Here is a 71,334-nt window from a genome sequence, read left to right as displayed (position 1 = left end):
TGGATCACATGGATGGAAAAGACAGAAGGTCGGAGGATGAAGACAAAGGAAGGATGGAGGTGAAATCGGAGGACATAGAAGGATAGAAAACGCTTGTTCCCATGATTAAGATGTTTGATTTTATGGTGACTTTTACAGCAGTAGAGAGACTAGTTGAGCCAGTCAGAGCTGGTGGATTAGTAGCTATCCGTCCCAGGTGCATCACTTTAATAGTGATACCATTTGTATGTGCAAAAATCGACAACAGCTGGGCTCATTTCTGCCCAAACTGCTTTTTGCTGAGGTCACATTGAGCATAGACTAAACTCATATAAGGAATTCACACTCTTAAGTCTTAAGACTTAAGTCTTGCACAAAGCGTGGTATAAATCTGCGCAGGGTCAGACTAGACCAAGTTTTGGTATTTTTGCAGACGCACGAATCTTGGCGCAATTAAAAAGCGGCTCCTTTTATTCCTCTCTCAAGACGTCCTTGATGTGGCGGAAGAAGAAAGGGGTTTGCTGGAGTTCATGCAGGAGGAGTGTGTAATGTTTGTTTATATGTAAGGAACTGCAAGCAAACCTCCATGAGCGGATGATGTCAAGTTGGCCAGGATGATTATAAAACTGTGAAGTGGGCACTTGGAGAACTGATGTCCATGTGTGCTGGTCTGTCATTCGTCATTTGTCTTTTCCCAAACTCTATTATCAGTCCGTCATTTCATTTTAACCTCGCTTCCGTCATCACTTCGTCACCACAATTTTGGGACCGACAGACAAAGGTGTCCGGCAGTCCGTCGTTTGTCAACAAACAGCGTCCGTCAGTGACGGACTGAGAGGTCCACCAGTACTTGACCTGGTCAGTGACGATTACACTGACGGACAAAATCCCGCTTTTGTCAATGCTTAGCCCATCATTTTTAATAAAAGTCTGTCGTCATTCGTCAGCACTGATGGACTGTCCACCTCTGCAAACAGCCTATAACAGGGTATACGCGGGTATACGGAGTATACCACCTTCTTTTTCAGTCAGTATTGAGTATACCCACTTTTCAAATCCCCCGATGCACACCGTTTAGCCATGGCCCACCCTCCTCTGCCTCTAATTGGCAAGTGAACTGATTTGCCCTCGTACACGGGATACTTGATCGCAACCAGGGTTTGGAGGGTTACTTTTAAAATGTAATCCATTACAGTTACAAGAAACCTGCAAAAAAAAAGCAGTTAGTAACGTAATCCAAGTAAATAAATTTTACATTATTTCAGGCTGCTTGTGTTACCAAACTGTTCTTAACAAGTCATGATAATTTTATTATTGTGAGCAAGTAGAAATGACAGATTTTTAATTCTTACATGTCACCATTTCTAAAAGAAGATTTTTTTCTGGATTACTAAAAAAATATATATATATTAAATTAAAATAATTTAAACAAAATTAAATAAATTAAAAACTAAATAAAAAATAATAATAATTTAAAAATAAAAAATGAATCAAATTTAAAATTTAAAATGAAAAATGAAAAATGAAAAATGAAAAATGTAAAATTTAAAATTTAAAATTTAAAATTTAAAATTTAAAATTTAAAATTTAAAATTTAAAATTTAAAATTTAAAATTTAAAATCAAATGAAAAAAAACTGATTTGAGAGTATACCCACTTCTCCAGGGACCACTACACCACTGCGCACAGCCACAAAGCTTGATCCCACAAAACGAGAGCTTTCACTTCTCAGACTTTATAAGCATTCAAGACCATTTATATTTGTTCTCCAGCTATTTTCACCACATTAAATATATAACAAAAACAGACAGCGAGGGGACAGATGTGCTATGATTGGGAAACACCAGTCTGATGTTGTTGATTTTCAACCTAAATAAGCCTAAGGGTGTTCTAAATTCTGCTAAACAGTAAAAATATGAATGAGTCGGTTTTGGAGGGGATTTCTTCTGTAGATATTATTCGTAAGTACCCAACTACAAAATAAGTGTTTAGACCATTAGATAGGCGTAGAAAGCAAGGTTCGCTACTGTACTGTCTGTTGCACACTCGCTGTCATTTGTTAAATCTGTTTCACACCAGTCACAGTCACACAGAGAAAGACGTCACTATAGATAAAGACATTACTAACACTTTAATCATACAGTATTTAAAATGTTTTAATCTTAAAATGGGAGAAGTCGTGATGGGCGAAAGATAAAAGCACCCTACAGTCATCATGATAGTAAGCTAGCACAATGCTAACAAACTTATCGGTACTTTTGAAATTGCGAAGATACAATGAGATGTAAAACTTTTAATAAATGAAGAGCCCAAATTTTTACAAGCGCCAATGGGTAACGATTGTTGCACCCTAGAGCTGATGTACAGTACGTCATGAAACAGACAACGGACTGAATCAACTTAATTCATCCATAACTTGAATGAGTCATTTTCATATTTTTGATCAATTACGGTAAACACAAACCTCCACTGAATTTCCTTTTGAAAATCTATTTATTTTACTGATATGAGTATTTGAATTATTGGTAGTTGTTTTTACTCAAAAGGAAATGATTGTTTCTGTGAAAAAAATTTTTTATACTAATATTTTACAAAATTTTTAATGCTAAAATGTCTTTACCGTTATTTGTGCTAAATGATGATGTTTTCTGAAGATGCGAATGGAATTTTTGCATATTTTTCCTACTGCGTGATATGCTTGATTTCCCATTTTCAGAGTTCCCTTTTTTGCTTCTTTTACAAATTGCTTTTGTTACCATATTTACACCACACAGTGCACCAGACTTGCACTTAGCATGGATACAGAGACCAGGATCCTCGTCTAAAAATGTATTTAAAATAACTGCAAATGTTTTAAATTCTAAAGCACAATTGTAAGAAAGCATTTTGAGATTGTGTTTTAATGGCTTAATCATATTTCAGCAGACCTTGCGTCTCACCACACAAACATTGGGCTCTTTTCAATATTAAATATAAATGAAACAGCAATCTGTGCACTGACGAGCAAATTTGTGTTAACGTGTGTCAATCCCCAAAGTGCAGGTCCGACAACACATCCGCAGGAAGTTGTGAAGTCTTAAACATGCACCGACATGCAAAGTAAAAACACATAAGCAGGCAAAGCAACTGTTCCCAACTGTATTTGAAATGTTGACATATCTTTTGGTATGCGAGTGCTCTTTTCTGATTTATTCTTGATGGAAAAACATCACAGTCACGTTGAGTTTACTGTAATCTCATAAATGTCAGACATGGAAAAGACATTGTATTTCCACTTCTAATTTCGCTACATACAGTACATGACAAACAAAAACATTGAAAAGCAATGCAGCGAATCAAGTTTGCTCACGTATGTACTTGTGCATTACGTTTCACAATTGTGTGTAAAAGGAGAAACAAAGCACAGAGCAAAGTCAAAAATCTGTGATAGCTTTTAGGGGAAAGAAATCTGGAAGTGCTCAGCAGATGAAGGAGTGACTTTGTGAGTCCTCAGAGTATTTATTTCTTTTTATACTCAGATGAGCGTCATGTGTATTATTGGTAGGTATGGACCAACAAATGGCATTCCCAGAAACATCACCTTGGATGTTTCGGCACTGCAGGAAGTTTTGTAAATCAAATCCAAAATTAGAAGCTTTCAACCCTTAATTTTCCTCATTATGAAGAGCGATGCTATTTCTTTGTTATTGAACACAGATTTTTCCTAATCTTGACACCTTTGCCATCTTTCACGGTTCATTGCTTTGGAGCACGTCCATGTCTCTCATGTCTACGACATTTGTCCTCGACTGTCTAGACCAGACTAATAACACATATAAATTCCTTAAGTGACTGGCATTCCCATTCGACGTAAAGTGATCTTCCGTGCGCTTGCCAGGAATGAGTGAACAAGACCACTGACACTCCTCGCTCACTATTATATGAGGGACTTAGTCATTCATATTGTTCCTGCCCTTTTCAGCACTAGATAATGCAGAGCTACATCTACATGTGTTAGATATTATGAAAGGCTTTTCAACATACAACACTTCTCTTTTCACATTTTAATCAATGAAAAATAACATTTTGTCAATTTTTTTTATCTTGAGCAGTCTCATGGTATTTCTATCTTCTATTTTTCCCCCTAATCGTGTTTCTTTGAAAAAGACAGTTACAAAATTAAACATTCTTGAAACAGCTCTTGAATCAAAAATATAGGTTTTGAATCTGAATTGGACACTTGGACCTATAAGTGTAAATCCAGCCGATGTGACAAACACCAGCTGTTGAATTGCATTCTGGGACTTGGAAGCACCAGCAATACATTAGAGACAGTACTGGTTCAGATAGATGTTGCAAAAATATATCCAATATCAATATGTGCTTCAATGAGTTAGGGTTAGAGGTTGATCTGAATTATAATAATTGGACTTTATACTAATATTTAGCATTTTATACAAAATCGGAGATTGGCTATAATGTTTTAATTTCTCCAATCAATCAGTGATGTCATGACATTACACTACGCTACATTACACAAGACATTATGCTACGCTATATTTAAAGTGGAAGTCAACCTTAAACATTTCTTGACAATCATATGTTATATGTGACCTCACTAGTCTAAACACGACATTCCGATTAATATTACATTTGTGGAATATGAGCTATGCAGCAAAATCCAGCCGTTTTCATCCAGCTCAAGGGGCGGCCATTTTGCCACTTGCTGTCGACTGAAGATGACCTCACAGTTGCTCAGGGCTCAGGCAACGACCAATCATGGCTCACCTGTTTTCTGAAGCTGAGCTGTGGTTGGTTGTTACCTGAGACGTGAGCAACTGTGATGTAATTTTCACTCAACAGCAAGTGGCAAAATGGCCGTTTTCTGGTATTGATAAAAATGGCTGAATTTTGCTGCTTAACTCATATTCTACTAATAATAACAATATTAGCAATATAATATTACTAGTATTTAGACTAGTGTGGCTGCATAGAACATACTATTGTCAAGTATTTTGGGGGGTGGGGGTGGACTTTCACTTTGATGTGTATCAGCATTTTTGGAATTTAGGGATTTTTTCAATTGACGTCAGTTATACGTGGGTTTTCAATATTCGTGGGCTGGGCTAGTCCCTATCAACTTCAAATGGTGGTGGTCAATGGTAGAGCAAATATAAAAGTTTTTTAAAAATAGATTTATTGTTCCAACTTCTGATTGAATCAATAATCGGTTATCTTCTCTCTCTTTTTTTTCAACTCAATTGGTTAACAGCCCAAAAAAACCCTGATCATTTAAAGCCTGTTACTAACTTATAGCCATTATACTATTATAATGGTTATGAAATGACAATGGTAACAATGTCAATAATAATGATCATCATCCACTTTATTGGTGTCTTTCATGACTTTCAAAATCACCTGAAACAAAAAAAATGTGTATTACACAAAAAATACAACTTAATGTGTAATCAAATAAACAGCATTCTAATTAAAGTACACTATAATTTAGTGACAAGAAATAAAAAAATTCCAAGCATTAGTTTCGTTTACGGAGTGGCGGATCACTGGAGCCCACGTGAAGCTCGCGAAAGTTACTTCATTTTTTCCATTTTGTTGCTCCCACTAGTGAGATTCAAACTATTCAGCAGACAGCAAACATCAGTCCAGCCAAAGACGCCATTGTTGGCTGTGATGGAATGAGACACTTTGTCATCCAAAAGTGCATCCCAAGAACATGAAAAAGACACTTTCATGAGCACAAAGCCACGCTCTACGTCTCAACAATAGCGTGAGCAAACGCGAGAAAAGTGTTGCAGTAAGTCCAGCCATGAAGGTGAAGTCTTGATAGATACTCGCTGGGAGACGAAGGGTTAAGCTGTCAGTTAGTTTGGGGGAGATAGAAGCTGAGCAGCCCATGAATCTCCAAGTCTCTATAGGCACAACATGGTAAAATAATTAGGCTTGCCTTTGAAGCAGACTAAATAAACACAACAGCACTCAACACTTGTCCCATCCGCTCTCTGTCTTTTCTCTCCTTCGTCTCCAAGTGGACTTTGCAGATCCACTTTCCCACCCTTTTACCTGCCACACTTAACCCCTCACGTTACCTACCACCCATATGCCCTATCCCATCGTCCCTTTTTTTTTTTTTTTTGCACTTCTGTGATCAGCGGACTTTCATGGGGAGGAATGGTGGAGAGGAGGAAGGGAGAGGGGGACCAGGTGTTCCACAAGTCCTTTTTAATGGCTTTTGAGGAAAGGATTTTATACTGAGGGGGTGTTGAAGGAACATTTAGCCAGGAATCCAATAACGTCATGATATTGTTATGGGTCTCAGATTGTCTTTTAAAGACCTGATAACAGCGGGATGAAAAGAATCTCACAGTCAGAATATCGTAATGTTTACTTGCATAGACACGACGAAGAAAAAAAAATAAAAAAAATAATCCAGTCCAGTCATTTTAATAAGCAGGTATTTTTGATTTTTGGGGCCACTTTCTGGTCTACATCTTTGTGACAGCAGTAATTCATCTGTAAGGACTTTGGAACCGCAATGTAGTTTAGTAGCTTAGAGTGGTTTGATAAAAACAAACTCATTAAAACTATTTTGTCAAATGTCATGTTTTTGGTCAACTTAAATCCAAATTAAAATCTCTTATGTTGAAATTGAGAGACTATAATAATAATAATGTGCCTCATATTTTCAATGGGAGACAGGTCTGGACTGCTGGCAGGCCAGTCGACTCCAAAACCTGCATGCACCTTTCCGCATTAATGGTGCCTTCATTGATGTGCAAGCTATCTATGCCATGGGCACCCTCATACCATTGCTGGTGCTGGCTTTTGAAACTTACACTGATAACAATCCAGATGGGCCCCATTCTCTTTTGCAAAGAGAACACGACATCCATGATTTCCAAAAACAATTTGAAATGTGGACCCGTCAGAATACAGTCTTAACTTGTTTTTGCAAATGTTGCCGCAAACATGACAGGCATCCAAGGTTGGTTTTCACCCCTACCTGCAGAGGTTTTCTGATGCCATTGTCGGCCTCATCATTGACGAAGACGACAGGTAAAGAGAACTTACGCAGGGTTTTGTGAATGATGCCAAAAAAATCGCCTACATACAACTGGAAAAACCAAGAAGCCGGTGGAAGATTTTAGCAGGAGCCGTCATTCTCCACCTGCACTGGTGAACATCCAGGGAACAGACAACCACTCTTTCCCGCCTGCAGCTGTCAGCATACAACCAGAACATTGATAGTTGGATAAAGTGATTAGATTTTTGTATGGACAAAAATATGTGGATACCTGACCTCAACTACAGGAAGTGACAGTTGATAGGACCAGTTGGCCACCCTTAGCTATCCATAACAGCTTAAACTCTACTAAAAAGACTTTCTATAAAGTTTTGAAGATTTTCTGTGATCATTTTTGGTCCATTCATCCCAAAAAACATTTATGGAGTCCAGGGTCACCAATGGTGGGCCTGAGAGAGGGCATTCGGACTCATTTCTCCTCTAGTTGATCACAAAGCCATTTTAAGTCAAATTGTGCAGAGGCTCATCAAGCACTTTAGCGTGTCCAGTAGTTTGACAACACTCATCAGCAATAATTGAGTGATGACGCTACATCAACAAATACAGTGATAATGTCACAACTGAGATGTGAAAATTTCCACCAATAAATTATAAGTCAACTATTTAAGAAATGAATGCGAAGAGGAATCAACTTTTGGAATGCCTGCTGGTTATGCTGCGCGTTGTCCGACAGCGACTACCTGAGGGAAGGAGCTGGAGATGGTGACCGGGATGTTGTGGGTCCAAGAAAATTTTGCCTGCCCCTTCTTGTCTCACTTCTTGTAGTGTGCAAGTCATCAAGAGTTGGTAGAGAGGTAGTGATGATCATCTCGGCAGTTGGAACATTGCAGTCAGATTCGGTCCTTTTTTTCCAGCAGCACCAAACCAGACTGTAATGGATGAACACAAGACTAATTCACTGACTGCTGTATTTTATTTTATTTTCTATTTGTATCACAGATGGCACATATTAATAAACATTTCAGTAAATATGCTAGTATTAGCCAAAAGGCTATTTTTCATCTGCAGTCCCGAGACAAATCTTGCCACCGTAAAAAAACAACAAAAAAAAGCAATAATGAATACTACAGAAGCGTATTGCATTCACTTGGAAGAAAAAAACAACTCCTGTTTTTCTGACAAATTTTTGGGGGGGAGCTTTGTTTTTTTGAATATATTTTTTTGAATTTTCTTTTTTTCTGAATATTTTTTTTTCAGTTTTACTGAATTTTTTTTTCTGTCAAAAAAATATTACGAAAAACTGGCTGAAATTTTTTTTTCCAAACACCAGGGTGAAAACGGGGGGGACGGGGGTGGGTTTCAGGAGTTGGGGCGGGAGAATTCAGAAAAACAGGGGAAAAAAATTCTCCAAAAAACAGAAAAAAATATATATTTAAAAAAAACTGGGGGGAAAAAATATTCCGAAAAACAGAGCTGGTGTTCTGTTTTTGTGAGTATTTTTTCTTTTTTTTACCTCTGAACTCCAAGTGACTTGTTGCAGACTCGCTAATAGCTTACACTTTCCTGCATACATCCATATGCAATAAGATGCTCATGTTTACTTACTGGCTCTCAATAAAGCAATTAATGTTTATATTGTATTGTGGTTTGTTCTCTAATCTCTGAGGGAAAACCACTTTTAAAAAAAATCTGAAAAACTGAAGCAAAAAAAAAAATATTTTTTTTAAAACAGAAAAAAATACAAAAAAAAACAGGGGAAAAATATTCAATAAAACAGAAAAAACAAACAAAGCCCCCCCAAAAAACATTTCAGAAAAACAGCACTTTTTTTTCAAGTGAATGCAACACGTTTCCGTAAAATACATAACAATAAAAAAAATTTAAAATGCTATTACGCTAAAATTACACGATAACATAACAAAAGCCATAAATGTGCTGCAAAGCACTAATAAAAAATGAATAAAATCATAAAATTGTTCAAATGCAAGATACCAGCATAAGTTAATTTATTACCATGACAACTTACAATTTAATATCACTGTACAGTATAAATGTTTTTTGAAAAAGTATATTCTAAATCAAGTACAGAATAAGAAAAAAACTATTGTTTTGCAAGCACACCTTATAACCAGGCAAAAGGTTCCACTAACAAAATAAATGACTCCAAAGCCCCACTCGTCTTCATATTCTTCTGTATGCACCCTTGGCGCAACCTCAAGCAATCATCGCATGATTCACTACAATACAAGACATTCCAGCAGGTAAAACGCCATCCAACACAAACATACAGTACCACCTGATACAGGCAGCAGTGTGGCTCCAGCGGTGCAACATGAGGATTTGAAAAACTTCAAACTCAACACTTATAAAGCAGAGGGGCCATTTAAGTTGCTGTTATTATGATTGGACAGGTTGTAACACATTTTCAAATTGTATTTATATATTTATTTATTTTTTATTGAACCACACCTCTTGGAGGACTGTGAGGAATCTTAAAGTAAGGCAGTGATCTCACCACAGTGTAGACTGATGGTGATGATGCATGAGGGACATTACGTTTGGCTCCAAAACTCCAGGTCCCCTTCTTTCTTTTCAAAGAAGATGAGCCTGAAATATATTTATGCCACATTTCCACTCTCAAGCTGTCACCATGTATTTGTGTAATACGTAGATCTGCTGTTTTTAGCTTTGAATTCACTCAGCCATTAAATATTGTATCAATTTCCCAATTAGCTTTGAACATTTATAAATGTTAAAGCGGTAGGACAAGATTATCAGTGATGTTTTACATGCAGTCATCATTTTCTGCCTCATTAGGGCTTGCTGGAGTTTATCCCATCTGACTTTGGGTAAGAGGCGGAGTCCACCCTGGAATGGTCGCCAACCAATTGCAGAAGTCTTGAACTCCCTTAATGAATGCTCATGCAAACTTATGTCAGTTTTTTTATTCACCAATCAGCAGAATTCTTTTTTTCCTTCTTTTTTTTGTTTTATTATTTTAATTGCACACTAGTCCCTTCCCCTGCAAAGAATCTCTCTCTATATAAATTGCTTCTGTAAAAACATCCATCATATTTGTGAAGGGTAACACGGACATTTATTTCTAAAATGTGTAATAGTTATCAAATGCAGTCTTTTGCGTAAGAGCTGGAACAGGCCCAAGGAGATCAAGTCCCATCCTGCAGCTAAAAGCTTGACTTCTACGCTCCTTTAGCACTAATTTGATTTTGTGTATTTTTATTATTTCATTATATTTAATTATGCAAACTTCCTAATTTTCCCAAAATATTGATACTACAGTACATATTACAAAACCTAGTCCTAAAAAAAAACATCACACAATTAATATGTGACTTGCTAGGGTCTCACCACTCTCATAAACTAAGATATAAAATGTGCAGCTGTTATTATTTTACACGTGCATCGCTTTCCCCGCCACACCCTCGAGTTCAAATGTTATTGAAAGATACAAGCTAATGTGATTACGTCAGTGTGTAAGGACCACCGCAGGTTGCACCGGGCCCACATGCGGGCTTCATCTGCTTACCGTAGGCCCATGATGGAATGCAGCCTGCTTGCGCACACGTGAAGCTCGAAGATAGCTCGACACCTCGCTGGGACATCCTGTCAAATCTCACACTGAGAGATTGGCTAAGCTCCTGTGATGAAAGGAGGTGGAGGACAACAAATGTCAGGTGGTTAACCAGCGATCTGACACCACTCTGACTGTATTCATCACAATTCACGTTTTGTTGCGCAACAACCTCGAATGAAAAAGGAAACACTGTAAAATCCTGTGAATAAGATTCATTTTTTTGTGTGTGCAAAATAAATAAAATGATAAATTAGTAATAATAATATTTATTATCATTATTATTATTAACTTTTTTATTATTATTATTATTGTTATTAAATTAAAAATATCCGGTGAGAAACAGAGTTGAAGAGATTTAAAAGCAAAATAAAGAAATTTTAAAAAGCTTACTAAAATTACAAAAAAAATAAAATAAAATAAAAGCGTACAGTGCAAGAACAAGATTTTTTTTCATATTAGGTATGAGAACCGAGCATCGTTTTAACTTGAATTTAAAAGCATTGACTCTTCATTGGTATGGTTTGAATTTTTATTCAGTCATATTTGTTACTCTGATAATAAAAGATACCTGTAAATTCCATGTTATAGGCCACTTGATGGCACTACACACAGGTGAATTAAGTGCTTGTGCTCTTGGTTGAAAATATTTCCTTCAACCATCCATCACTGTCACTGTAATTGTAGATGCAAATGACGATGTGACTCGGTGTAGGAAATGTTTTTTCCAGTTTTTTTGCCTATGATTTGAAAAGCTAGGCTGAGTGAAGATCCAAAGCCACTTTCAAGTGATAACCAGTGTCTGGCCGGCTGATTACAATATCTGAAACACTACATCAAAAACGAAAGATGAGCAGAGCTGCATTTTTGTTGGATGTAGATTAAAGTTAGCTAACAATGTTTGTTTCTGATAAGTGCACCATACTTTGACTGCTTAGTCAATAAGGGATTGGAGTATTTTAGTTTGGCGTTGTGTCAGCTGCTCCACATACTGTTACTTAGGTTTACACAGTAATTGTCAAGTGTAATTAAATGGCCCGATGCTTTCTTCAGGGAAAGCAGATTCTGTGTTGTCTTGTAGTGGCGTGTTTGAATTTACTGTCACTTTTTTAATTTCATGGCTTTAAGAGCAGCTAAAGCTGGCTGTCCCTTGTCGTCATGGTAACGAAATCCATATGTGGGATGGCTCACTCAAAATCAGCAAGACAAAAAACTTGGGTGTGTAAAGTCTGCTATAATTCTTGATCCTTGGGCTGTTTTGACAAAAGCATGCCACAGACACGATAACATGCATCATGTCCCCTCTAAACATGATGTGCTGATCTAATACCAAGGAAACTCCTAAAAGTTACATCTTTGTGCATCTAGATAGAGAAGGTTTCCATTCTCCTGTGAGCTATCAGACGAGAGGGCAATGATAGATTGGGTAACGCTACAAAAAAAGAAAACGAAAAACCACAGTCCCTGAAAGCCAGTGCAACAAGAAAACATGTAAAGGTAAAGATCCAAAGAATGATGAAGGTCAAGATGACTGAAAAGTACAGGGAGGTTTGATTCCCAAAGGGCCACTGAATTCTCTCCCTTTTTTTCTGTGCTTTTTCATGGTCCTTTCACTCCCAGGTCTGCACAGCTGTTTGCGGGCCAGGGGCTTCTTTCTCCAGAGCCCAGATGAAAGAGCTGCCATAAGCAGCCCTGCAGGTAGGTCTGCTAAAGCCATTGCTTTGGCTGTCCACTGCCCACCGCATGAAAAAAAAAAAAAAAAAAAAAAAACGCAGCGAGGCAATGGGAGAGGGAACCAAAAGGAGAGGAGGGACTATGGAATATAGAGGGTGAGAATGAAAACAAGGACACTGTTAAAACAGATGGATGAAGAGAATTTAAGAGAGAATGATGGAAGAAAGGCTATAAGATGAGAAAATGTGGAGATGGCGCAATGGTACGAAAGGGAAAAAAGTGAGGGAGGTTGTGGATACCTGCTCCCTGGGAGCTGCAGACCTCCCGCCTCCTCGCCACCCCCGATACCAGGAATGATGTCTGCTTTTATTGACTTTGTTAAAGCGTTTTCAATGCTACTTCCTATGTGTTTACAAGATAATAAATCACAGCCTGCATGTGCATGTGTGCGATGGGGGCTACGGGGCGAAATATAGAAGGAAACGAGAGGAAGTCTTTGGACACGGCCAACAACAACTTTGCAGCTTTTGGCCTCACTTCATGCAACATGCACACTTTCCCTCCACTGTGGGGCCCTTTTTCTTCGTCACCTTCATCATACAATATATTCACTTAAGACTATCTGGATATCTTGAGTCTCTGTCTTGCAATGAAAACAATAGCAGGTAGCATTTTTGTTGACATCAAGTCAACTTTTGGGAGTCTGTATTGCAAAGTGCACTGCTCCGTTTGGGATCTCATAGTGACATACAATATTATAATATGTAGGACATTGCAGCTAAGGCCTTAAAAATCACAAAAATCATAAAACTACACCTGCCCAACCATCAATTTAGTAGTTTCAATATAGTGCTTACGTGGTACAAGAAGCAGGGTACACTACAAATGATGTGGTGTTAAATTGAGTTAAAAATCTGGTGTTAATTATTTTTTAGTTACTGGGTGTTGATTTGGGTGTTATTTGAAAAAAACGGGTGGTGTTATTTCAGCAAGTCAAACTCATTGACTCCAGGCTGAGTTACCTTCCGGGCTCTTTTCTCTCTTTTCTCATTTACCAGGAGTCGTGCGGGAACTAGACCTACAAGAAAGAATTTTGCAGCAACAAACATGTACTTTCTAATGGCATACTTTTTAATGTTGTTGCCCCTCAAGTGCTAGGTACCTGTACTTGGTTTGAGTCCCACTGTCTCCATTTGGCTTGGAAAATACAAACTTGTCAAGAAGTAAGATTAAAACTGTGAGAAATTAACACAAAAAGGAATGAAAATAATACTTTGTGTTTGAAAGTGACAACAAAACTGTGAGAAATTAATACCAATAAATGAAAGGAAATAACACCTTTAAGTGTTAAAAAACAACACTTCTTCTTTTCCTTTCGGCTTTTCCCTTCAGGGGTCGCCACAGCGAATCAGTTGCTTCCATCTAACCCTGTCCTCTGCATCCTCTGCTCGCACACCAACTACCTTCATGTCCTCTATAACTACATCCATAAACTTCCTCTAGACCTCCTGCCTGGCATTTGGAAACTTGGCATCCTTCTGCCAATATAGTCACTATCTCTCCTCTGGACATGTCCAAACCATCTCAGTGTGGCCTCTCTGACTTTATCTCCAAAGCTTCTAACGTGCTGTCCCTCTGATGTACTCATTGCTGATTCTATCCATTCTGGTCACTCCCAAAAAGAACCTCAGCATCTTCATCTCTGCCACCTTCAGCTCTGCCTCCTGTCTTTTCCTCAGTGGCACTGTCTCCAGACCAAACAACATCGCTGGTCTCAGCACAGTTTAAACTATCACACATCACACCTGACACTTTTCTCCACCCGTTCCGGCATGCCTGCACACACTTCTTCACTTCTTTTCCACACTCTCCATTGCTCTGGACTGTTGACCCTAAATACTTGAACTCCTCCACCTTCTTGGTCTCTTCTCCCTGTAACCTCACTCTTTCACTTGGGTCCCTCCCATTCACACACAGATACTCCGTCTTGCTAAGGCTTACCTTCATTCCCCGCTTTTCCAGCGCAAACCTCGCTTCTCCTCCATGCTTTCACTACAGATCGCAATGTCATCTGCAAACATCATAGTCCATGGAGATTCCTTTCTAACCTTGTCTGTCATCCTGTCCATTACCATAGCGAACAAGAAGGGGCTCAGAACTGATCCCTGATGTACTCCACTTTGAACTCCTCCGTCACACCTACAGCACACCTCACCACTGTCTTACAGTCCTCATGCATGTCCTGCACCACTTGAACATACTTCTCTGACTTCCTCATACAAAACCACAGTTCCTCTCTGGGCACCCTGTCGCAAACTTTCTCCAGATCTACAAAGACACAATGCAGCTCCTTCTGACCTTCTCTGTACTTCTCTATCAACATCCTCAAAGCAAATACTGCATCTGTGGTACTCTTTTTTGGGGCATGAAACCATACTGCTGCTCACAAATGTTCACCTTAGCCCTCAGGCTAGCTTCAACTACTCTTTCCCATAGCTAGCACTAAAACTGTGATAAATTAAGAGAATTAAAGGAATGAATATAACACTTTATGGTTAAAAGTAACAGCAAAACTGTGAGAATTTAACGCCAAAAAATGATAGGAAATAACACTTTTAAGTGTTAAAGAAATAACACTGATAATGTGAAAGTAGATACCACTTTAAAGTGTAAAAAGTTCACTTTTATGTGTTCAATATTAACACTATGGGTGTTGTAATTTCACTCCACCAATGAGGTAAATTTTTACACTTTTGGAAAAGTAAATTCAACTTGGAACTGGTGAAAACTATAAAAACTCAGGCAAAGTGTTACATTTAACACTATGAGGAGTTAAATTTACACTTACGATTTTACTGTGCACATTTTGGGATGGTCGCCAACCAATTACATTCTCTAAAGTAAATCCCCCATTAGACAGCTAATGTGGTTAATATTTTATGCTAAAACCCTCAAATAAAACAGTTAAGTCTCGTTTGTGCATCTATTTTATGACATGATCACAATGAAGCTTTGACAGGAAAGCTTCTGGTTCTAGTCCACTTAAAAAAGTCGAATTTCTAATCAGGTGCCTACAATGAAAAAAGTAATGGATACTTTTATTCCATATGGTCACGAAAGAAATCAAATTTCGCAATAAAAAAGAGGTGACGCTAGCCTGACGTTGGCCTGAAGCAACCTGTTGCGGTTGTCACTGGCGTTGTCATTCAGCGAAATCCTTTTCCAGTCCCTGAAACTATTTTTCCTACTTCATGGCGGAAGTAATATTCTTAACTGACTTACAAGTCTAAAAAGACTAAAGATCATAAAATGTCAAGTCAACCCCATCTTTGATGACAAGTGATCAACGCATATAGGTTAAATGATTACCCTTCTATTAAAAAATAGCAAACAAACAGAAACAAGAAAATTAACAATCAATACAAACTTATTGAAAATGTATTAAATGAAATATGAAATAATGAAATGAAAAAAGTTTTCTTCGAAGACCTTCCTAGATGATTTTACTAAGCTGTTGACTAAGCTTTATGTGCAAGCTTCTTCCATCCATCTATGGGTCACTTGTGGAGTTGCTCCTTTAGTTCCAGTTAATGAAGGAGGCGTGTGATGGTAAATATATTTGTATTCAGTACCAAGTTCCCACATATAAAATACAGTATTAGCACTCTAGGCACACTCTAAACAAACACATTGCATTCCAGGCTATTCTTGCTACAGACATCTTGCCTGACAATTTGCCTTTAGCGCTTTGTCATATACTAATATACTAATATATTTATACATATATATATGTGTACTTGAAATATATGATATAGATGTACTAGACATTTTTTTCATTGTTCTGTGAGTGGGTGGGTTGTTACATAATAATATTATGACAATGCATGTCCCAAGTTGATCAAAGTTAAGATGGATGCTTACAATAGTTGCAGGGGTCTCGACTATCATGCAGAGGGATTGCATTTTGTCATGTATGACTGCTATTAAAAGTCAACATTTTTTACAAAGATAATAAATGTTTTTTTCTGAAAATGTTTGTCAAATGCATGACTGTGGATTGGTAGACCTTAGATTTGCCGGAATTTAAAAACACTTCCCAATGGCCATCAAATTGTAAAAACCTCCATTGACTGTACATTCCGTGTTTTATGAAGCAATGTATTACCATTTTTAACTGTCATTGTGGGGCCATTAGTAATGTAATGGTTCAAAACTGACTTGCGGTTAGCGGGAAATTGATTCTCACTCAATGCCCCATTGACAATCATTCAGGGCTGGACTGGCCATCTGGCATACAGGGCAGATGCCCAGTGGGCCGGTGTCTTTTGGGGCCAATGTGGTGCTATTCAATTATTTTTTCCCCCTCCATTTTACCCCAAGAGACCGGCCCACAATTTAGAGGGAGCAGCAGATTAATCCATTTAAATATAGAGAGCAAACTGAACCAATATACATCAGCGGTAGAGGTACATGGTAGCTAAAGGCAGGCCTAAGTTAAAATGCCAGGGCCGATTATTTATGCCAGTCCAGTCCTGCAATCACCCATGGCTAACTGGTGACTAGTCCAGTGTGTAGTCGGTCTCTTGCTAAGTCCCACACGTGCTCGTGACCCTCAACAGCAGTGAAAAAAGGATGGACGGCACTGTCATTGGGGCTGGTCGTTCTCTATTTTTCACAGAAACCTTGAATACATTTCATATTATTCAATTAGCGAGCCAATTTACTTCTGAGGCCCTCCTGCACTTCATGACAGTGCCCTGAAGAATTGTAGTAAGTTGTATTGTCATGTGCTCAGCGGTGCAAAGTATGTAGTTCGCAATGTTTGTGTTCAGCTGAAGCGGGCAAATAAGTAATGTTTTTTTCTGACAGAAACCTTGAAAAATATTAGCTGGTATATGACTGTTTTATAGGAGTGGCAAACGCTGCAGTGGCCAAAACATTCCTAAATAAAATTAAACTGCACTAATAAACTTACCACCAGAGGGAGCTAGAACTACACAAATGAAATACAACCTCGGCTTTTTAACAGACGCGCTGCTTTTAATATTGTGATATGACGATGACGATATTGTAGCAATTTTAATATTGCAATATTCACGATATTGCTGTTATCATTATATTTCTACAAATTACTGTTAAACCACAACCAGATCGCCAAAGCCACCAAGCCTTACCCCTTCGAACCTGTAGCATGACATCGTCAGCAGGCACAAGTCTTCAATGTGTTTACATTCAAACCAGAATAAACCTTCTGTTGCTTATTTTTTTCTTAATCTTATTTTTTTAAACTCCTAAAAGCAATACATAATTACGTTTATGTAGAATTAGCTGGCCATTCGACTAATTTCAAATGTCTTTTGGAAACTTCTAAAAAAAATAATAATAGTAATTTTTAAGTAGTGAAAATAGTTACTTTACTTGGTAATGAGTTACTTTCATTATGAAGTAATTCAATTACTAACTCAGTTACTCTTTATATCAAGTAATTAGTAACTATAAATAATTACTTTTAAAAGTAACATTCCCAAGAACACCGTATGAAATCACATTTAATTACAAAAAAAATATTCAGGATCAGTAGTTTCTCCTAAATTTCAATGGGCCGTCCAAAAATACAATCAACACTTTAATTGTCAGTTTCCAACAAAAGCTCAGTAATTGCAGGAATAATTTCAATATGTCATTTGTACATGAACAAATTGAAAAGTGCGTTGTAATTTGTGTGGTTTCAGTTTCATTATATAGTTTGTAATGTAGCAAAGCATCAGTGTATAATTCCAACAGGTGTTAGAAGCTTTCCACACAGTAATAGTGGGGGGTTTGGGGTGTCACTGCTATGGAGTGACGCTCATGTCAATATGCCATATTTGGTCGTTTCCACACCCTCCATCGCCCTTCATACTGTTTTTTTCTCTTCATCTATTGTATCTACTGCTTTCCATTGGCCTCATTTTAGCGTGTGTACTTTTATGTCTCACATTAGCGAGGGGAATGATACCTCTCACTTAATGGTAGTCTACTCAAGTGCAGTCTCAGACATTCAGTCAGTCATCCCCGGAGAATCAGTGCAGTGCATCGTTGCCAAAATGTTTCTCTCCTTTTTCTCAGCTCCCACTGATCTCTGTCTTTGTCCTCACTCACTGATACAGTACCTTGTATTCGTTAGTGACGTGATCCAAATGAGAAAAGCAGCGTTGGGAAGGCCGAGAGAAAAGGGGAAAAGAATAGGGATCTGTGGCAAAACTTGGATAGGTTTCAACTTTTCCGGAAGGCCTTGAAGCTGAAGGTTTTTAGAGAATCCCAGGAGACAGAAGTCAGTTAGGTATGTCAAATATATTTATACACTCGCTGGACACTTCATTAGGTACACCTGCGCTACAATTGAGAGATCAATACAAGCGCTATATCAAAATGTTTGTTTTACAAAGATAATTATAGTAGTGTAACTGTACTGCATTTTACTGTGAGCTGTTTTTTTGTGTGAAATAGAAACAGAGGTTGAGTAACATTTTGTATTTATTGTAATTCAACACTTTTTAGGTACACTCTAAAAAGAGAATTGTTGACCAACTTGAAAAAATCACTTAATTAAATTTGATTAAATTAATCCAAAGTGAATATATTAAGTTTAATTTTCATTAAAATTAATATATTCACTTTGGATTAACTTAATTGAAATAAATTAATCCAAAGTGAATATACTGAATTAAATTAATCCAAAGAGTGTACTTTTTAAAGTTTTTTTTTTTTTGAATTTATTGCTCTACATTACTCTTGTTTAGAGTATTCTATTTGGCTAATTATAATCCAATCCACTATGTTCTAGTTTGATATTGTTTTATATATTAAAGTTATGTGTGTACGGCACAATCCGATGTTGTTGACACGTCCCATTTTATTATTATGCTTTCATTTTTATGTTGCTTAATCCAAACCACATAATTTTTTTCAGAACTCACAAACATCCCCCTCACCTCCACTAAAAAGTAACATTTACTCTGTATATATTTTACATTTGTAGCTTTTTACTAAAAGCTATTTTTATTAATTAATTAATTAACGCGTCAATATTTAAACCTCAAAACAATAAAACACTGACTCACTTAACTTTAATGACAAAAGCAGAAGGTTATTGGTGTCTCATGAACAAATAATAATTACACATTTTTTATTTGTATAGTGCTTTTCAAAAGACTCAAAGACACTTTACAAGAATCAAACTACTAAAAACTACAAAAAGTCAAAAACTAAACTAAACTGCCGTTCCGCTTTTTGGATGTCTCTACTGTTAATACTTAATCCACATAACATAAGTTTTAATAAATGAAATGTCTGTTTGTTTTTTCAGCTTCAGGTTTGATCCATTACAAAACGTGCATCAGTTTCCAAATACTGGACATTACAGTTGAGGTCATGGACAACAGCAATGATGCCACATTGGTGTGACAATGATGTCGTGCTCTGATGCTAACACCCAAGAGGGCAAACTTGGGGAAAAAAAAATGATGTGCTTTGATTTATTTAACAGCATAGTCAAAAATGTTCTTTTAAGCATTTTTGGCTTGTTAAAAGCATTTCTCAGCATGTACATACAATTGAACAATTTTATATTATTATCTTGTAATGAAGTTCTAAACTTGGTAAAACACAAACAAATAGGCTATGCTTATCAGCTTTGTAGACTCTCTAGTAGAGACAAAATGGTTGACTTGCATAAACAAGAATTGTGTGAGGAAGAACAACAATCAAACAATCATCTCAACATTGTAATAAAACTATTTTTTCTGGGTACTTACTGTAAGCAGTCAATCTAAAAGAAATACAAAACTGGCATAGTTGGAGAGAGGTCATTTTTTTTATTTCACTGATTGCAAATTCGAATACGGTAAAGTCATATTTCAACAAGAGGACTTTGTTGAAGGTACTGCTGCATAATCTAACCTAACTTGATGTTATGATGACTTATCAAGCATGTGGATGGATTGCTTGAGGGGGGTCAGCTCAAAGCTGAACAAGGTGCTGAATTGTTCCAGGTGTCAAAATCCATTGTTCCAGTGTCCCGCTGGAACTAATGAGGCAGGTCCATTTTCACCCCCTAAATGGTTAGAATGACTGATTTATGACTATATGACAGCTTCAACTCACATTATAATGTATATTTTAAATGTTACTCTTACGCAGCTGCTCTGTGTGTGTGAAAAATGGAACTGCATTTATGAAGCAAAAGCAAGGGTCATACAATGTGCTATGGCTCATTTAGTCGGGAAGCCATTTTAAGGTAAACCTTTGGTAAAGTGAATATTGAGACTTTAAATAAAGATATGGAGGTTTGAGGTGGACGGTGTTTTAAAAGGTCAGTGTGTAGGATTTAGTGCCATCTAGTGGTGAACTAATAATTATTTTCTTTTTTTAATCCACTACTAATTTCAGTAATATCCAGAAAATATTTTTGCTACGGATACCCGAAGGACAATTTTGGGAACGTATTTAGCCCTGGTAGTGCTTGCTGTCAGACCCAATGGGTTGACCGCTGCTTACCTTCTACAGCTGTGGCCTGCAGGTGACCGTCGCTGAGTCCCGTCCCTGCTTTGCTCTCGCTAGCATTTGCAACTTCTCCCGCTAGCCACTCCAGCGAGTTCTTGCTAGCCAGTCTTGCACGCCGCTCCTGCTAGCTCCTGTCTACTACCAATAATAATTGGTAGTAATTGGTGGCAGGCTTGCAAAGTGTGGTTTCTCCAAGGCACCGTAGTGCACGCGCTACAAAATTGTTGCATTCTCTTAGTTCACCACTAGAAGGCACAAAATCCCACACACCGTCACTTTAAATAATTATGTGTTCAGCGTGTCTTGTAGTGATTATGCACATAATTTACTTCATTGTTTCAAAGGGGAACATTCATCTGTTTATGCATGTAATATTTATGTCTTTGCTAGAAAGTTTATTCATGGTAAGATTGTGAGACTGTTCCCAAAAACATATATAATTGGTGAAAATCATGCCTCTGTTCAAAACTTGTTTAACTGTTCAGTGAAAGTTCACACAATTAAGTCCAGCTTCCAGCAGAGTCCACACAAAAGTGGAACCGTTGTATCCCTCTGCAGGAGTCTCCGTGTCTTTGTCACCGTTGAGCAAACAGGTAAATGTAATTGCATGCTTTCTATGCACAAAGACCGAAAGAAAAGCACAGCAGGCCCTGCACAAACTTCTGAAAATCAAACCAGGATTGTAGAAAGCTCATTTGTATCCATGCAGCTATATGTCATGTGAAAACCATTTTGTGTCATGTGTTCACATGGAATACATATTACTTACATATGTAGGATGAAAAAGTACATCGAGGTCTGCCCTGTGGGACCGGCAAGCACCTCTAACCTGCAGACAGGGAATATGTTAATGTAACTGGAGATGTTCTTAAGTACATGCCAGGAAAGTTTTCCATGTGGACGTTTGTGCTAATAGAAAAACAATTGCGATGTGGATGAAGATACACTCGATTGTCATTGACATGCTGTGGTTTGTGGTCTGGGAAAGGGGCACTCATGCTACATGCCATGCGGTTGCATGTGAAGCCACAAATAAACTCAATGGTTCACTTCTCACCTCGCTGCTAGGTGCATGTAAAGATTTTAAACAAGTATTCGGTTTCAAATGTGCTCCAGCTTGAAGGCCACGCCTGCTCTCGTTGAAGATGTTGACTTTCCCGCAAGTTTAGCTATTTAAATGTTGGAGGGAGGCACATGCTGCTGCTGGACTGGAGAGGGTACACGCGCGAGTGGAGAGGGACATTGGGCTTTTATTATCTGAACAACAAACACCGAGAATTTGTTTAGTGGCGTGGATTTGCCATCTTGTAATGTTTACTGTGCGTATTCCTGGTGCGTAAAGTTCCGTGCGTTAACGTTCACGCTACAGAACTCACAACAAATTGATGAGGATTTCAATATATATTAATTGACTTTTTGGACAACTTTTTAAGAACGATTAACCACAGGTGTCATGTGAACAGCAGCGCTCATGCCGGACTTTCATTTTGGATTGTCACGTTGGATTTTTTTTTTATATTGAGTTTAATGAAATGGAGCTGCCATACCTTCACCTACAAGGGACACGTCTGAGGAATTTTTGGAGCTATTAATTCCAACCAAACAAGTCGCGCTTAAAGCTGTGAGGATTCAGAAGCAGGGGGGACTTAATTTCTGAGACCTTTAAGCAGCGCATCAGTGGAGTATTCATGAATCAATATTTGAATTACTACAAGATGAGGCTGAGGGCATCGAGGTTTGGTTATCTGTAAGTACAAAATTTTTTTTTTTTACGAATGCATGTGTGGATTAATTCATTAAAATAAAATATTTTCATTCTTTTTTTTCCAACAGGTTACTCCACTTCACAGCGCTTTGCTTTTACGCACAGGTAACTTTTTCTCTCTCACTAAAACCTCTTAATAACAACTCTAATATAGGATTAAATGCGTAAAAAATAAAAAGGTAGGTATGTGAACATTGCGCGTCTGCACACGTCTGCAGTGGGCTGCAATAATAATGAAAACATTTTATTAGGAGGGCTTCGGCAATTGGCAAAAATTCAAACATCTTGAAAAGTGGCAAGATCCCACTTTGACAGGTGATTGTTAAAACATATGTGGACGGCTGTATTGAGGGCGGGGGAGTCAAGAAGGGGGTGAAAGATCACTGCTGGTAAAGGAAAATAACGAACAGGGGAATTGTCATCCCCGAGGGTCCCCGAACGGATCCTTAAAAGAGCCGCAAACGCCACTGTCAAATAAAATCAAATTAAATCAATCGTTTAAAACCATTAAAATAGTGTGGTTCTCCACAGTTGCTGAAATGATTCGAATGAAATCAACGCGTGTGCTTACTGTTGTCCTGCAGAACACAGTGCAGTCTCCTCCTAATTTCAAGCACCATGTCACCGAGCAGAGTCGGCTGTCGGACCGGATGAGCCGCCGGTTAACTCGAACGTACCAGCTGTACAGTCGGACCAGCGGCAAACACGTCCAGGTGCTGTCCAACAAGAGGATCAACGCTAACGGGGACGACGGAGCGGCGCACGGTAAGCACACACGTACAGCACCCAACATTAAAAAACAAAAACAAAAAAAACACAACTGCACAAAAACACTACTGCCCGTCCGAATGGAGAATTCATTTAAATATATTTTAGAATACCGCAATAGTATGCTTGTTTGTGTTATTGCGTGAAAATGTCCATGATAGTAGGTAGGCTACACCTGTTATAAGTTTAACAGAGTTAGTAATTAAGTTTTGGTTTCCTTCGCTATACATGAGAGAGGGAAAAAAAGTAAACATGTTAAAAATGCGATGGTGGAAAAAACAAAACAAAAAACACTATAACAAACACGTTGCCAGGTGTATACTGCCGTGGCCAGTCAGTGTATGTGCAATTTCATCAAAAGCTTCATATATTTGAATAAAATATGCCTATAAAACGGACCTTGGTAACTATTATTAAATTGAAGCCTACAGACCTGAAATGATGATGTAAAATCTTGCAGGGCTTTTAAAAGTTAATTCACCATTTTAACAGAATCTCAGGAACACTGTGGTTGAAAATCAACAGTGTGCAAAGTGTATGTGGTGAAAAGAACTTTTATTATTGGCGGTTTTGGCTGCCTCTAGTCTAGAAGAGCATTAGGCATAGGAGGACAAGTGAGTGATTACAACAGAAGCTTGAAGTTAAGCGGCAAGTTATTTTATGTGCTTGTGGACTGGGGGCAGACTATTGTTGACAGGAATATTATACGTTGCAAAAGTCCTGACCCCAAGCGGGTTGGGTTGTTTTTCCACCACAGCCTCCATCCATCCAATGTCTGCTTTTTGGAGGCTCATTATATCGATCAGTTGTATTGCTTTTTGAGTTCAGTGTATTCGTCTCTTTGTTCCATGTAGTCTTTTATCTTCTGGATTTCTCTACTCACATTCTAGTCCTCACACACACCTATAATGTCACTTTTGTAAGTGGCCCAAGTGGCCAGCGGCGCTTTGCTTCCTCCCTCATTTGAAGTGCATCACCGCACTGTATTTACTCACCCTGCTGCATCCTAAAAGAGGGAACGTAAATGTCATCTTTGCAATTCTGGTTCATTGGACAGCATGTTTTAAAGAGTTCTCATGCAGTGAATGCCCTTCAAAGGGATACTTGAATCATTTAGCCATTTTCAGGAATAAAAAGTGTTGTATCTTTAAAAAAAAAAAATCACTCTTGCTATCGACTGAAAATGACATCACAGGTGCTCAGAGCTCAAGCAACGACCAATCACGGCTCAACTGTTTTCTGTGTTAGGTCATATGATGTTTGCAAACTGAGCCATGATTGGTTGTTACCTGAGCACTGAGCACACGTGATGTCATTTTTAGTCAACAGCAGGTGGCAAATTATGTTGATAAAGATATTAATTGTACATGAAAAATAATGAAGTTAGACAAAATCTTACTTTTGAAGGCTAAATGAGTCACGTATCTCTTAGTGAAGTGATTCATGACATCCTCCATTGTGCTTTTAGAGTTTATTCAGAGAAAAGCAGTAATATTATTGCTTGTGCCACGTCTTCTCACAATTTGGTTCGTGTTTGCCTGTGCAGCTAAACTGGAGGTGGAGACAGACTCCTTCGGGAGTCGTGTGCGGATCAGAGGGGTGAAGAGTGGATACTACATATGCATGAATAAGCGAGGGAAGCTGATTGGAAAGGTAAGCGGCACCGTTGAGTTTGGAAATGACTCAAAGGGCATGGCACAAACACATTTGGGACGAAAAGTGTGAAATAGTTGAACGGATTGACAAAAGAAGAAAATCTTAGTCCTGTTAAATCATTTGTGTCTGACTCAGACAGCAAACGGGTTTGTTCCGATAAAGGCGTAGTAAGGAAAGTTTTAGGAGAGCAGCTGTTAAAAAGCCACTGATGAGCAGCAAGCAGGTATTTGAAGCTGCTGCTATATCTCTGGAGACAAACACAATGCAGGATCTTCCAAAAACTTGCAGTCATGCGCAAAGCTGTATTTTAGCCACACCTAACCAATGCTTAAAAGGAGAAACTATTCTAGTGGCGTCAGGGATACATGAAGACATGTTTTATTCATGGAACAGTGCAGTGTGACTTTGAATGCTTAAAGAGGAAATCAACCCCAAAATGTTCTTCACAATATGTTATATGAAGCCGCATTAGTCTAAACACGGTATTATGATTAATATTGCATTTGTGGAAAATGAATTAAGCAGCAAAATCAACCTGGCTTCATCCATCTCAGGGGGCGGCCATTTTGCCACTTGCTGTCAACTGAAAATGACATTACAGTTACTCAGGTCTTAGGTAACGACCAATCAGACCTCATCTGTTGTCTGAATTTTGGTCATGGGACATTTGGTCATGGGACATTTGGTAATGCGACGTTTGCAAGCTGAGCCCCGGTTGGTAGTTATCAGAGCTCTAGAAGTGTGATGTCATTTTCAGTTGACAGCAATGTCAAAATGACCGCACCCTGAGATATATAAAAACAGGTGGATTTTGATGCTTAATTCATATTCTACGAATGCAATATTAATCAGAATACTGTGTCTAGACTAGTGCGAGCGCAAAGGTTTAACATATTATCGTGAATAAAATTTTGGGGTTGACTTCCACTTTAAGGTGCTCTTATGCTGATTTAATGTGATTTTTATGGCTAATGATCAAAATATGACCTTTTTTTTCAAGAGTTACAACCTATTTGTTTTTGCAATAAAGTTATGCACAATAATTTGAACCAGGTCACATGTCTGCAAATGTTTACTCTTTTTTTCTAAGGCTCAATCATAACTGAGTTAGTTATGATAGGCAGAAGCAGGGCTGGACTGGCCATCTGGCATTCAGGGCAGATGCCCGGTGGGCCAGTGTCCTTTGGGGCCAATGTGGTGCTATTCAATTATTATTTTCCTCTATTTCACCCTGGGGGACCGGCCCACAGTTTAGAAGGAGCAGCCCATCCATCCATTTACAATATAGAGTGCAAATTGAACCAATAAACATCAGTGGTAGAGCTATGTGGTAGCCAAGGGTGGTCGGCAATTGGGCTGGTACCGGCGGGCCTAAGTCAAAATGCCAGGCCCGATTATTTGTGCCAGTCCAGTCCTGGGCAGAAGGAAAACATTTGCATATTCCAGCCACGCCCACAATACTCTGTATTGAATGTAAAGTATATAGGACACATGTACACAGTAAATACAAATACAGTAAATGTTCCCACGCATATTCGTAAGTCGCAGATATAAAATTAATCTATTTCTTTGGCACCATCCTGTGTCATCTTGTTGCCAAGGAACTAATGTCAATGTTAGTTGAGGAGCTTGATTTGGACAAAAGCAGTGCTTTCCCACCATCATGCGGCATCTGTAGACAATTTTAAAGCTTTTTCATTGTAAAATGGAATAAATGTTTCCACTTTCGGAGTGTCAAAATACATCTGCATCATGCAACTTTTCTCCTTTTTTTCCCCAGAAGAAGGGAAGAGGCAAAGATTGTATCTTTACCGAGATAGTTCTGGAAAATAACTACACAGCGCTCCAGAACGCCAAATACGAGGGCTGGTTCATGGCTTTCACACGCAAGGGCCGTCCACGGAAGGCCTCAAAGACCAAGCAGCACCAGAGAGAGGCCCACTTCATGAAGCGGTTACCTCGCGGGCACTTGCTGAGTGATAGAAGACCATTTGATGTCCTGCCGCTCTCTGTTCTTCCTTTAAGCAAGCGGACTAAACATTCCCATCAGCAGCGCGCAGTGGGCCGCTGAGGGCCGACAATGTGGACAAAGCATCATGGACAATCTTACACTAGGAGAGGGGGAAAAAACTATTCACTTTTCACAGTCAAATGCCACTTTTTGTGGACTCATTATGTCATCCTGCGCTCTGGATTTTATGTACACATTGACTGTCTAATATGCATTATTTCCAATTTAGTGAGACAATGTTTGTTTGGATTGATAGGAAGATATTGCTTGGTTAGAAGTTCAGCGATTAAGAATGTTTAAAGGGGAAGTCAACCCCCCAAAATTTTGGGGGACAATAATATGTTGTATGCATGTATATATATATGAGTTAAGAAGCAAAATCCATCTCATAGGGCGACCATTGCTCAGGACTCAGGTAACAACCAATCACAGCTCAGCTTCAGAAAACAGGTGAGCTGTGATTGGTCGTTGTCTGAGCCCTGAGCAACATTGATGTCATCTTCAGTCGACAGCAAGTGGCAAAATGGCCGCCCCCTGATATAGATAAAAAATGGCAGAATTTTGCTTCATAACTCTTATTCTACAAATGTAATATTATTCAGAATGTCATGTTTAGACTAGTGAGGTCACATATATCATATTATTGTCAAGAAATGTTTAAGATTGACTTCCACTTTAAAGTAGAATGAAGCTAAACAAGGCAGCTATCTGTTTTCAGTTGACATCTAATTTCCTTGAGGAGGTCATTTTGGAATTTTTCAACATCTATGAATATATTTTTCCTGTAAAAATGTAAATGACATCAAATCGATATTTATTGTAGAGTGTATATTAAAACCACTAAAGAATCCAAAGCATCTTGGCTTTTTGGGGGGGATGGTTTTGGAATCAAGTGAACATTTGCCCACCACCCCCTTAAAGTAAAAAGAAGGAAAAAAACAGTTGTCTCCCCCCTTCACGTTGGAGACCCAGATAACTGAGGGGCAATATCTGTGACAGGCCACAGAGTTGAATGTGCTCAGCAAGTGAGACTTGGACCTGAATGGCTGGAGCTACGCATTAAAAGCGATGAGGTCAGCCCACCATTTTGGCCCAAACAAAGGTTACCACCATGTAGTTGCATTTCTCACGATCGCGCACCGTAACCCTCTGATCAAATGGGCCTTTGTCAAAGCTCATATAAAAGGGCATGTTATACAATAGTGGGTTCGAATAATAACACGAGGAGGGGTCAGTTATCAAAAAGAAGCCAGTCACACAGGGAGGGGGTTGGAAGGGATGCTGGGCGCAGAAAAAAACATCAGGGCCTGTGTGGCGAAATGTGGCATGGACTGAAAGAGGGGGAATGGCTGGGAAGAGGCATTCGGGAGTGAAAGGGAGGCAGAAAAAGGAAACCTCTTCCCACAAGCAGTTGAGCATGACCGTCAGAGGCCAAACGACAGGGGAGGAAGAAGACCCTGGCTGCATGCTCGCTCTCACAAGGCATGAGCTGGATGGTCAATTTGTTTGCTGCTGCTTGAGAAGACTGGAATGTCCTCAAGCTTTGTCGGGAATTGACGACGGCTGTGTGGTCTTAGTGTAACAATACATCGTCACAAACAATAAGATTAAACAAGCATACAATTCTGTTAAGCAATAGTAAATAGCAATTCATCACGTATGCAAAAAAATGCTGAACAATAGAGAATGTTGGTTATTGTTAGATTGCTGTTGCAAAATAAACACAATAGTTAGAGAGGTCAATGGGACCAATTTGAATGTGTCGTATTAAACAATATAATATACATGTTACTTGAATCATATCAACCGAGTATTTCATGGATTTTGAATTCACCGCAACCAAACCGGGTATAACATGATCAAGCTACTTTGTTTACTTGCTGGCTGTATGGTTCTTCCTACTGATTCATTTCAATTTTTTGGATTCATTTGGATCAGGGGTGCTCAAGTTCGGTCCTCGAGAGCCCCTATCCGGCCTGTTTTCCATGTTTCCCTCCTGCAGCACAGCTGAATCTAATGATCAGCTAATCAGCAAGCTTTGCAGAAGCCTGATTTTTTTTCTTTTATTTCCAGTGAGTATGTGCATGTGCGGGTGTGTGTGTGTATGCGTGTGAGTGTGTACTCATTAATTCACCTAAAACCTATTAAAAATCCCATACCGTTCACCTAAACCAAATACTTCAGAATCCAGCTAGAGTCGTGAGGTTGTCAGGAGACCCGAGGAAGGATCAAAGAAAAGTAAGGAAAGTTAAATCCAGCACCGACCAGATATCACCTTCTACCCACCAGGTTACCAACCAGCGTCTTTCACCAACCCCAGAAACATCTAAATTCCAACGAATTAGGGAGACCTCTTTGCAGAAGCCTGATAACGATCCTGATCATGAATCAGGTGTGTTAGTGGAGAGAAACATGGAAAACAGGCTGGATAGGGGCTCTGGAGGACCGAGCTTAAGCACCCCTGATTTGGATTATACCGCCACGTTCTGTTTCAGACTTTTGTTTGAAGTTACAGGAGGACGGCGTGAACTTGTTTCCATTCCCCAAAGATGCGTAGTTACGCAAAAAAAAAAAAATGAGAACGGCATCTGCTGCTGATCGAAAGCCATTCAGAAAAGAGAGAGAAAAATATTTTTTATTGTACTATATATTACATATACATATTTAATGGGTTGATTGATTGATCGATTGACATCACAGGGTCAAAAAAAGGGGTGTTGCCGACTCACCAGTGACTGTTACATCTTGCAAAATTTATGAAAATATCTCATTTTCACACGGCCTTTTCATCACGTTTTTACCAAAGTAATCAGTAGAGTGTATATTTCTTACTTTTAGGGTGACTTTTGATCTAAATGTCTATGGAAAGAACATTCCATTTAGTTTTTACAAGAAAATTTAACTTTTTATCTCAGACACAATAAAGCCCTACATTGGGTTCCTAATGGTACGTTTTTTTGGTTTTGTCACTGCTTGAGCTCCATGAATTGACGAAATCCAAAACATCGGCGAGTCTTGTAGCGAGTTACTCCACAACATAGCCAACATGCTGTGCTTAAAATATTAATCAAATGCCAAAGTTTCAATGGGGTAAGTCATGGCACATAATATTGTTTTTAAACATGTTTGACATCTTTTTGGTCTTTTTTTTATTTTTATAATACCAAAAATAGGGATTGTTGTGACTTGGGTCTTGTCAGGGGTCACCACAGCAAGTCACTCGCAATATTTGTTTGTTACAGTTTTTACACAGGCTGCCTTTGATGACTTAACCCACACATTACTTGCCCAGGTTTGGAAATGGCCGTGTTGAGACAAAAGGTAGCAGAATGTACAAAGTCCTTCCGAAGCACACATTTTACAAAAACATAATAGACATGCAGCAAATTTGCCATGCAGAATTCTTTATTATGACACACTAACATCATTTTCAGCTTTAATTTCAAAGCGCTTGTGGGTCTGGGTAAATTATTACAAAATTATTACCAGATGTGTGGAAGGATAAAGAACATCAAAAAAAGTTGTTTGGATAACTTAAAAAGGCAGTTCCTTAAAATTAAAGGCAACAACTTAACAAATTAATTGCTTGGGAGAACTTCACGGACAGCAAATGTTGACAAAATTTTTGCGCCATGTGGACAACAATTTGGAACAAAGTCTCACGTATTGTTTTGTATTGAATCCAAATTTGTGTCAGTGATGTTGACCACAGGGCGGAGGTCTCATGAGACCCCGAGGGTAAAATGGAAACCGCTCTACATGTACGAGCTCCGTCGATCACCAAACGTTCACTAATGGCCTTCAGGGTGGCCCACGACACGCAAGGAACACGAAGGTATTCAGTTCACACAAATGGGATGTGCTCGTAACAGTGACCCTGGAACGGACAGGGATGGGTCATTGTGTGTTTAGAGTGCTTTACAAGGGCATCAATGAAAAGAGGCTGCCGAGATTGTGTGACTTCCATCAAGACCACAATGGACTAAGTTTGACAGAACGCATGTAACATGAAGTAATATTAAGACAGTGTTCTGATCTAAAAACTTGCAACATGTTTTAACTCATTCACTGCCATTGACAGCAATAGACGTCAAAAATTTATTTGCACTATTTCTATTAGTTTAACATTTTTTCCCATTTTTGCTAACAAGAGTATGAAAGCCTAGTTTTTTTTTTGGTGTACATTTAGAACAGATATAAAATTTGGCATTAATCGTGTGTTAACTAGTGAAGTAATGCGAATATTTACAATTACAAATTGTAATCACCTGCTGCCCCTAATTTTTAATCTTCAACCCCCCCACGCCCAATTTTTTTTTAAATAATTTTTTTTTTAAGAAAAGATTATTAAAAATTAGGGGTGTCAGGCGATTACAATTTTTTTTATCGTAATTAATCGCATGACTTCACTAGTTAACTCACGATTAATCACAATTTTAAAATCTGTTCTTATACAATTTTTAAAAAATGGATTTCATACCCTTGTTAACAAAAAAAAATGTTTAACTAATAGAAATAGTTTAAATTATTTTTTTTACGTCTATAGCCATCAATGGCAGTGAATGAGTGAATGAGAGAAACATAATTTGTCAATGCTTGACAGCAATTTGAAATTTTAAGGTGGAAAACACAAGAAAGAAAGAATTTACCCTATGAAGTATCGATGAAAAACATGTCAGGAGAGTCTAATCAAACATAAATTCTATACATTTAAACAATGATCTCATAAATGACCAGAATATGGCGTTCTCCCCCTCCTTCAAAATTCACTGAGTTTTGCAGTCAATGTCACCTTCACTCGTCCCTTTTAGCTTCTTCAGCTCCTTCATCAGGTCTTGTTCGAGGGTTAAAATCTCTTTGGGTTTCTTGTACTGTAACGGCAGAGGACAACAAAAATGTCATTGTGGTTAGTAGATCTCGATTGTTTCTACTTGCATTGCTACTTTAAACAAAGACAATTTAATCTAAAAAAGATATATGATCGAATCTTTTTATATGAAACAGCATACACACACAAGATAAATTAAAAAGACAACTGTGCGTAAAAGGGTGGAGTCCTGGAATATTTCTAGCATTAATTTAGCATTTTTTCTATTTATTCATCTTATAAATAACTGGCTCACTTATTCAAAAAAAATTTTTTTTTTAAATTTAAACATTTTTAATGTCATCTCTCGTGGATTTTCATTTGTGACTAATTTGTGACATTTGTAACCCGTTTTTTGGTTAAAGGCACCGTGTAATAAGTGACCACTAGATGTCGCTATAGCATGGAATGCAGCAGAAGCGCATGCAGTTAGAAACATGCACACTACGGTGGCTCAGAGCGACCACACTCCGCAAGGCTACCACCAATTCTTATTTTGCGTGAGAGAAACGAGCATCTCGGCGAGCGACGGCGACTTGAACGTATCATCAACAAAAAGTGAAGGAACACTGTATTGCAAAACGTAAAAATATCAAAATAAAAAATTTGACAATGTATATTCTGAAAAAATTGCATTTTGTTAAATAATTGATTACTTATAAATATTGCATGCAAAACAAAAGAATGAGCTTATATTATTATGAACATGCAGGTCAAACTACATTGACTTAAAGAAAAAAAATTTTTTTTTTTTGCAAGAGCATTGATATTTGTTTAGTAATAATGTGTTTAGTAATAGGCTAACAATATTTTAAATCCACAAAGTTTTCCCATACTTGCTTTAGGGCATGGACCAAAAACAATTCCAGCATCAATTTTGGATCAAAATGAAATGGATCTGAATATAGACCTACTACTTTCTTAGTTTGCAACTTTAGTTCTGACTTTACTGTGTCAAGTTTGCACGTTTTCCCCATGTTTGTGTGTATGTAATATGCTCCAGCTTCCTTAAGATCTGCACAGGATATGCGTGATACGGAACTGGAACTTGTAATAAAAAAGTACGAGGGCGGTATGAGTCAGGTCTTAATCAGGAGGCCGTCTGGGAAAACTGTCAGGCATCCCACAGAAAAGGATGTTTGGCAATGTTAAGACATATTAAGCAATGTAGGGATGTATCTACATTTATTGTACACTTACACTGACTATCAAAGTGCTGTTGGCATGAGTGAAGCTTAAGGCAGAGCTGTCCAGTGGAAGTTGACTGCGATCCAGATCAGGAACACCAAACTTCTTGTAATATCTGGTAATGCATAAAAGAGGACAGTGGAACACTTTTTGTAACATTTTTGTTTGGCACTCTCGTCAGTTTTTTTTCCCTTATGTAAATACATGCCTTGGTTTAAAAAAAATGGTTTAACACTGCTATAGACTAATGTAGAGCAAACACTGCCATCTATAGGAACAACAATAGGATTGCAAAGAGTGGTAATATGTGAGTGTGTTAAGCATAGTTACTTACTTTTTGTTGGAAGTTTTTATGACAATACATCTCTCAGGTGCTTGCACTGAAACATTAAAGACATCTTTAGGGTGGGGAAGGTTCCGGATTCTCCACTGAAAGCTGTTGTTTGTATCTTTACGCATAAACACAGGCTGTGGAAACAAAAGGAATGTCCGGTCAAAAATACACAGTCCAACTGTAATGCAGCATGTTGGATTCAAGACTGCAGAGAGAAAACATACATTGGAACAGTTCTCTGTTAGCATCTCAGCATCCAAAGAGGCGGCGGGACCAACAGGTGGCTCTCCAACTTCTACCTCCCATTGACCTTGCGCTCCAAGTGTGTTTTTGTGACGCCACTTTCGCACTGCAAAGCACCAAATGTTCGACAAAATAATAATCATCTCATGGACAAAAATGATGACTAGTGGATGAGGCTTCCTGTGCAATGTTTACCAACAAGTTCATCTGTTCTCAAGTCGTACTCTTCTGCCATTTCTTTTCCATCTCCAAAGAGGTAGTGGATCTTCCTTTTCCCTTGTGATTTAGAATGGTGAAACGTGAAAATTAGGAAGCAAATAGGCATAGTCTTTTCAATCCTTTGTACAGGTAATAATATTCACAACTTAGCCATATGTTAGTCGTTATCAAGTTATTTGTAATAAGTTAACTTAGCAATATGTTCTAAGAATCTGGAGCATCGTCTTCATCAAGAAGAAAAAAGCATCCAAAGAGTGGCACCCAAATTTGACGTTTGAAGTAGGTCTACTGTTTAAAAATGGCGTGTGTAACCATGTTGTTGATGATTAGGGTGGCTCTTATTGTTTTTTTTATTGTGCATTCTCCTTACGTTAGCGTGTGATTTGCAAACAGGGTTTGGGGGGTGACCATTTTAGTACTGCTCACGTCCACAAACATTTACATTTGACAGGTGAAAATAAGATCTGGCCAAACGTTGACACCGAAAACACCATTTAAATAAAATAAAAAATAAGAATTCAAATCATTATACTCACCATCGTGAATCAAAGCAGTTTTCTTTGACGATTTTAGGTTGTCGATCCAGCTTTGCGCAGCCATGCTTGCGTTGTGCAGAGATGCTTCCGGAATCAAGCTGTAACCATGGCAACTCACCGTAAAGTAAACAAAACTAAAACTGACCTCCTTTTATCAAAAACAAGACTTATATAGACATATATTTAACAAAGAAAAAAACCTTGACACATATATGAAGGAATAATGTGGTTGTACTTGTATGGCACTTGCGCGTGTTATTTGACGTCATCAACTTGCGTCCGTCTTTAAAAAAAAAAAGTTCTGTCTGCGTATTATCTGTCATGTACTTATTGCATATGTTAACGTAAATTTCACTGACGAAAGAAACTTTATATATGTTTTAAAAATATGTATATTCAAAACTTTACAACAAAGAATAAATATATTTAAAAATATTAACAGCAATAAACCGGAAGTGTTTGCCGCTTCCTTCCTTGCTGCAGACAATATAAACCTAAACATTTAAAACATATTTTTGAAAATTGCAACAAAGCATACAGTCAGAATAGACAATTATTCGTCGGCTGTAGTATTTTAATGAAAAAGGGTGGAGGATAAAAATGCAACTCAGTTATTAAAAACTAATGCACCGGAAGTTTTTGCTTTCAACATTTTATTGTTGTTTAATAGGAATGGTTCCTACTGGAAGAGGGTAAGCGCAAAACATTGCAAATATTTTTTTAAGTGCTTCGTATACTACGTACATATCTTTTATACAGTGGATTGCCGGAATGACACACACTACTGACGCATTTTCCGATTAACCCGAATTTTTTCCCCCTGCACCGTCAACACCAGCCTAAAGTTATCATGTATGTGTATAATGTTAAGACAAACGTAAAGTATTCACAGTATTATGTTTAAATCAGTAAAACAAAGTACTGCAGACCGCTACCATAATACCGCTACCATAATATCGTTCATATAAGTACAGTGCATTCACGGTGGATTCATTAGTTCTGCAATACTGCCAATAAAGTTTTGAAAGATTGTGGACAAACACGTTAATTAAATTAATTAGAAATCAAGTTAAGTCAAATAAAAGATAAACACGTTTTGTTTTGTTTTTCTGTTTTGTAATCATTTAATTTAGATTTATTACTGCCTAAGTTTAATTGGCATTAAACATTGTGGATGTAAACCCGCAAAAAAAAAAGTGCATAGGGTTTAAAAAAATATATATTTAAGTATTCTTTTAAGTATGGTATGATGATTTTTGTGTGGAAGAACAAATTAATGGCGAGTAATAATAATGTGTAGTACATTCGTTTTTTTTTTATACAGTATACTTTTGATGTCTGCCCTATATTTATAGAAAGAGCACATATGGCCGAGAAACGACAACCTTGAAAAGCATAATGCATTTAAGTAATTTCTGATGTTCATTTTGCAGGCCCCTTTGCCCCTTTTCAAGATGGAGTCATGTCACGGGATTATGAAAGCTTTCCCCAAAGTTAAAAGGGCCCGAGTTTCTCAAGGAAAGGATTCTCCTCCTTTGAAGAAGAAATCTGATGAATTTGATGTCACAGGTTGGTATTTTTTGTTTTGGTTCTAACTCAGATCATGCTACTTAGTTCATTTTCTTTTTGTCTCCCTTTTCTTAGGAAATACCTTTAATGGTACCTCGGTGTACATCCTGCCTGCGGGAATAGGAAATGCAAGATGTCAAATCTTCCAAAGACAAATTCAACAGAACGGAGGCCAGACGAAGACATCTCTGTGTGTTGGTGTCACTCATGTTGTTGTCGATGACAACATGGAGTGTGACAGGGCTCTGCGTCTCATCAAGGTGGATGCAATTCCGTCTGGGGTCCATCTAGTGAAATGCAGCTGGTTAAGCTCGTGTATTAGTGAGAAACAACTCTTGGATGAATCAAGCTACAGTCTTTTACCAAAGAGGTAATGCCTATCATTGCATTGTCTGCTGTGGTTAAAACTATGGGAATGCATGTTTACATCCATTTGCACCTTATTGTGTTAGTCTGTATTCGCCCCTTTGACTAAGATGTCATCTTAGTCTTATTATTCTTGTTAGTTTTTTTGTTATCTTCTCTCTTCTTAGGGAGTCTGAAACTCAACAAGAGAAAGACTTGCTGAATGATAAATCTGAACCTGAAATGTCTCCCAAGCCAGAGTGTGATCAAAGCAAGCAAGGGGAGACATCAGAAATGGTCAGTGGCTGGTATATTGGAAGAAAAGTCTTATGAGTAACTGTTACCAAATTCACCATTCTCCAAGTAAATATGGTCATTGTCAGAAAGAACAGCTGCTTATCGTCACCATGTAATACATTTCAGAGTGTATCAGACAAAGAAGATGCACGAGGAGAAGATGACGTAGTCAGTCAAAGTCACCTGGAAGCACTCGTCACAGGCCAGCGCCCCAAAGAAGAGGCCATCGGGCTCAGCAAGGAGCCTGATCAAGACACTACCACTCGTACGGTGGTCTCAAGGAAGTGGGTCTGCGCACAGTCTTCTCAGTCCAAGAGCAATAACTTCAACAAACACATCACCGACAAACTTGAACTACTGGCCAAGGCTTATACACACCAGGGAGACAAGTGGAGGGCATTGGGGTACTCCAAGGCTGTCAATGCATTGAAGAGCTATCACAAGCCGGTTACATCGTATCAGGTAAGCTGCAAGAAATACTGGATAAATGTGTCATGCCAGTAAAATATTACAGTACAGTCAGTGGAGTGGATATCTTCAAAAGGGACCAAGCTCAAAAGATAATCTTTTTTTTTTTTTTGCATTTACTAAATTTTGACGTAGGATTTACCCATCTGTGCACTATTAGACACAAACATATAATGTACTATATGTGTGCAAACTTCTGCCATTTAACGCAATATAACTGGCAAAATTAGCGTAATAAGTTTGTACATTTTTTTAGTCTATATGCAATGTTCCGCATTCAAAAGATGTAAATGACACCCTAGATTTCTCGTTTTTTTTTTTCCTCCGTTCCAGGAGGCATGTCTTATCCCGGGAATTGGTAAACGGATGGCAGACAAAATAGATGAGATCATGGAAAGTGGTCATCTGCGCAAGCTAGATCACATTGGAGAGGCTGTGCCAGTGTTGGAGCTTTTTACTAACATTTGGGGTGCAGGAACGAAGACGGCACAGCTTTGGTACCAACAGGTGAAACGGCCACTCTTCATCCTCGATACAGCTTTTATTATGTGTTGGGTCGCAAGCCAAGCTTTCTGCAAACATTTGCGCAGCATTACTATAAGAAAAACATTATAAAAGTATAATCAAGGTTTGAAGAAGATTTTCCCTTTTAGACATAGAAGGAAATCTAGGCATAACCAAATAGCGAACCTGAAATAAAAACAAAGCCATTGTACCTTTTCAGCCTGGCCAAACTTTCGATTGGTCATAAAGATTAGGGAACGTAATTTTCTTTAGAAGAATCAATGTTGTCGTGGATTTTCAATGTTTTCTTATTCATCAGGGACTCCGTACTTTGGAGGACATCCGCACAAAAGCCCACTTGACCAACACTCAGAAAATAGGACTCAAGCACTACAATGACTTTCTAGACAGAATGCCCAGGGAAGAAGCTGCAGCCATTGAGAAAGTGGTAACGACGTCTTCATTTGTCTCTGGCAACATTTAGCATTATGGGATGAGTTCTAGTCTGAACTTCCAGGTTTTTTATGACATGCAGTATTTATTTCTGGCTACATGCAGGTGATGCATGCTGCCCAAGCAATTGATCCTGGCCTGCTGGCAATGGCATGTGGCTCGTACCGCAGAGAAAAGAGCACATGTGGAGATGTTGATGTGCTTATTTCACATCCGGACAGAAAATCCCACAAAGGTGTATTCAGCAAAGTGCTCCAGAGCCTCCATGACACTGGTAAGCTCTGTGAGAATTATTACGCAGATAGATTTGATTTGTTTCATGATTGTTACTATTTCCTCAGGCTTTTTGACAGATGACCTCGTGAGCCACGAGGAGAATGGAGAGCAGAAGAAATACATGGGCGTGTGCCGCCTGCCAGGACCAGACCGCCGCCATCGCAGGCTGGACGTCATTGTGGTGCCCTACGATGAGTTTGCCTGCGCTCTCATGTACTTTACCGGCTCTGCACACTTCAACCGCTCTATGAGGGCCCTGGCAAAGACAAAGAACATGAGCTTGTCAGAGCATTCGCTTAACCAAAGTGTGGTGCGTCAAGGTAGCACCAAGGTGTATGCTGGCACTCCGCTACCTACACCTGCAGAGAGTGATGTTTTTAAACTTTTGGGTATACCATACCGAGAGCCTTGTGAAAGGGACTGGTGATGGTTTGCAATTTTATCTTTTTAACATTTTAACTGTTTACGCCATCCGATTTGAATGTTGGCTTTATTCGACAGTTCAAAGGGAACGCCACCTCTGAAACATTTACTTCACTACTATAATGCACACATGTTAAATAATGTAAAAAGTTCAGTATGCAATAACTTAATGAACAATTAAATTAAATTAAAATAATTTTGCTTTTAAATGCACACTATTGTCATGAGCTGATAAATGAAATGTCAAACATTTTGCTGCCGATGGAAATGAAACAACTAATCATGAAAGCTTCCACTAATAAAATGTATTCAACAATGAGTGTATGTACATGGTGTATGTAGTGCATGTTCTCCGCGTGCTTGTGTGGATTTACACCCACGTTCCAAAAACAAGCATGTTAATTCATTGTCCACAGCCAGTACAAAATTGAATGAATAATTTGTTTTCTCAATGCATAGATGGATGACTGGCAACAATCCAGGATGACGTCTGCTTCGCAACCAAACTGGGGTGCAGCTTACTCTTAACGCGTGATTGGTGGGCCAAGTACATCCATGGACGGGCGCTAAAAAAAAAAAAATTAATTAAAAAAGATGTTCTCGTCAATAAGGCGTACAGTTCGGTACAAGACACGACCGCTCAGATCAACGGCAAAAAAAACTTTAAAAAGTGACCCATCGGTACGACAAAAACAAAGAGGCGCCACCATGTGGCACGGTATCATACTACGGATTGTTACAAAGTCATTGAAAATTGTAGATACTGTATTTAGTTACGAGACAATCTTGACACATGCATAGTTGGACTTGATCAATATTAATGGGTAAACATTGGTCGTGTTCATCATCCAAATACTTGGCACTCGAGAAGCACAATAGGCCTATTTATATGATTTAATGACTGGGAAATCCTCTGAAAGAAAAGTCATCTCATCCTCCTGAGACTAGAAAGTGTTTTCACGTAAAGATAGCGATATTACCATAAAATAGGGTTAATGGTCATTTAAGCAAATTTTGCATTAATCAGAATATTCCACTGGTGATCAATTTTATTTTGAAACAGGTGAGTGTTCATTCTTTTATTATTTGTTTCAGGCAATAACAAATACAACATTGTCAGTGTCAGATTCCACAAAGAGCAAAAACAAACAAAGTCCAATTCTGCCTGAAAGCAAGTGGGAAGAAGAAAACTTAATTGATCCCACCCCCATCTCCCATTCGGTAATTACAAGCTCTGCTAACAACCTTCAGACTCAAGCAAGTATCCAGAGGGCATTGAATATTAAGTAACCAAAAGGAGCAAAATAAATAGCTCGACGTATTGTCCAGAATGTCCTGCCTTTCCCGAGCAAATCACAGTGGAGCAGTTCCAGATTGATATTGTGGAGAACTCCCTTGAGTGAATCACAATTATCAATCTGGCTATTGCCAGGTTAAGAATGACCAGAAGTAGATATATCGTACATTAAAATAAATATATTTAAAATATCTAAGACGCATTTACAGTACAGTCATCTGCTGGGGGGCTAAAACTACAAAAGACTGGGATGATTGCTGAAATTGTCACTGCACTGGTGGTCAGGGTCTTTCTTCAGGTGTGCCATTGTAATGAATGGCGGCAGCAAGGCCTGATAGGGAGAGATCCTTTGGTCCCCGTCAAGGTGTAGCATCCCTTTCAGCAGCTCCACAAATGCCCTGCGGTCCTTCACCTCCGCCATCTCCGCCTGTACAGGATAAAAGGTGGTCAAGACGTCCAGAGAGCTGCGTGGTTCAATGAAGCCGCTCCACTCAAGAGGTGCAATATGATTGGCTGTTTCGTACTCCTCCGGTGTTGTAAGTCTGTAGTGTCAACCTCTCCTGGCTTTCTTCTTGGTGAAGAAGCGTTTGGTATATTTCCCAGCATGGAGCAGGTGGTCCTCTGGCTGACCTAGAACATCCACCATACACTTCATCATCTGGTATTCACAGTCAACAGGGAAGAGGTTGTCAACAATGTAAAGCAACACCAGGACGAAGCCGACGCCCCAAACGTTCACAGCCTCAGTGAAGGGAAGGCCAAGGGCAACTTCTGGAGCTCGGTAACCAATAGGCTGCGCCATCATCCCGGGTTGGACAGTGGGGACTACGAGAGCTACACCAAAGTCTATTAACTTCACCCTGACGGGACAGTAATAGGCAAAGAATACATTGTCATATTTCTGTCCAAAAAAGGATGTAAAAAAAGAAAAGAAATTTAAACACACATTTGAATATTCCAAGACATCACACTATTATTTTATCAAGATGGATGAAGAATGTTAAAATAATGCATGACATTTTGCCTTGTCATCAATAGCACCACGCTGAGATATAGGCTTATAGTATTTTTAATTGAGTTCTTTCTTTTCTTTTCTTTTTAAGCATACTGAATTGGTTTGGAAATTTGCTAAATCATGAAATTGACCTTTGTCTCTTGGATTATTAAAAACTGTTGTTCTTATGTTCTGTTACATCCAGATGTTATTGTGAGTTGTAATTTTGCACAAGTGGCTGAATGCTGGCTGGGTGGTTTACAAGACATGTTTATAGTTAAAGTTAAAGGTTTGACAGCACTAGTTTTACAATAGCTACCAACTACTCAATTGTGGCAATTAAGCAGTTTATCTTAAAACTGATTTAGAATCAGTATACTGTACATTACAGTTACATTTTGCACAGGAATTATTTTTGAATAAATGAAACCTTTAAATAAATGTTTGTCCATTTTATTAGATTTAAATTGATTATAATCGTAATCGTCCTGAATAACAAAACAAAAAAAATCAAAATGTTATTTTTTGGTCATATCGTCTAGCCTTACTTTTACAAGCTGTTAACGCTTTTTATAGCCAGCCAAGAGTTTTAAATTTTTTGTTTGAGGTAAATGTTCTATTCTAGGGCTGTCAAAGTTAAAGCTTTAGCTCTGTTTCAACCCAATAGTTAAAGCTTTAAAGCAGCTAAAGCAAGGTTCAGTTTGCATTGATTATGGCGGCACTATATGGACAAAAGCGGTATTGCCATTCCTTGAATGAAAACCACATTTCTCATGAAGACCAAGTTTTATTGAATTTATTTTGCTGTGACAGTCATGGGTTACACCCTCAATAAAGACTTTGAAAGAACAAATATATGTGTCCATTTTGCAAAGAAGTACAGAGATGAGCTTCAAAAGTTTTGGAACAAAATTTTATGAACTGATGCTACCAAGATTAACCTCAAAGCAAAGAAAGAAAGAAAGAAAGAAAGAATCTGCTAATGGTCCACAACACACAAACTCATCTGTGAAGCATGATGGATGTAATGTCATGGCTTGGGCTTGCAGTCTTATTATGTTATTATTATATCACTAGTAGCAGAATGAATTCTGAAGTCTACAAAACCATTTTGTCCGACAGTGAGCAGAAAAATACATTCAAACGAATCGGGAGAAGCTTCATCATGCAACGGGACAATGTCCCGAAACACACCGTCAACGCAACAAATGACTTCATCAGGGGATAAAGGGGAAGGTCATAGACTGGCCTTGTTAATCACCGGACCTTAACCCAATAAAGCATGCATTTTACTTCCCGAAAGAGGAGACTGAAGGGAGAAACCCCCAGAAACAAAAAAGAACTGCAAGAAGCTGCAGTAAAGGCCTGGAAAAACATTTCAAACGAAGAATGCAAAAGTCTGGAGAAGTCAATGGGTTGCAAGCTTGATGCAGTTATTGCAAGTAAGGGTTACACCACTAAATATTTCTTTATATTCCCTTTAAGTTCATTTAATAAAGATTTCTCCAATATTTTTTGCTCACTTGAAAAGTGGGTGGGTTCAAACAAAAGGTGCTTTGCCACATCAAGATGTAAACACCATGAGATAAAAGCTGGAATTCTCAACTTTTGTCTCATCTGAAACCAAAATGTCTTCAGTGTAAAAAACAAACAAACAAACAAAAAAAAAGGAATAGACCTTGCTGTTCCTGTATGTGCCTGTATGTTTGTATACAGCATTAAACTAAGTTATTGCATTCTTGGCTACTGAGTATGGAGTTCTGTACATTGGTGGATTCTATTCATTACATTATTTTGTGTTTCCTAAAGTCATAAAGGTGTCATTTAAAAAAAAAAAAAATAATTGTGTAACATCCGCGATTTGCCCCTTTTCCCCTAAATGAAACATTCAAATGATTATCCTTCAGGGGGGTATTCCATCAACGCAGCTAAAGAAAGCGAGGCTCATGCAAAAAAAGCGAGGCTGGAAGTGAACACCATCTCCAGGTAAAGCGCCAGGTCGTTCCACTAACCCTTTCCAGCCGCGTCTAATCAAGGCTAACGTAAGACAGGCTTGCATAGCCTGGCTTTGTACACGCTCCCAAGACAAGAAGCCCCGATGAGTCGAAAGGCGAAATTGCGATCAATTACGTCAAAAGACAGCAAAACGAGAGCAGTATTCTTTTCACAAACAGAACTAAAGTTATTGATGGAGCTGTATGAGGAATTCAAGACAGAAATCACCAAAAAAGGCAATACTCAATAAGACAAGGGAAATATCATTAGCAAAAAAAGAAAAAAAATAGCCGACAGACTAAATGCATAAGTTACAATTGTTTCATGTTAGATGTGTATTTCACATTAATAGTGTTATTAATTATCAATTTAATGTAAAGGATTTTGAATTGACCTACATATTCATTCTTCACTGTTACATCTCAACAGTAGCCAAAAGCGATCAAGTAGCCTATAACAATATGTATATAAAAAATAAGACTAAATAGGTGTCGAGCTGTAAATATGTTGCCCACCAATGTAGCCACTAGAAAAAAGACTGAGGCCACTGCCACAGGTGGGGGACCCCCACCTGCTACATTCACATCAGCAGGAGATCTGGCGCTGAGCAGCAATCCGGGGTGGGCACTGATTGAGGGAATAGAGAGGGGAACCCTGACCCATGTGGGTGGGAAGGCATTTTTTATGAGACTATATTGTTTTTAACTCTTTTTATGTAGAGCACTTATAATGATGATAATAATTATAAGACATCTTGGAGTTACATTTGATGTGTGACTTGAAGACTTCTATATGAATTAGTTTGGTTAAAGCGATTGATTTTGTAAACAGTGAAAGTGGTGAGATATGATTTTCATGGACTTTTGATTTTTATTACATGAAATAAGTGGTGCAAGTCTGTCCTCTAGGGTAGTGTGCTAAATTACATCTTCTGAAAAACTAAATGTGCTGAAATGTCATTAATCAAATACAATGTCATACAAAAGAAAATATATCATTTCAGGTGCTACACAAGCACAGAAGAAACCCACGTTACGGAACAGTGTTTTGATGTTTTTTTGACAAACTAAGCTTGACAGTTAACCTGCTCCGGAGCAGGTTAGGTCTGCAGCATAAATTTCCATTGCTACTGAGTTGGCATTCACATAAACCACGTTGATGGAATAGAACACTGACTTAAAATAAGACAGGTTTATTGAAATGAGCCAGCCTTTTCCGCAGCATAAATTACCATGGATACTGAGTGGGAATTTATATAACCCACCTTGATGGAACGGAACTCTGATAAAAATGAGCCGGGTTCAGCAAAATAAGACAGGCTTTTCCTTAATCCGGCTTGATGGAATACCCCCCAGGACTGGTGATTCTATCATTTGTACAATATGTTTTTAAAGGGTTAATTTACTAGAGGTTGCTTCGTTTCTTGCTTGATGTACATGAGACATACTGGTGAAAAGGTCTGTTTGAATTTTTCTGGAGATTGAAATTGCTGGCGCCCAAGTGAACCAAGGATGTTTAAACGATTGTTTATGCAAACTGAGAAGTCGCAAGGTGTTCTTCCTGTTGATTGGCATGAGGTCGTCGTGAAAAGGCGCATGATTTAGTGATTGGTTAGCTTCCAGCGAGTTGTCCAATGGCGTCGTAGTCCGCTAAACCAGTGCCATCCACGCAAATGTACTGTACGCCCTTCACGTTGCTCACATGGATCGGGTCGAGGTGATCACGCCACACCCCGGCAGAGCAGACAGACACAAGCCGAACCCTCATGCAGGAGGAACAAGCAGCTTGTGTAACAGCTGCAAGGCCAGCGGTCCTTTACAACTACCAGTTGATCGTTGTTGCTGTTTCGAGCCCCACTTTAACCACGCTCTACGATGCCGTGGAGGCGGCACTCACAGGGACCTCTAGTCGAGTCAGTACCCGAGAAGTAGTCGATGACATTCGGAAGGAAGTTTGTGAACCACAGCGGTTGCTAATTTTTGCCCTAGTCGCTGCAACTTTTTTGGAGGAATGAAAGTCTCCGTGGCTGTTAAAATGGGATTGTTTTTGCACAACGTTGCCTCTGTCACCCCCACAGTTTCCACAACAGACAAGGTAAGATGTCCTAAGCAAGCTTTTCTCTGGCTGGGCTGTTAGCAAGCTGCTAGTTACCTGGGTAGATTAGCAGAGTCTGTGTAAACGTTCACTTTGTCTGTTAAACATAAAGCCGACAACTGCCGTATAGATCAACGTTATATAATACATTGACGTTACTCATTGGCTACCTTTAGGACACCTTCTCAACATGACTGCTGGCTAGTAGCGCTTGCTAACTAAAGCTAGCATTGCTAAAGTTAAGGAAGCCTCGAGAAGTCGGGGCCTTGCTTTCTTGTGTTTTAGCCGAAGGATAGTTGTATAAACTTGTTTTTGAACTCGCCATGCCACTTGCAAATTAATAAGCCATTATCATAAAATGTCTGCTTGGTATTGCTTTTCAGTACGGTGCATTTCAAATTAATCCAGTTAATGAAAAAAGACAACTGTCAAGATGAAAACTGCACTCGCCATTGCTTGATACACTTTGTAAAGTAACTGTTCACACAATGTTGCGCTACACAGCAGTATATCGTAACATTGTGGCATATTTCATACAGTAGATCTAATCACCAGAGTTCCCACCTTGTGAGGCAATGACACAGTTACAGTAATGTTTGCATAATTGCATGTTTTGATGCAAGAGTGCAGTAAAGCGGACTAGGAAGCAAAGTACTAAACAAAAAAAGAAGAATCTTTATTTATTTATTTTTGAAGGGGGAAAAACATTTCTCAAATCCAAGTTTTTGTATGTTAAAATTCAAGTACAGTAATTTGTTACTGGTAGCTGGTGTCATTCTATTAGTAACGCAAAAACAAAAGACACTTACTTACAAAATGGATTTGGGACAACATTAAGAAATGTTAAGTGCAAGAGTGCAGTAATACTGATCAACAACCAAAGTGTGAATAATATGATGCAGCGTTACAGAGCTGCAATATATAATTGCACTATAGAGATGTGTCGTACTTTTGATACCAAATAGCACCCTGATATTAATGTCAGTTGAATAGTTTGTGTGCAGCATTTACGGTTCAGAATAGAAGTGTAAGAGGTTGATTATGCTTTCACATGCAACTGTATATCTCTCTTTTCTATTTATTTATTTTTATTTCTGGCCTGTTGTATCTGTACTTGTTTATACAGTCACATGGTTAAAGGGGAAGTCACCCCCCCAAAAAAATATTTGTGGCAATATGTTCAATGCATTCCTTTCAGTCTAAATACAGTATTCTGGTTAATATTGCGTTAGTGGAATATGAGTTAACCAGAAAAATCCTGCGTATTTATCAATATCAGAAAACGGCCATTTTGCTACTTGCTGTCGAGTGAAAATGGCATCATAGTTGCTCTGGTCTCAGGTAAACAACCAATCACAGCTCAGCTTCCGAAAACAGTTGAGCTGTGATTGGTCGTTGCCAGAGCCCTGAGCAACTATGATGTCATCTTCAGTCGATAGCAAGTGGCAAAATGGCCGGGCTCTGAGATGGATGAAAATGGCTGGATTTTTCTGCATAACTCATTTTCAACAAATGTAATATTAACTCTTTTACTGCCAAAGACGTTAAATGACGTTCTGCAAAAACCTACGGAGGAGCGCCAAAGACGTTAAAAGACGTCCTCCCATTTTTTTTTTATTTTTTATTTTTGAAACGGGTGCTGGGAAGGCTTGCGGAGCTCTCCTGAAAGTTTTAAGCAGGTTTTTTGAGCCTAATGACTATTTTTGGCCCCTAGAGGGCAGCGATGACTCTCTTTTGACAAGATCGGGTGGGCGTCAGTAGAGGTGGAGCTAGAGCGTTGAGCAGGAGATCAGAATGGAAAACAAAGGAAAAATGGCGGCCGGTCGCGAGGAGCTAACGCCAGAGCCGTTTTTTTCAAAGACCAAAAGCATCGCTGAAAAAGCACATTGTTGACGACGATGATCATCATCGATGATGAAGATGAGGGTGGTGACTCTGTGGTTGAGAAGCATTGACGCGGCAGTAGAAGACGTTAGATGGAGCTAGATGGAGGAGGGAACGGGCAATGGCGAGCGTTTGCAAGCAGCTCTACACTTACAAGACGAAAGGCATCGACCAACGCTAAAATAGTACATTGATGACGACGGTGATCATCCTCGATGATGATGAAGGTGAATCCGAGCTTGACGGCGAAATTGGAACCGCTGACGCGGCGGCTATGACGGTGTCGTAAAGCGGAACACAACCGAGCACGCACAGGCGGACGTTCGATCGGACGACGGAGAGTGCCCCGAGTCCAATGCATATTCATCGGAGGAAGTGTGTACAGTCTGCTACTTGCTTTTTATTCCCCGGAAAAAAAGGCCGTCAAGAAAGTGTAACGTTTGCACGCAAAACGGACCAATGTGAAAGTGAAAGTAAACTGTTGTGCGAGTCCTGGCGTCTCCTTGCACGCAGGAGAGCGTTACAAAAGGAAAAACTGTATTTGAAACATCCACATAATTGTAAGTAGTACCACAGTTGCACACATTTGTAAATAGTTTGTCAAATTGTTACACTGTTGAATGGAAATAAACGTATTTTGCAATCAAAAAACACTTTTTCATTGTTGGTGAAAGCGTTTTACAGAAGTAAAGCACTATTTAGGTGTTTGTGGCATCATTCATGGACAAAAAGAAGTGTACAATTCACTAGAGTGCATGAAATAACATCGTTTCACAAAAAGCTCTTTTTCTCCGTTTTTTGTTTCAAAAGAGAGAATTTCGGTGAAAGTAACCATTTTCTATTGTTGATTACTCAAGAACGGAATAAGGTAGAAACAAACTTTTTTTTCTGATGAAAGCTGAGAGTCCAATCTTTCATTTGGTAGTGTGTGTGTTTCCATAGTCCAAACACAACATTTTCTGTGGACCTTGAAAGATCACTCAAAATGCTTAAATCGGCTGGCACTGGCGACAACCCGTTTTTGAAAACGTCTGGCAGTCAAAGAGTTAATCAGAATGTCATGTTTACACTGTGGTGGCAGTAAGCTACTTAAGTTGCCCTGGGACAGGCTGACGGAAGCGTGGCTGCCAGTGTGCACCTACAGCCCCTCCGACCACCACCAAATATTCGCACCTTCCATACACCAGTGTGTGTAGCACTGGAGACAATGTGTGTGAAGTGCCTTGCCCAAGGACACAACGACACATGATTCGGGGAGAGCGGGGATCGAACAGCCGACCTTCTGTTTACTGAACAACCGTCTCTACACACTAAGCCACTACTATAGAAATGAAACTCAGTCATAAACCGAGGACTCCCCCTGTACTTGGGAAATGATTCATAACCTAGCAGCTGTGTGTATATTACGTTTGTTTGTCCATGTTATTGTAATGGCCCTTGTCTAGTAGGAGGTGTCACATGGCTTAGGCGTATGCTGATGACTTTACTGTAAATACATCAGCTGTATTTTATCAGTTTATTGGAACTGCCATAATCAGTCATAACAAATCATATATGATGATTAACTTTTACCAGCGCAGCTTTGTCATTTATCAGTTATTCTAGCACCAGAATATATATATTAGAGCTGGGACGATCCACTTCTGACACGATCCAATCCGGATCCCGATACTTTGATGGTGGTCCGATACGTATTGCAATACTTTTTTTTTTTTAAAGGTTTATTTTGGGGCTTTTTTTGGGTACTTAAATATTAAAGTATTAACCTTAAAACATATATTTTAAAAAAGTGATCATCCTGCCAGGATGGCCCATTTTTCAATCAAACTTATTGCTTGTTTGTTTTTACAGTAATTTCTGGACTATAAGCCACTACTTTTTTCACTTGCATTCGACCCTGCGGCTAATACAAAGGTGCGGCTAATCCATCAAAGGTGCGGCTAATCCATCAATCACAAGGGGGCGCACTATAAAGGATGTGCAAGAGCGTCAAGCAGAGCAAAACAAACCAAGTGAGCCCAAATACAATGGGAGACAATTTGTGCCCTCATTATGGAAAAGAAAGTAGCGGGAACCTGGGGCGGTAACATCAAACACCTGCGGCTTAGTCAGGTGCGCCTTAGAGTCCAGATATTACTGTAATCAGGAAAATTATATTAGCATGCAGTTAAAATTTCATCCATCTGTTTTGGATGTGAATTGCAGGACACATTAATCATCTGGGGCAGCACGGTGGCTGACTGGTTAGCACGTCCGCCTCCCAGTGCAGAGGACGTGAGATCTAGTCCGGGCTTTGGCCTACCTGGGTGGAGTTTGCATGTTCTCCCCGTGCTTGCGTGGGTTTTCACCGGGTACTCCGGTTTCCTCCCACATTCCAAAGACATGCATGGCAGGTTAATTGAACACTCCAAATTGTCCCTAGGTGTGATTGTGAGTGTGGTTGTTCGTCTCTGTGTGCCCTGCGATTGGCTGGCAACCAGTTCAGGGTGTACCCCGCCTACTGCCCGAAGCCAGCTGGGATAGGCTCCAGCACCCCCGCGACCCTTGTGAGGAAAAGCGGCCAAGAAAATGGATGGATGGATTAATCATCTGCACTTGGAACGCACCTGTTTTATGAGCATTGCTTTGCCATCGATCGGGAGCGAGTGCTGCCTCGATTCTCGGAGGAGGGAAACCTAGTTATTTGATTAGGTATTGTAAACACAAGTGAGATGTACCATTGATTGTAATTAAGTAAAATAGCGAAGTGATTTCACCCCCATTCTTCCTCTTGATACATGTCAGCATTTATCGATTAACAGAAAGCCCATATTGTTTAAATAATTGCGATTTTTAAAGTTTAATGCATTGGACTTTTTTTCTGTGTGCTTTTGAAATGTCCAACTGCATTTGAATGCACCTTGTGTCTTTCAAGAGACACCCATGTTTACACTACCGTTAGCGGCTAGCTGCAATGCCAGAGACTTGTGCTGTATCATGCAATGATGGCTTAATTAAAGCAGCACAAAGCAACTTTCAGTTTTTATTATGGCGGCACCATATGGATGAAAGTGGTATTTTTTTTCCTTGAATGAAACCACATTTGCCATAAGGACCAGCGCATTTTCTCGTGAAATCCACATGTCCAAGGCGCCTGCAGTTGGACTGAATTACATTGTTTCCAGTGGCTATTTTCTATTTTTTCTTTATACAGCATACAACTTATATTAACAGCAGGTGTTGGTTGCGATCTTACCTTCTTTATTGTAAACACTCAAACGGCTGCACTCCCCCTCCCTCCCTTCCCGCGACGCATTCACAAGAATTGACGTCCATGTGTTATTTGGCAGGCTTTTATTTTGAAGTTGGCCTTAGCAGCTTGTGGTGGCGTGGCTGCTAGCTTGACTCGTACTCACACTTGATCCGAACGCATCACGGCTCAAAGATGATGCGTTGCACCACTAATTAAAACATGCACTCGCACCGTGCGACCTCATGATTTATTTTTTAAGCCAGCAAACACTGTTAACTCTTTGACTGCCAAACGTTTTCAGAAGCGGGATGTCGCCAGTGCCAGCCGATTTAAGCATTTTGACTGATCTTTCAAGGTCCACAGAAAATGTTGTGTTCCGACTATGAAAACACACATACTACCAAATGAAAGATTGGACTCTCATCTTTCATCAGAAAAAAAAGTTTGTTTCTACCTTATTCCGTTCTTCAGTAATCAACAATAGAAAATGGTTACTTTCACCGAAATTCTCTGTTTTGAAACAAAAAACGGAGAAAAAGAGCTTTTTGTGAAACAATGTTATTTCATGCACTCTAGTGAATTGTACACTTCTTTTTGTCCATGAATGATGCCACAAACACCTAAATAGTGCTTTACTTCTGTAAAACGCTTTCATCAACAATGAAAAAGTGTTTTTAGTTTGCAAAATACGTTTATTTCCATTCAACAGTGTAACAATTTGACAAAACAATTTCGCTAACTATTTACAAATGTGTGCAACTGTGGTACTACTTACAATTATGTGGATGTTTCAAATACAGTTTTTCTTTTTGTAACGCTCTCCTGCGTGCAAGGAGACGCCGCTGGACTCGCACAACAGTTTACTTTCACTTTCGCATTGGTCCGTTCCGCGTGCAAACGTTACACTTTCTTGACGGCCTTTTTTTCCGGGGAATAAATTAGCAAGTACTGTAGCAGACTGTACACACTCCTCCGATGAATATGCATTGGACTCGGGGCACTCTTCGTCGTCCGATTGAACGTCCGCCTGAGCGTTGTGCTCCGTGTTTTCCGGTGTCAGCATCGCTCGCCCGTGAACCTTTATGACGTCGTCATAGCCGCCGCGTCAGCGCTTCCAACTTCGGAGTCACCATCATCATCATCATCGATGATGATCATCGTCGTCATCAATGTGCTCTTTATCGTTGGTCGATGTCTTTGAAAAAAACGGCTCGACCGTGAGCTGCTTGCAAGCGGCCGCCATTAGGGCTTCTTCAGCCAATGTCCCCTCAACACTCTAGCCCCGCCTCACGTCTTCTACTGATGCCCACCCAATCTTGTCAAAAGAGAGTCATCGCTGCCCTCTAGGGGCCAAAAATAGTCATTAGGCACAACAGACCTAATTGAAACTTTCACCACAGCTCCGGAAGGCTTGCCTGGGCCCGTTTAAAAAAAAATAATAATAATAATTTGGATGACGTCATTTAACGTCATTGGTGGCCCTTCGTAGGTTTTCACTTGACGTCTTTTAACGTCAGTGGCAGTGAAAGAGTTAAATTGGCCACATTTGCGGGTTAAGTGGTCTCAGCGTCGCCCCGCTGTCATATTTTTCACTAATGCTGCGTGCTGCACTTCTCTAATGATTCATGCTTAGTGAGACAGACAAAAAAATGTGTTGTGAAAGGTACAGCTATATACATTAATTAAAAATGCATCAATAATTGTTTTATGATCAAAAATTAGCCCCTGAATCGTAATGGAATCATGAGGTGCCAAAAAATTCCCACTCCTATTTGCCACCTACTATAGTGGATGTGCAATTACACTTTATTCTATTGATTCCCCCAAATAGTGGCAAAAATTGTTCAGCGTATAACAGGTTTTAGGTCACTCACTTAAGTATAGTTCACCTTTTTCATTGACATCATTTTCTTCAACACTTTGTGTTGTCCAACAGGTCGTGTTTTTGCATAAAAAGAGTGTTTTTGCACAAGTCCAAACCCCGTCAGTACAATGGAGGCCAAGATGAAGACCCAAACAAACTGAATGGTTAGGTTCTGTGTATCAAGTGGCAATAAAGGCCCAGGTGGCCAGGTTGAGAATGTAAGCTCAGCTGGGGAAACGCCAGCAGATCAATGAAAACAAAGATGTTTTTTACCCAGTGAATTCAGTATCTCTGTTCAGCAGCATTTTAAAACATGTCAAGTCAGTTAAAAAGATTAAAAACAATTTGGTGAGAGATGACGTTATCAGGTTATGGTCACTTTTATGTCAGCACTTGAGTTGGTGCTGATCAAATAGATTGTGTGGACTGCTCTCGCTGCTGTTGCTTGGAAATTTCCATAGACGTGGGTGGGGGTTGGGTGGGGGGCAAAAAGGGGTAAGAAGTAATAGCGTATGTTTGAAAGCTGTTTCGGGACATATGCTAATATAATCTAGTGAGAGAAAAGACGTAACTTTGTTTGGATCTTTAGCTAGCAAATCATTAAGATCATTTCAAAGAAAATTGCAGGACAAACCCATACAGCTTTCACGTGTGATTTTGATTACCGTGTTCCCGCTTCTTTCGATTTTGTCATCATTGATTTTCCGTTCAGTCAGTGTCCTTTAAAATCTATTGAATCTACAATATCTATACAAATCTATTACAAAGTAATGGGCTGCTTCTAGAAATAAAGCTGTTTATTACGAGTGGTGTACCAAAGTGGACTATGGAAAATATTTTTCAGTTTGTTTGGTTCCTTAAACAAAAATGCGCCCAATATGAATGTTGTAGTGGTCCCTTATCTCAGTGAACAGGCGAGATGTTTTCAGACGCGTGTTTTACTTATTTGCAACTTGGTGCCATCTGACAAGCAAATGAAAACAATATGAATATCAGTTACATGATCAAGACAAAATAATGTTAGGCACGCACTCCTTTTTATAATCACAAATATTATAACAATGACCTTTTTCATGATTCAAGAATTCAGCGTTGCTTCTTCTTATAGCTAACATTATCAGAACATCAACCTTTGGTTTGAAGTGGACATGATCTTGAGATTCAGTACTTGCATTATGCTTAGCCTCTTACGTTCTTCTGCTTCAAAGAGCTTTACTGATAAAGATTTGTGACAGTTGACATGATTACCTACGAATAATTGTCAAACACAGAAATTCCTACAATAGAGCTTCCAAGCATATATTTACGCTGCAGGTATCACAAAGAATAACAAGTGACTCCCACTGGCCATTTGATTTTGTCATCTTCTGTTTTTTTGTTGTTGTTGTTTTTAAAAATATATATATATACCATAGATATGTGCATGCCTACTATATAGCCATACATATTTATTCAAATGTGTGTTGTTCATTTATCCATTTTTTAAAAGAAATAAGATAGTGTTTGAGTTTTATATGCTGTGATTAATGCACTGCAATTAAGTGTGATGGAGCCAAAAGTTGTAGCATGCAGTGATGTTCAGTCAATACTAGGCATGGGCCAATATTAGATTCTGACACTATGATAATAATAAAATATTTGGGTAAATAATTATTATTATTTTTTTCCATTGAACACAATCTATTTGATTTTTAAACAAAATATTTAATATTTAGTACATTAAGAAGTTAAGTTTAAGTAAATAAATACAATACATAAATGCTAACATTCTTCCCCTGTTTTAATCCTTAGTAAGTCACAGTGTCCCTGGTGAGCTATTTTTAGAGTAGACCCGTGGGCTACTCATGTTGTACTTGAGGCCAACTAGTACCCATTGGTAGCATTTTTTTTTCAAGGACAATGCACATTAATCAACAAAGCCAAAACACATTCCTGTAAGTATGGAGTTTGCATTTGAATGTATCGTATAGTTCGCTCCATTCATGGCGCCTTGGGCTCAAATGCGGCAACTTACCCCAAGCCAGCCACGGCCCGGCCTGGACCAGGTTGAGTGGACGTGGGGCGAGAGTAGACCGCGGGGAGGATGGTCGAAAACTTGAATTTTTCGTACTCGAGGTACCTGTGGCGGTCAATAAATGCAAAATAACCATTTAAGCCATTAGTGCCTAACCAAAAAACGGCCACAAGAGCCGGCCGGACCGATACCAGTATCAATATCCATCGCGAGTACCGATACCATAAAATATGTCTGGTATCGGCCCGATACCTATACCTGGTATTGGTACTCGCCCATCCCTTATTTAAACCTTGACTTTTAAAAGCATCATTCAAGCAGCAAAACTGTCAAACCGGTAATCAGCCCATGCCAAGCCAATACTGGTGTCTCTTTTGGCTATGGCTTAAGTTTTTATGAATTTTTAGTAACCAGTAAATTCTAAGTGGATCAAAATAACAGTCGCTCTTGAATATAAATTTAATAAATTATGTAATTAAATTTGTTGCCTCGATAAGCTGTAAATGGAACCTAATTATGTCACCCTCACACGAGATGTTATTGAAATACTACAATTAGTTTATTTCTAATTTGTAGCAGGCCATGTCGCTACTGGCTGCTTTTGATGTTTCTAAACTTTCAAGACAAATTGTGGTTGTATACATGCCCTATTTTCCTTTTCTAATTATCTTGCAGAGCCTACTTCTCTGTGAAGGTGTCAACAACCAGAGCTACATGTGTGAGTCGGGTCACTGCTGTGGAGAATCTCAGTGTTGCAGTTACTACTATGAGCTCTGGTGTAAGTGTCCTGCTATTCCTAGCCCACACTGTCAAAGCAAATATACAGGATGTGATTACATGCTGTTTTGCGGTTCTTGTGAAGCTTGCTAGAATCAAGGTGAGTCACTTTTAAAGACAATCTTGCTAGTTGTCATCATATTGATACGATTTTGAAATTACTACATGATCTTTGTTTTTATTGTAACCAACAGCTCGGTTTGTTTTGTTTTTACATTGGTGAGGTTAGCGGCTAGAGTGAGTGTTTTCAGAAATTATTCGGACAATGAAGAATCAAATAAAATATAATCACAGCGTTTTCTCAAGAACAGTCTATCTAGCTTGCCTAGATGTGGCAGTCAATTGAGTGCAGTTGCAATAACTAAAAATCGACAATCTACACAGACAAATAGTAAACGGCATTTGCTCTTACCTGAATCAAGCTAAATTACGTTACGCTACATGCTCTATAGCAGGGGTGCTCAAGTTCGGTCCTCGAGAGCCCCTATCCAGCCTGTTTTCCATGCTTCCCTCCTGCAGCACAGCTGAATCTAATGATCAGCTAATCAGCAAGCTTTGGAGAAGCCTGATAACGATCCTGATCATGTATCAGGTGTGTTAGTGGAGACAAACAGGCTGGATAGGGGGCTCTCGAGGACCGAACTTGAGCACCCCTGCTCTATAGTAATAGCACTACTTGTCTTAGTTAAAATGTAAATTTCATGGACATTTACATAATCATTTTTATTGATGTAAATTGATTATTCATGCACAAATGTTAAAACTGTTTTTTTGTGGGTCATTGCCATTGCAGAAAAATAACAGTTTTGTCATATGTGATTTATTTCGCCCTTATTTAAATAAGGAATTTTACAATAATTTTTTTTCACACGCACGCACATACATACACACACTCTCTATCAATTTGTCACCACCCCCTCCCAGCTCCTCTTCGAAGTTCGAACCCCAAGTGAGTGGACAGTGTAGGCCAGGCATATTATCATGTGCCCCATTTTTTACTTTGAGCACCTGCCCCTCCGAAGTTCACTGCACGCCCCTGGGTTGGAGAAAATATATTCACTTTACTTTTAAACATTCATTAAAATTCCCGTTTGCATCAGGTGATAGTACTCCAAAGTACCAGAGCATATGTGAATCAGCGGGTGTTGAACCGCGAGTATGTAGGGTCCACTGTACATATTTTTTTGCGGGAGGGCAGGTGACAACCATTGCAAATTATAATTAGGTAATTTTTTTTCTTTTAACAAATGTATCTTTAAAAAAAGAAGAAGCTTATCTTAACTAAGATCCCGCGTCACATTGTGACACAATTACAATTTTGGGTGTGCGCAGAGATTTCCCCCAGCTCCTAAAACCTTCCGTATCTGCTCACATAACTTTATGAATGAAGTTTTTTGTGTGTGTTCATTTTCTTCATTATGAATTTTGGAAGTAGGATTCATTAAATGTTGTTGTTTAGAAGGATGGGAACCGTATGGGCGGGCGGGGAACGTATCAGCCGCGAAAAGTGAGGGAACACTGATTGTATTTAATGATCAGTGGTAAATAATTTAAAATACTATATAATCAGTGGTTGATTGGTCGTCTCTTGCCATCCTGAGGTTGTGGGTTTGACTATGTCAAAGTATCCTTGAGCATGATACTGGACCCCCAGATGCTCCTGATGCTGCATCATCGGTAGGCAAATGAGTAGTCAAAATGTAAAGAGTTTTGAGGGCCTTGTAAGGTGGAAAAGCGCCTTATAGTACCATTTACCATTTTGTAATACAATGCACACCTTGCTTCATTAACCTGCCGTGTACTGGTCCGTAACCATGATAATCTGAAAAAAATGAAACTTTGCCAGTTTGCCATAAATCATTTCTGGTATTTCTCTTACAATAATATTCCTAATAAATGCTATTAAGAAATATTAGATAACAAAAAATAAATAGAAATAATCTGTTTTACAGTCAAACTGGTCTCAAATCACATCTTTCATGCTGGCAGTTGAAACTCTTTTGTGGTCAGCATGCGAGCAAAATTTTGCCAGAAAGACCATTAAAAGCTGTGACTGTGTCACTGCCTTGCCACTGTGGGCCAGGATATACCTACCGTATATCAACCTCACCACACTGGGGTGATACTATTATGAAAATCTTATTATGCTTACTATATAATGCTCCACTGTTACCAAACATACTGTTGTCAAACATGATCAGTGCATGTGGTTTGTCCCTTGCTGTAGGGTTTTGGTTGGTCTGGGCTATCATCTTCATTTTGAGCTGCTGCTGCGTGTGTCACCATCGCCGCACCAAACACCGACTGCAGCAACAGCAGCGACAGCACGAGATCAACCTCATTGCTTATCGGGAAGCACACAACTATCCCTCAGTGCCCTTCTACTTCAGTAAGACTTGTTGTTATATACGCTCATGTTGATGCTAATTTCTTAGCTAATTGTATCGTGGCATTATCCTGACCTAATCTCACTCTTTCGCATCTGTAACAATCTATAACTATAAATGACAAACTTTAGGACTGGAACAAATTTGTTGACACTACATGATAACTTCATGGTCTTTTATTTAGGCTATATCAATATTATTTTGCACCTACTACCTTTTGTGATCTTGTTTCTAACTAGCAAAAAAAAATCATATATTTGGTTAAGAAGCATTTTACAATCGGAGATGAGCCACTCCAGCATCATGCACGAGAAGCACGAGCCAGTCATGCACTACAAAGACACGTGTAATTGTTTCCTGTGTTCTCATTAATATTTATCATACAAGAAGATAAGTACAGAACACCCTGTACTACTCGGTGTGTGAATTTTGATGAGCGTAACAGCATTCAGGTAGAGGACGTTCGTTGTTTAATCCTTTTTCATATTTTTCAAGTTTTACAGTAAACTACAGCTTGAAGAAAGAACGATTCTTATTTGCAGAAGTGTTCAACAATATCAGATGCTCTTAAATGTAAATAAAAACCCAGTGAACTCATTTACCTCCTACATTGCAGCAACACTGTAAAACTGACCTGCAATGACTACTGCAATATCTAAAACGGAAATACAGCTTAGGGTTGGGCGATTTGGCCCAAAATTCATATTGCGGTATAAACTGCATCCCTTCACCGTAACGGTATATATCACAGCACGGTATAGAATTAAGTGTTGTTGTTTTTTTTAATATATATATATATATATTTTTTACTTTGTCTTCTTTCCCTGATTTGAGGATTGACCGGTCGATGACCGCATGAGCTGACAATCCTCATTCTCTGTAAAATGTTTTCTTCTAAGATGATAAAACAAATTGCTAGTGTTACCTTTGCTAGCAGGAACGGTCGAACGGCACATCTTGCAAATGACATGTTTCTCCTCGCTTTCCAACTTTTCAAATCCGAACCATGTACAAATAATTGACGTACCACTGTTTTTTTTTGTTTTTTTTAACCAATTTTAGTCGTGCGCAAGGCCAGGACGCAGATATGATGAAGTCATCAGCATGCGCCATATGGTGACGTCATCAACATGCGCTGTGCGATGACATCATCAACATCAACTTACAAACAAAATGGGTTCCGAGAGGTTGTTTGTAAGTCAAATTTGTTTGTAAATCGAATCACATTCAATTTTGTTTCAAAATGACATTTTATCAAACTATATATTTTTTAAATAAAATACTAAAAATTTGGGAAAAAAAACGAATTATATACTTTCTATACAGTACATAAAAAAACAAAACAAAAAAAACACATTAAATTACATCATCCATCCATCCATTATCTGAACCACTTTTCCTCACAGTACATTACATTTATTTTTTATACAGTACAATGCAATAAAAACAAAATAATTATGTATACTGTACATAGATGGCGGAGGAGTTATTGATTTGCGTAAATGTGAGGCTGAAGTGGAATGCATTACGTATTGTGTGTAACGCTCACAGAAAACTATGTTTTCCGACTGTCCGTGAAGTGCACATGAATTGTGATTGGTGCATATGACAAGTCAAGATGTCAACCACCAAGTCAGATTCAAGTGATTTTGAAGCTGAAGAGATATTCTACGTGTTGCTACTACGCCAATAAAGAAGACGATTTGAGGGTTGCTTTTCATGAATAATCTCCAGGAGAGCCTCTGAAATGTACTCTCAGTGTGGCGCCAATATCAGGTGCAATACCGGGTCCTGGCCGTGACTCCAGGCTGTGCCGTTCATCGCCGGACAGAAAGGTCGTTGAAATGCGCAAAAGGCGCGGGCGGGGCTGCTCTGCGGGGTTGTGGCAGAGAAGAGCACTACAGTACAATACTGTACCATAATGTATGATGTGGTGTGCATTGCATGCAAAATACAGTTTTTATGGACATCAGTCAGCCTTTGTTCGTATCTGCGAATGTTCGTAACTAGAGGACTACCTGTACCTTATATTGAATATACCGTTTATATCGCCCAGCCCTAACACAGCTGTACAACACAAATATCAACTATCATGATGTAACTCATGATGGTAGCAGCAGAATGAATTATGAAGTCAACACAACAAAGAACTTCATAGGCGGAAGTCAAACACTGGACCTTAACCCAATAGAGAATGCATTTTATCTCATGTGAGTGGAGGCTGAAGAAGAAAGTCCCAGAAACATACAAGAACAGAAAGAGGCTGCAGGAAAGGCCTGGAAAAGTGTTTCAAATGAAAAATGCAACAAGTCACTGGGTTGATTTAGATAATTTTGTAATGTCAGTCGCAATAGTTTTGCTCACTTGAAAAGTGAGTGGGTTCAAATAAAGGGTTTAACACATTGTTGATAACAGCTCTTGTACTGAATCCCCTCCGCTCCTCTTCCTCTTCAGGGTTTCTACCAAGCTACCTGCTGCCGGATTACGAAGAAGTAGTGAACCGGCCACCTACCCCTCCACCACCATACAGTGCCTTACACGCAGCACCATCTTCAGCCGCCTCACAGCCTCACCCCGAGCAGCAAGATGGACGCTGTCCCACCATTCAACCAGCCCCGGCACCCACCGACTCGGACAGCCTGTGCAACAGACCCGGTCTGGAGGAACCACAGCCAACTGCTTTAGATTTAACGCCAAAAGCTGACAACAAGCCTGCACAGACAACACAAGATTCAGGCGTGATACTTTTGTCAGAGGACATGAGTAGGGAGAGACTCCACCTTGATGAAAAGAGAAGCGACTGCAAGGATCCTCTTTTGAAGGATCTGTCCGATGACAAGGATCGACTCCCAAATGGGAGAAGGCGACGATTTACGGGTGACTCTGGGATTGAAGTGTGTGTGTGTGGCTCACGTGGGACCAATGGTTGCAGTGGAGCAGGCGGCCCGGAAGGCAAGGAGTTGCGGGAGCTGGAGAGCCTGCTGGGCTGCGAGGGAGAAGACGACGAGGAGGCCGGAGACTTCTGCGACAGTTGTGTTCACCGCTCTTCCTTGGGTGCGGAGGAGGAGGCGGCGCTCGGCGGGTCGGAGAGGCGGGCGGCACCAGGGTCCTCCCAGCCAGCGCACCAAACGGGCAGCGCCTCCATTCACCCTCCAGTGTGCCTCCTCCTCCACACCATCAATGAGCAGGAGGGTCCACACCACAGCACCAGCACTGAGCCACAAGTTTGAAAGTTTTTTTAGGCGGCACAAAGGGCTCCAAGCCTCAAAACTTTGAAGGTGAGATGAGGTGCAAATTATGTGTAGCATCCAGAAGTACAATTTCCCCAAAAAATAAAGTGACTGATGACAAAGAGTTGCTCTACACACTGGAACATGAAGTGACTTCGCATGGACAGGAGACAGTTTGTGCATACAACGCAGCTCGCACAGTTTAGTACCTTTGCATTTTCCTGCACATGTGATACACAGCAAAGACTGGACCGATGTAACAACACAAACAGGAAGATGGCTAATCTCACTCAACAGGTGCAGGAAATAAGTTACTACAGGACACAATCAACAAACCCTTTTCACATAAATGTGTTTGAGCAAGCAAACATATACTGTAGAAACATCTGAACTGAACCTTAATATGCTTTTTTTCCTCCAGCAATTTTGAAGAAAAAAAAATGCTTGTGTTGTTTTTCTTGTTTGATCTGAACCACTAGTTATAAACGCATTAACAAGTTCTCTCTGTGAGCATTTACTACTTTGCACAAATTTTATTTATCTTTTACAAATGAAGCTTTTAACTCAAACAATAATTTTGTTTTTCACAATTATAACTCATTCTTTATTTCTTTGGGGTTCAAGTGCAACAGATTCACTTGTTGCTTCAAATATTTTTGTTAACTTCAGGAATGTTAGCACTATGTGCCTACCCAGAGAGAGTTGAAATGGGGAACATTAATGCCTTTGACTCATTTGAGTAGATTATCACCTTCACCAGCAGTTCAATATCAAAGCACTGATCTTAGTTGCTGCATATAAATTTATCAACTTACCATCCCTAGTCTTCTAAAATGGTATTAATAAGTTACTGTTGAATATTTGAGTTAAGTATGTCAATAATCAAATACACGTACATGACAATTTGTACAATTTTTTTTTTTTTTTAACATTTGCCCATCTTTTACTTTTTTGCTCTATGTAACCTGATGTATGAATTGTGCTAACAATAATAATACACACGTTTCACTCTTTTGGGAGTTGAAATGGCGTGGACAACATACTTAGCCTGCTATGACGCCATTTAATTAATCCCATAACATTGATGGTAATAATCGTAAATATAATTGTAGAAGAAATGGCAAAATGATATTCTAAACATGTATTTATTATAATATTTAACAACTGTAGACTGGAATGCTATTGAATGGGCAATTAATACAATTAAGTACCAGGAGTTGCCTATGACTGAATGTCAGTTCACGTTGTATCGAACAGACGAAACATTCCTGTTGCGGGAATGCGAACTGTTAAAGTTACGAAAGATGACAATGCTGCACTACAAAACCAAAATGGCCACGTGTAAAAGATCAATTAATTGATCTCTCACCTACAGGTAGAATATTGCACATCTACCGTGTAAATATAAATATTCCGGCAGTTTTAATACTTAGATGAAGAATGTACCTGGATAAAGGACACTTATAACACTTTGAATATGATATATTTTTACAAATGTGTTTCAATGTATATCTGTGGAACATCCAGCTAATTTTACGAAGCTCAAGGTTTTCATCAGCCGACGCAAAAATGAATTGAAACGATTAAAAATGTGCTCCCACTAAACCATCTTTAAGCACAATTTGTGTTTTAAGCTTTAATGGTTGCAACCAATCAAAAGTAGATCGTAAGTAGTATTTGTGCGATATAAATTGTGTAGCTTGTACATGTAAAGGACGGATGAGCAGTTTTTCATATGAGCAAAATCATTCTGAGTGTACTTAAAAAAATGTTTTTAAAGTATAACATTAGTAAACCATTCTATTTTCAAATCTACAATCATGCGACAGATTTTAGCCAGAAGCAAGTAGTTTGTTTTGCCCTCATGTCATATTCAGTGTCAAATTGGGACTCATGCTGAAGTTGTGTGAAGGTTACATGATGATTGAACAGAACATATTTGTTCAACCCAATCAGGTTAAATCATGCCAAAGACTCGCTTTATCATTGTGTGGATGTGCACATATCCAGTACTTTGAATGTTATTTCAACACCAACCAAGATGGATGTACTTTTAATAAACATTTCAATTGTAATTACAAATCGTCTTGTTTTTTCACTTTCATTTGTTACCCTTGTCTTAACACTAGTTAAGTGTCTGCATACTTTTGTTTACAATTGTGACACAATCACGAGTCCATCCTTGATCCTTTATTTTTCTGCTTTCGTGGAGGACTAGGAAACCAGAAAGTACGTTTTCACATTTAAGCAGCAGAAAAGTGGTTAAAATAAAAACCTGGCTTTTCACTTGACAAACACGCGCGCGCACACTTGTGAAACCTGACAGCCCAATGCAATGAATATAACACTGATAGTGAAATGACGCACAGGGTGTGCAGGAAGTGAACTCTGAACCTTCAGTGTGGACTAGTGTTTAGTCCACTGCGCCGAACATTCGCAACAGTTTTTCTCTTCAGTTTTCTACAAAGATTACTTCACTTAGCACCTGCAATGGCTGATAAAGCAAGGTAAAGAACACGCTTTTAACATCTCCTTTCCATTTCCTTTAGCCTAGCTTTTAGCATTGAGAACCTGTGTCGTCTCTTCTGTTACTGTCCATCACCTGTATTTTACGCGACACGTCTAGTTTATAGTGACATAATTCTGCAGATTTACACAGCGCAATATACGACTAATATATTCTGCGAATTGTACAATGTATTTTTTTGAATGTATATTGAGCTAACTTATGTTAGGCGAACATTTTTACGATGCTTAACTTAGCCCTGAGATAACTTGATGACAACTTGCTTTCGTGTGGTATGAAATACGTTATGTGATGCATTTAATACTCTTTTTAAAGCTTTGTGGATACCACCGTTCACCTGGATGTTAAGGTAGGATAAAACATTTTCTTGATAGCAAATGTACCTACTACTATAACTTTGACAACAAAACAACACTTCGGAACACTACCTTATAGGAACAAAGCTGCATCGTAAATATTCGTTCGCAGTGGATATTTTGCCGTAACAGGTCTTGTGCCGCAAACTGCACCCCTGTCGTAAAATGCACCCTCGCCTCCGTTCGAGTTGCCCCTTGATTAATTACGCAAATGAACAAAAAACAAATAATTCTCCCAAAAACGACGATACACCCTCAGTGTTTGGTTTTCGGGGATTAATGCAGTTAAAATCTCCTCAAAAAAGAAAAACACTAAATTAAAAAAACAAACACAAAAAACAGAAAGATCAACAACAACAAAGAAAAAAGAGGGGGGCGGGGGGCGGAGGGTAACAATATGAGTGTTCACGGGTGTTGAATTGCAAATATGCATTTAATGTTGATTTGCTGTTTGGTAGTTTTGTGCTATCCGCTTCCGCAAGGGGGTGCATGATTTTATCTCGATTAATCCTTGTTTTCTCCGAGAACCGAACAATGAGAGTCTATCGTCGTTTTTTTGAGAATTATTTGTTTTTGTTGATTATTTGCGTAATTAATCAAGGGGCAAGGGGGGACGACGTATGAGGAGGCGAGGGTGCATTTTGCGGCACAACACCTGTTACTCGCCACCCACCGCTGTTTAGCCCAAAAGTGGGGAATCACGGGTTTGAATCCTGTTCTGTACATTTTTTTTAACTACAATTTCTTGACTACAGAGCCGCAGTTCTCCGTGTTTTAGATGTCTGACATGTCTCCCTCTTCACACATAGGTGAGGATCGTTATCAGGCTTCTCCAGAGCTTGCTGATGAGTTAATCATTTGAATCATTAGTGTTGGAGGAGGGAGACATCTAAAACCCACAGGACTGTGGCTCTCGAGGACCAGGGTTGCCTACCCCTGGTCTAAATGCTCTGAGGATTATTGTTACGATTAGGCTGGTAATGCCGATAACAGTCTTTCTTCTGTGATAAAACAAAATGAACATTTAGTGAAAAGAAAACAGAAGGGGGTAAAGCAAAGCTGGAACCACGTCCAGTGCATGGTTCGGTCCAGCGATTGACCGATCAGAGCCCTTCACGACAAAATAACATTAGCAAGATGGTGCTGGTCACCGCAAAATATCCACTGCCATATTTTTGGGCTAGTGATGAATGATAAAGTTGTCTTCCAGATTGTGCTCTTTACAGACGTGCCCTGGCCCCTGACCCAACATCCCTTTACCTTCTTATGACATTGCCTATGCAATCTCTTGGTAGGATTATTATGGAAAGAGGTTACAGAAGACCTCAGATCTGAAGACTAATGCCTGTGTTGCTCCAGTCAAGCCCTACCCAAAACACATCCTCCATGCTCTGAAGAAAGTCCATCCTGATGTGACTGACAGGTTGCTGACAGTTTTTTTTTTATTTGATTAATATTTGTCTTTAAAAACGTACTTTGCAATGTATTGTTGGTAATATTCTGTACTGGGGTTCCTGCTCCCACAGATACTATGGTTGTGGTCTGGTGGTGCCAGAGTGTCTGGAGGGCTGCAGGATCCTGGATTTGGGCAGTGGGAGTGGCAGAGACTGCTACATGCTGAGTGAACTGGTGGGAGAGGCTGGCCATGTCACTGGCATCGACATGACTGAGGATCAGGTAGAATCAGGGTTAGGCTGTGCATTTGTACCAGGGCCTTCAGAGGGAGCCGATTTAAAACTATCAATACTATGCAATTATTTTAACAGAATGCAACTGTGCCAACATTCATCATCTGTAGCATTTTAGAAATATTTGTGTATAAATCAGCATGGGCATGTTGCATGTATCAGCGTTTCCCACAGATTTGAAATCTACTTGGGTGGGTGGACTCCGGCGGGGGGGACTCAGTCCTGTTACTACGTCTCCTCTAGCCTCACAATCCACAAAGTGATGGCGAACTAACGTTACATGCGGTATATCCGGTCGCGACACTTTTAAAAAAAAATATATATATTTTTGAATGAATTTTCTTGAAAACATCTTGGGATGTGGCCAGTTTACTTAGGTGGCCCGCCCATGTATTAACGTGCTGTGGGAAACACTGATGTTCTAACTGTATGATAACCATGATGGGAAAAAAATTGGTTTCATGGTATCACGGTATTTTTTCCATTTCAGCTCAAAAATGTATTTAAAATTTTACTTTTATACATTGAATGCAATGTACAGTATTTTATTTTCAAACAACATGAAATATTTGGTACATTAGTAAATGTAAAAAAATAAATAATAGATTTTTTTCTAAATACAATCAAAATGTAGCACAACAGTAAATGTACTTTTTTTCTCAGAAAATTAGCAGCTACAGTACTTCATTTTGTGAAGTTACTAAATTGGCACGTAAGAGAGAAACCGATCATGCTAGTTATCCACATCATTTGCCTTTATAGGCAAGTTTATAGTATTTATTTTGCCAATTGTAGATATCTTGTAGCTAGTTGCAAGCGTTCATTTCAAAACATAATAATAATAATAATATATTGTTTCCCTGAATATAAAATTATCCGAGAATGACGGGCGGCAAGTCTTGTAAATGTGATCTCATAACAGAAATATTTCCACTTCTATCAGCTTCTTCATAAACACGTTTTGTGAAACAAAATCAGATTATTGTAAATGTAGATTACACGTAAAAGCAAATATAATGGACCCTCAATGGCCCATTGTCTTTCAAGTATTTCTTTGTTTATCACATATTTGGAGCAAGAAAGCACAATTACAATGTCTTATGTTGTCTAGCTCGAAGTGGCCAGGAAACATGTGGACTTTCACATGAAGGAGTTTGGCTACAAGAAGCCCAACGTGACTTTTGTTCAGGGCTACATCGAGGCCTTAACAGAGGCGGGTCTGGAAAAGAACTCTTTTGATATCATCATGTAAGCTGCCTCCTGCTCTCACATTGTAAAGCTGTTTATTTGTTTTTTTTTTTTTTAATTCTCTCTCTTCTTTTATCACTTAGCTCTAACTGTGTGGTGAATCTTTCTCCAGACAAAAAGCAAGTCCTGACTGAAGCCTACAGTGTGCTCAAGGTCCACTTGAACTCACTTTTGAAATGGGACAATCATATCTTTTGTCAATGTTCTTTGCAGCCCCACTAGTCTAAATACGGTATTCTGGTTAATATTGTGTTAGTGGAATATGAGTTAAGCAGCAAAATACAGCAATTTTTTTATCAATATCAGAAGGCGGCCATTTTGACACTTGCTGTCGAGTAAAAATGGCCTCACAGTTGCTCAGGTCTCAGGTAACGACCAATCACAGCTCAGCTTCAGAAAACAGGTGTGCTGTGATTGGTCGTTGCCTGAGCCCTGAGCAACTGTGATGTCATCTTCAGTTGACAGCAAGTGGCAAAATGGCCACCCCGAGATGGATAAAAACAGCTGGATTTTGCTTCATAACTCATATTCCACTAATACAATGTTAACCAGAATGTCATGTTTAAACTAGTGAGGTCACAAACATTGTCAAGAAATGTTTAAGGTTGACTTCCCCTTTTAAGCACATTCTGTCAACGCTTTCTGTTCTTAATGGAAACCTATTACCAGATGTTTACGGCGCTTGTCTACTGTATTTGCTGAACTGATGATTAGGAAGGTGGCGAGCTTTACTTCAGTGACATCTACAGCAATGAAAGGCTACCTGTGGAAATTAAAAACCACAAAGTCCTGTGGGGTGAGTATTTTTAAAATACATGAGCTGCAGACGCATAGCTGAATGTCTAAATGTAAAATCTCATGACAGGGGAGTGTATAGGTGGCGCATTGTGGTACAAAGATCTGTTTCAATTGGCTGAGGAAGTCGGATTCAGTCCACCAAGGCTCGTTACTGCCAGCATCGTCACCGTTGACAACAAAGAACTGCAAGCCATTCTGGGTTTGATGCTCATTTCTACCTTAATTTGTTTGAATGCTGTTCTGTCATTTTATCCCGTCAAGGCAGAATCCAATACTATTTTCCCACCAAAATCACACTGTTGAATAAGCAACAAATTTCTTTTCACCTGTTTTGCATTACAGGGGACTTCAAGTTTGTCTCTGCCACATACCGGCTGTTTAAGGTCCCGAAAGGCATTCCAAAGCCATGTCAAGTCATTTATAATGGGGGCATTACAGGGGCAGATGACTCCCTTCACTTTGACTGTCAGTACACCTTCAAGGTCTGTATACATAGCGCTTGTGTCATCCGATCAAGTCCAGTGACATTAACCCAGTGCTTGCTTCGGACAGGCTGATCAAGTGGTGGACGTAGATGGTGAATTAGCCGCTATCCTGACCCATTCCAGATTTGCACAGGACTTCACTCTCCAGCCACCAACAGGCTCCTGTCAACCTTGTGCAGTCAAACCGAAGGTCAGTAGTACTTGAAACGTAGGTCCGAGGACCAGATCTGACCCGGCACATTATTTTTCTGGCCCACTAAAACGAATCATGTGCGTCTAATTGATGTTTCTTGCTAAAATATACACCAACATTGCAAATAGTCTTCACTTTTAATAACTTGAAGGTATTCAATCAACTTGTTGTGTATATTTAATACTACTATGATTTCACAGTCACAAAGGCCATCTAATTGAAATAATGATTACAAAATTGCCCTCGACCAGTGATGACTTGAACACCCCTGCTTATGCGAAAAACTTATGAAATTACTTTAATCACTAGAGGTCAGCGTGTTTGTGGTATCAGTTTGAAATTGTGGACACACCCTGAAAGGCCCTCTCTGTCTAACTGTACAGTTCTAATCAATAAAACATTCTCAACACACTCTAACATATGCACTCATACGCAAGCTCAAGGTCAAGCAGCTGTCTCAGAGTCATAACCAGACTGTGGAGTCATGCTGGGAACCTTGAAACAGGAAGGAATGTTCTCTTCTTGAACTCATGGAATGCTTTCTTATCAGCTCTCATGGTTATTCTGTGAATGCATACATCCACAAACAATGCTAAATGTTTTAATCTCAACACTTAATCTTCAAAGGGAAGTCAACCTCAAAAAACGTCTCTTGACAATATGTTCTATGCAGCCCCACTAATCTAGATACAGTATTATGGTCAATATTGTGTTAGTGGAATATGAGTTAAGCCACAAAATCCAGCAGTTTTGATCAATATCAGAAGGCGGCCATTTTGCCACTTGTTGTAGCGTGAAAATGACATCACAGTTGCTCAGGTCTCAGGTAACAACCTATCAAAGCTCAGCTTTAGAATACAGGTGACCTGTGATTGGTCGTTGCCTGAGCAACTGTGATGTCATCTTCAGTTGACAGCAAGTGGCAAAATGGCTGCCCGCAGAGATGGGATTAAAAACGGCTGGATTTTGCTGCATAACTCAATATTCCACAAATGTAATATTAATCAGTTATGTTTAGACTAGTGAGGTCACATTTAACATATTATTGTCAAGAAAGGTTGACTTTCCCAATTTTCAAAATGCATTGTGATATCATATATCATGCAGTGGTGCATTTCGAACCTGGGCCTTCCATATTCTTCCTCTACCGTCACCCATTATACACATCGCAACCCCAAAACTGAAATGGACACAACTGGAAGCTGGCCAGCCAAGAGAATGGCTCATAAATGAGGATACTAGACAGTTGAAACTAAATGAATACAATTTCATTGAAGTTGTAAATGTAGGTCAGTGAATCTGATAGTTTAGGCCAGCATAGAAACCTTTCACGCCCTGACTGCACACTGCTTCTACAATAAAAGTTTTTGAGATATACTTCGTGCTTGAACCTTTGGACTGTCCCTGACTGTGATTATCTATGCTCGTTTGTGATATAGTAATTGAAATACTGTGTTATCAAAGACCAATGTCTGATAGAAGATAATTCCCCCCGTCCCAGGCACTTTCCGAGGATCCTTTTGAGCTGGCTATGCAGTTACCTAAACAGAGTCCAGGTTCAACCACAGGGGGGTGCTGCAGTACAAAGTCTGCAACCTGCTGCAAGTGATTGTGGGAGGAATTGAGTGCGGCAACCCAGCATCATCACCGAGTAGACCGTAGAATGATCCTGTGTTCAAAACGGTTGCTAACTCACATCAACACATACTGTATCATTGTAATGATATATCAACATTATACATTTCAAAGTAATGGTTTAAGTACCATCAACTAATTACGATAATTTGTCTAAAATGCAGATTCGCAGCGAATTTGTATTTTAGAAACAATCTTTTGTGTTTTGCACTCGCCTGAAGAGTCCATAAAATTGCTGCTATCCTTCCATGAAAGAGAAAACTCACAACGTTCATTGAAAGTGTAACAAGACACAAATTTTCCAGAAGGTACATTGAAGCCCAAAAAATGTTAAGGGATTTATTTTCTCTCTCCAGATGAGACAAAACTGGAACTTTCAAGCATGTCATTTTAGCGTTGTGCTTACACATGCAAAATGAAGGCGTACAAAGAAAATAACTACAGTAGTATACTGGCAAACTTGGAAAAGTTATAGGCTCAAGTTCTTAAATTTGTGCAGGCTGCAATGACACCTCGCGTCTAAATGTTATTGCGTTATGAAGTTTGGACTCAGCTGCAGGTATTTCACTGGTATAAAGCTAAAAACACCCAAGAATGGCAGAGGGAAGAAAACAAAAACGAAAAGTGGTCTTCTGTAAGCTCTGACCGAAATCCTCCTGAACATCTGTGAAAGGAGCTTTAACATCCAGAGTGAGTCTAGAAAAGGCACCATTCCAACTTAATACAGCCGGAGCACATTGCTCATAAGGAGTTGGCCGAAGTACTTGTCGACAGGTGCACAAGTCTCACTTAGAGTTACAGAAATCGTTTGATTTGCCTTAAAAGCTTGTGCCACAAAATATTAAGGTTACCATATATATTTTTTTCAGTCTTTTTTTATTGTGTCTTTTTGTTTGACCAGAATTCAAAATGAATGTCTTATTTTCATCTGTTAATTTTTTACTACATTTTTATTTGTTACGTTTTGAAGTTATTCGGTTACATTTGTGGGCTTTCCTTAACTGAAGGTTACCAGCAATTTTCCCTGTGTGTGTGTGTGTGTGTGTACCCGTGTAAGTCTTATTATACAAATGCTGTGAGAGCACTAATGATATGATGGGGAAATACGTAACATGATACAAATATATTTCTTTGCAAATTTTCTATTTGTATTTTCTTTAGTTGTCGGCTGTTTTGTTCTAAAAAAAAAAAATTGTACATCGTCGCTGTCCTGTGAAAAACACGTCCATTGTCTTTGGTTTTGGTTTTAACACATTTTTACATTTAAGGGGTGAAACTGAATGCAAACATCCCAAAATTGTAAAAACAAACATTTAAGCCGAACTTGTTCTGTATCATGCTTGCTTTCTTGTCAATAAATGGGAATCAGAATTATGATATTTTAATTATCATTACGCCACATTACTGCATCCATTAGGTAAAAGAGACTGGGGGGTGGTAACACTTCTTTGTGCAATAAAACGAAAGGTAAGGTGTCAAAAGATGAATGGATTTATGCAGGCTATATTTGTCAAAAACTGGTGGGAAAACACTTGTATTTATAACCCGTAGGCTGACTGTATAACGCTAGCGTTGGGCCAAAACATTAAACCTCCGAAATCATCATTTTTCGGGAGACCCCGAAAACGGCAGAATTGTTCAACCATTAACATTGCAAGCCATTGTCAACACTTTTAAGATTGGTAAAAAATAAATAAATAAATAAAAATCATGAAAATGCCACCGACATGTGGGGACTGACCAAAAGTATAGATAAATCAAAAAAATAATTAAAAAAGGGAAATTGTCCAAATTGTGACTTACGGTGTTTCAGTCCGGTGCTAGCGGTAAGATGTTTCACCTTTCAAGAGTGTTGAAATTGTTTGTATAAGGATATTGCATCATCATCATCATCTCTGAAATTA

At 39.0% G+C, this 71,334-nt stretch overlaps 5 protein-coding genes across 7 annotated transcripts; 4 read left to right on the top strand and 1 right to left on the bottom strand.

The window, feature by feature from the left end:
* The first annotated feature begins 22,032 nt into the window (after positions 1-22,032).
* Positions 22,033-27,781, top strand: fgf8b (fibroblast growth factor 8b). Its single transcript, XM_077570883.1, has 5 exons — positions 22,033-22,557; positions 22,644-22,680; positions 23,160-23,340; positions 24,890-24,996; positions 26,780-27,781. Exons 1-5 carry the CDS (start codon positions 22,499-22,501, stop codon positions 27,068-27,070), a joined length of 675 nt encoding a protein of 224 aa, XP_077427009.1. The 5' UTR covers positions 22,033-22,498; the 3' UTR covers positions 27,071-27,781.
* Positions 27,782-30,397: 2,616 nt separating this feature from the next.
* dpcd (deleted in primary ciliary dyskinesia homolog (mouse)) lies at positions 30,398-34,646 on the bottom strand. Its single transcript, XM_077570881.1, has 6 exons — positions 34,398-34,646; positions 33,838-33,918; positions 33,624-33,748; positions 33,400-33,533; positions 33,078-33,180; positions 30,398-31,881 (listed from the first exon to the last, which is right to left on the bottom strand). The coding sequence occupies exons 1-6, from the start codon at positions 34,459-34,461 to the stop codon at positions 31,777-31,779; spliced, it is 612 nt and encodes a 203-aa protein (XP_077427007.1). The 5' UTR covers positions 34,462-34,646; the 3' UTR covers positions 30,398-31,776.
* A 241-nt stretch (positions 34,647-34,887) lies between these two features.
* On the top strand, positions 34,888-39,051 carry poll (polymerase (DNA directed), lambda). Its single transcript, XM_077570961.1, has 9 exons — positions 34,888-35,089; positions 35,831-35,966; positions 36,042-36,336; positions 36,500-36,608; positions 36,735-37,070; positions 37,410-37,583; positions 37,900-38,028; positions 38,139-38,307; positions 38,375-39,051. Exons 2-9 carry the CDS (start codon positions 35,852-35,854, stop codon positions 38,734-38,736), a joined length of 1,689 nt encoding a protein of 562 aa, XP_077427087.1. The 5' UTR covers positions 34,888-35,089; positions 35,831-35,851; the 3' UTR covers positions 38,737-39,051.
* A 5,630-nt stretch (positions 39,052-44,681) lies between these two features.
* On the top strand, positions 44,682-61,001 carry wbp1lb (WW domain binding protein 1-like b). Of its 3 annotated transcripts, XM_077571154.1 has the most exons (5): positions 44,683-45,112; positions 54,782-54,884; positions 57,111-57,272; positions 59,725-60,313; positions 60,432-61,001. In XM_077571154.1, the coding sequence occupies exons 1-5, from the start codon at positions 45,029-45,031 to the stop codon at positions 60,544-60,546; spliced, it is 1,053 nt and encodes a 350-aa protein (XP_077427280.1). In that variant the 5' UTR covers positions 44,683-45,028; the 3' UTR covers positions 60,547-61,001. The 3 variants fall into 3 exon arrangements, with proteins under 3 accessions (XP_077427281.1, XP_077427280.1, XP_077427279.1); XM_077571153.1 differs by having other exon boundaries at positions 44,686-45,112; positions 59,725-61,001; XM_077571155.1 differs by lacking the exon at positions 57,111-57,272 and having other exon boundaries at positions 44,682-45,112; positions 59,725-61,001.
* A 1,864-nt stretch (positions 61,002-62,865) lies between these two features.
* On the top strand, positions 62,866-70,804 carry LOC144055615 (arsenite methyltransferase-like). The gene is made up of 11 exons (XM_077571757.1): positions 62,866-63,007; positions 63,343-63,376; positions 64,679-64,806; positions 64,910-65,060; positions 66,183-66,319; positions 66,403-66,472; positions 67,034-67,115; positions 67,185-67,316; positions 67,460-67,599; positions 67,670-67,792; positions 69,297-70,804. The coding sequence occupies exons 1-11, from the start codon at positions 62,991-62,993 to the stop codon at positions 69,402-69,404; spliced, it is 1,122 nt and encodes a 373-aa protein (XP_077427883.1). The 5' UTR covers positions 62,866-62,990; the 3' UTR covers positions 69,405-70,804.
* The last annotated feature ends 530 nt before the right edge of the window (positions 70,805-71,334 follow it).

Source organism: Vanacampus margaritifer, chromosome 7 (genome assembly GCF_051991255.1).
Source record: "Vanacampus margaritifer isolate UIUO_Vmar chromosome 7, RoL_Vmar_1.0, whole genome shotgun sequence".
NCBI classification, from domain to species: Eukaryota; Metazoa; Chordata; class Actinopteri; order Syngnathiformes; family Syngnathidae; genus Vanacampus; species Vanacampus margaritifer.
The sequence above is the reverse complement of the archived record's forward strand: the minus strand, read 5'-3'. Positions and strand labels throughout refer to the sequence as shown.

Coding starts and splice junctions, on each gene's coding strand:
- dpcd (XM_077570881.1), bottom strand. CDS start 34,461: ATGGCTGCGCAAAGCTGGATCGACAACCTAAAATCGTCAAAGAAAACT. Junction 33,749..33,837: donor GAGAACAGATGAACTTGTTG/GTAAACATTGCA, acceptor GGTGCTTTGCAG/TGCGAAAGTGGCGTCACAAA. Junction 33,181..33,399: donor ATAAAAACTTCCAACAAAAA/GTAAGTAACTAT, acceptor ATGCATTACCAG/ATATTACAAGAAGTTTGGTG.
- fgf8b (XM_077570883.1), top strand. CDS start 22,499: ATGAATCAATATTTGAATTACTACAAGATGAGGCTGAGGGCATCGAGG. Junction 22,558..22,643: donor GCATCGAGGTTTGGTTATCT/GTAAGTACAAAA, acceptor TTTTTCCAACAG/GTTACTCCACTTCACAGCGC. Junction 22,681..23,159: donor CGCTTTGCTTTTACGCACAG/GTAACTTTTTCT, acceptor GTTGTCCTGCAG/AACACAGTGCAGTCTCCTCC.
- wbp1lb (XM_077571153.1), top strand. CDS start 45,029: ATGAAAGTCTCCGTGGCTGTTAAAATGGGATTGTTTTTGCACAACGTT. Junction 45,113..54,781: donor CAGTTTCCACAACAGACAAG/GTAAGATGTCCT, acceptor ATTATCTTGCAG/AGCCTACTTCTCTGTGAAGG. Junction 54,885..57,110: donor TTACTACTATGAGCTCTGGT/GTAAGTGTCCTG, acceptor CCCTTGCTGTAG/GGTTTTGGTTGGTCTGGGCT.
- LOC144055615 (XM_077571757.1), top strand. Junction 63,377..64,678: donor CCGTTCACCTGGATGTTAAG/GTAGGATAAAAC, acceptor ATCTCTTGGTAG/GATTATTATGGAAAGAGGTT. Junction 67,600..67,669: donor ACTGTCAGTACACCTTCAAG/GTCTGTATACAT, acceptor TGCTTCGGACAG/GCTGATCAAGTGGTGGACGT.
- poll (XM_077570961.1), top strand. CDS start 35,852: ATGGAGTCATGTCACGGGATTATGAAAGCTTTCCCCAAAGTTAAAAGG. Junction 37,071..37,409: donor AGCCGGTTACATCGTATCAG/GTAAGCTGCAAG, acceptor CCTCCGTTCCAG/GAGGCATGTCTTATCCCGGG. Junction 38,308..38,374: donor CCAGAGCCTCCATGACACTG/GTAAGCTCTGTG, acceptor CTATTTCCTCAG/GCTTTTTGACAGATGACCTC.